The sequence below is a fragment of the Triticum urartu genome, chromosome 1 (genome assembly GCF_003073215.2).
Source record: "Triticum urartu cultivar G1812 chromosome 1, Tu2.1, whole genome shotgun sequence".
Taxonomy (NCBI): Eukaryota; Viridiplantae; Streptophyta; class Magnoliopsida; order Poales; family Poaceae; genus Triticum; species Triticum urartu.
The window spans coordinates 531,920,393-531,992,481 of NC_053022.1; the positions used below are offsets into that span (position 1 = coordinate 531,920,393).

Here is a 72,089-nt window from a genome sequence, read left to right on the forward strand (position 1 = left end):
GAAGGCTTAGTAGGAAGTTGTGTATGTGTAGCTTCGTTAGACATGTGTTGATTCGCTCATTTTGTTTCTTCTTTTAAATTTATTTATGTTTCAAAAATTCTAAAACATATGTATTTTAAAAACTACTCCCTCCGTAAACTAATATAAGAGTGTATAGATCACTAAATATTAGTTTACAGAGGGAGTACTTACTATTTTCTTTAAATCACTGTACATTAACAAATAATTAAATAATAATCTAACCAAAATGTCCACTCAAATTTTAAAAAATGCTGATAACATTCAAAAAATTATTTGCGACATTTAAAAAAAAGCATGTGTTTCAAAACAAATGTTTTTGACATTTTTTCAAAAACATGTTTATAAAATATAAAATAAATGTTAGTGGAATTTAAAAATATATTTTGTACCTTTAAAAATTGTTTGTGTGTTTCAATAAATATGTTTGTGGATTTTTTTTCAGAACATATTATACAATGTAAAAAACTATTCTAATTTTAAAATAATTTTTACCATTCAAGAAAATGGTCTTAACATTGAAAAATGTTCACTTGTTTCAAAATTATTTGAGTGAATTATTCTAAAATGTTTATACAATGTAAAAAAATGTGCACTTAATTTATTTATTTCATACCATTAGAACTATATTTCAATGAGTATGTGAAAAATGTTTAGCATGAAAAAGAGAAATGCTCAATCATGTATTTAAAAAATGCTCATCATGTATTCGGAAAATGTTCAACGTGCATCAAAAAGTTTCCATGCATATACAAAAAATTGTACAACATGTATTAAAAAAAGTCGACGTGTATCTGAAAAAAGAAAAGAAAAAAACAACAAAGAGAAAAATGGATGGAAACCATAAAGAACAACACAGGAAAAAGAAAAATTTGCATGGAGCCTTCGAAAAATCGCTCGATTGGGTCGTCCCACTAAGACAACGCAACAGCGAACGCGAGAGGCGGGGTAGGGCGATGTCTCGCAATAAGAAAATTATAGGTCCCGTGTCCACCAAGCAGGCATGTATCCTTTTAACTTGTTCATGTACCTCTCGTTCTTTATTTATTTTGTGCCTTGTTTCACATGTTCTCTTTTACCAATCGATGTCACACTCTTGCTGCATCTTCCTGATTCGCCGATTGGTAATTGCCCACGAGTCCACAACCCATGCTTCGTGCCTTCGCTATTAGGTCTTGGTAATGAAATTATTTTTCTTGATTACTAGTACTTCCTCTGATCCATATTAATTGTCGCTAATTTAGTATAAAGTACTAAGTCAGTGACAATTAATATATTTTGGAGGCCGTACTTGATTAATTTTGATCTCCACGGAGCTTGGTGAGGGCTAGGAATAGGACGAAATTATTTGTTTATGGGGCTAGGTATTGGTAATGAATTAATATTTCTGCGGAGGTAGTTTGGAGTTAGGTGAGTTAAGTTTGTTTCTGATTAGTTGTTTAAGTACTAAATGAAGCATCTCCCTCCAGCCCACTCTCTATCGGTCCATTTACTGTCGAAATATAATTTTATCATGCTTTATATTACTAAAGTTAAACGGCCAAATGATACAAGTTATTGAGACCCATTTTCGCACCCAGGAACAACCCAACTCATAGGTGACATCCCCAAGAGGGTCACGTCGCAAAGCCCCGCTTCTGGCATGTAAGTTGAGGTAGACAACGTTTTTCACTCTTAGTGTGGTAGGGAAAGGTGGGGACAAAGGTGGTGCCCCAAGAGGATCAAAACACCCACGAAAGCATTGCCACAACTGAGATGGAAAGTATTCTCTCGACCCCACCCCGACCGCGTCGTGCGATTAGACCACATGCCCCTCCATGATGGGGACCCCACCGTGACAGAACCAAGAGCGCATATCCAGATCAGGGCTTGGGTTCCATAGACGGGGACAACTTCACCAATGTCATCCACCACATCACACCTCGCCACCCACATGGCTGAAGCACATCACCAACACCAGCCACTGTGCTGCTCGCTGAAGAGCCAATTCGGGTAGCCCGCCATCCAGGGCTGTTGCCTCATCAACCTTGGCCCCCGAGACCACCCATGTGCCATGTCTACAGCCACTGACCACCGTAGGAGAGGATAAGAAGGACATGCCCATGTGCCATGTCTATAGCCACTGACCACCGTAGGAGAGGATGAGAAGGATATCAATTACATTTTAAATTGAACACATATGCCAAGTATATGACATAAAGTGAACCTATATGTTAAATGGAAGGACATCAATTACATTTTACTCTTCTATTTTATTTTGTAAAGAGGCTAACCAGGTCATGTTCTTCTCAAAACATTTGGAGGACATCGGGTGGGGTCTTTGCATGAAGTCTCGCTCCTTGCAGTTTTTTTGCATCTTCCCATGTGTAAGCATGCAACAATTGCGTCATAATGTGATTTTCAAATAAATGAAAGAAGAAGATAAATCATGCCTAATGTGAATGTATATAGTGAGTGTGTGTGTGTGCGCGCACGCGCGCGTGCCAAAATCCACCACTAAATTGTCCGTTCAAATGCTAAAGACTCTATCTATCCTTGAAGGTATGTTCGCCACTTCTTGGAACAAGGATGAGTGGTTTCACAACTCAGCCTTTAAACCTAGCTTGGACTCCTCCTCCCAAGAGGTTTGTAAAATTAAATGTGGATGCATGCTTTCTGGACAACATGAGTCAAGGTTCTGTGAGTTTAATTGCCCATTGCCACTGTGGTGAGGCCTTATGTGCATGCAACCATGTCCTCGACCTTACTCCGAGGTGTAAGAGGCGAAAACCATGGCTATCAAGTCGGGTTTGCATTAACTATTCTTATTTTGGATACCATAATTTTAGTTGAATCTGACTTGGCTACGGTGGTGAACATACTCAGTTGTGATGGTATATATTTATCTAGGTTGTGGCAAACTTACATAGACATTTGTCATTGATACGTCCATTTTGCATCATGTTTTTATATTGATATTTATTGCATTATGGGATGTTATTACACATTATGTCACAATACTTATGCCTATCCTCTCTTATTTTACAAGGTTTGCATGAAGAGGGAGAATGCCGGCAACTGGAATTCTGGGCTAGAAAAGGGGCAAATATTAGAGACCTATTCTGCACAACTCCAAAAGTCCTGAAACTTCATGGGAGCACATTTCAGAATATATAAAAAATATTGGGCAAAGAAAGGACCATAGGGGGCCACCCACCATCCATGAGGGTGGGGGGCGCGCCCCCTACCTCGTGGGCCCCCTGGCAGGCCTCCGGTGCCCATCTTCTCCTATATGAAGTCTTTTACCCCGGAAAAAAATCATAAGCAAGCTCACGGGACGAAACTCCACCGCCATGAGGCGGAACCTTGGCGGAACCAATCTAGGGCTCCGGCGGAGCTGTTCTGTCGGGGAAACTTCCCTCCGGGAGGGGGAAATCATCACCATCGATCCTCTCATCGGGAGGGGGTCAATCTCCATCAACATCTTCACCAGCACCATCTCATCTCAAACCCTAGTTCATCTCTTGTACCCAATCTTTGTCCCAAAGCCTCAGATTGGTACCTGTGGGTTGCTAGTAGTGTTGATTACTCCTTGTAGTTGATGCTAGTTAGTTTACTTGGTGGAAGATCATATGTTCAGATCCTTTAGGCATATTAATACCCCTCTGATTATGAACATGAATATGATTTGTGAGTAGTTATGTTTGTTCCTGAGGACATGGGAGAAGTCTTGCTATAAGTAGTCTTGTGAATTTGGTATTCGTTCAATATTTTGATGAGATCTATGTTGTCTCTCCTCTACTGGTGTCATGTGAACGTCGACTACATGACACTTCACCATTGTTTGGCCCTAGAGGAAGGCATTGGGAAGTAAGAAGTAGATGATGGATTTCTAGAGTGACATAAGCTTAAACCCTAGTTTATGAGTTGCTTCGTAAGGGGATGATTTGGATCCATATGTTTCATGCTATGGTTAGGTTTACCTTAATACTTCTTTTGTAGTTGCGGATGCTTGTAAGAGGGGTTAATCATAAGTGGGATGCTTCTCCAAGGAAGGGTAGTACCCAAGCACCGGTCCACCCACATATCAAATTATCAAAGTACCAAAGGCGAATCATATGAACGTGATGAAAATTAGCTTGACGATAATTCCCATGTGTCCTCGGGAGCGTTTTCCTTCATATAAGAGTTTGTCCAGGCTTGTCCTTTGCTACAAAAAGGATTGGGCCATCTTGCTGCACCTTATTTACTTTTATTACTTGTTACCCGTCACAAATTACCTTATCACAAAACTACCTGTTACCGATAATTTCAGTGCTTGCAGAGAATACCTTGCTGAAAACTGCTTATCATTTCCTTCTGCTCCTCATTGGGTTCGACACTCTTACTTATCGAAAGGACTACGATAGATCCCCTATACCTGTGGGTCATCAAGACTCTTTTCTGGCACCGTTGCCGGGGAGTGAAGCGCCTTTGGTAGGTGTAATTTGGTAAGAAAATATTTATATAGTGTGCTGAAATTTAGTATCACTTTTTACTATGGAATATAATCCTTTGAGGGGCTTGTTCGGGGTATCTTCACCCCGACCAGTAGAGCAAAGAGTTGCTCCTCAACCTACTGAACCTACTGAAAATGTTTACTTTGAAATTCCTTCGGGTATGATAGAGAAACTGCTAGCTAATCCTTCCACGGGTGATGGAACATTACATCCCAATTTGCACCTAATCTATGTGGATGAAGTTTGTGGATTATTTAAGCTTGCAGGTATGCCCGAGGATGTTATCAAGAAGAAGGTCTTCCCTTTATCTTTGAATGGAAAGACATTGACATGGTTTAGGCTATGTGATGATATGGGATCATGGAACTACAACCGATTGAAATTGGAATTTCATCAGAAGTTTTATCCTATGCATCTTGTTCATCGTGATCGTAATTATATATATAATTTTTGGCCCCGCGAAGGAGAAAGCATCGCTCAAGCTTGGGAGAGGCTTAAGTCAATGTTATATTGATGCCCCAATCATGAGCTCTCAAGAGAAATTATTATTCAAAAAATTTACGCTCGGCTTTCTCTCAATAATCGCTCCATGCTCGATATTTCTTGCACTGGTTCTTTTATGATGAAGACTATTGAATTCAAATGGGATTTATTGGAAAGAATTAAACGCAACTCTGAAGATTGGGACCTCGGCGAAGGTAAGTAGTCAGGTATAACCCCAAAGTTTGATTGTGTTAAATATTTTATGGAGACCGATGCTTTCCGTGAATTTAGCACTAAATATGGACTTGACTCTGAGATAGTAGCTTCTTTCTGTGAATGCTTTGCTACTCATGTTGATCTCCCTACGGAGAAGTGGTTTAAATATAATCCTCCCATTGAAGTAAAAGTAGTTGCACCTATTAAAATTGAAGAAAAGACTATCACTTATAATGATTTTGTTGTTCCTACTGCTTATGTTGAGAAACCACCTTTCCCTGTTAGAATAAAGAATCATGCTAAAGCTTCAACTGTGGTTCGTAAGAGTAACACTAGAACACCTACACCCCCTGAGCAAACTAAAGTTGAATCTAATATTGCTATGGTTAAAAATCTCTTGGCTGATAATATTGATGGGCATGTTATTTACTTCTGTGATGAAGATGTTAGAATTGCTAGACCTGATACTAAAAATAAACATAGACCTGTTGTAGGCATGCCTATTATTTCTGTTAAAATAGGAGATCATTGCTATCATGGCTTATGTAATATGGGTGCTAGTGCAAGTGCAATACCTCATTCCTTATATAAAGAAATTATGCATGATATTGCACCTGCTGAGATAGAGGAAATTGATGTTACAATTAAGCTGGCCAATAGAGACACTATTTCACCAGTTGGGATTGTTAGAGATGTTGAAGTCTTGTGTGGGAAAGTCAAATATCCTGCCGATTTTCTTGTTCTTGGTTCCCCACAAGATAACTTTTGTCCCATTATATTTGGTAAACCCTTCTTGAATACTGTTAATGTTAAGATAGATTGCAAAAAGGATGTTATTACTATTGGTTTGGGGGATATGTCTCATGAGTTTAATTTTGCTAAATTTCGTAGACAACCCCATAATAAAGAATTGCCTAGTAAAGATGAAATTATTGGTCTTGCCTCTATTGCCATGCCTCCTAATGATCCTTTAGAACAATATTTGCTAGATCATGAAAATGATATGTTTATGAATGAAAGAAGGGAAATAGATGAAGTATTCTTTAAACAGGGACCTATTTTGAAACACAACTTGCCTCTTGAAGTCCTAGGGGATCCTCCTCCACCCAATGGTGATCCCGTGTTTGAGCTTAAACCATTGCCTGATACTCTTAAATATGCTTATCTTGATGAGAAAAAGATATATCCTGTTATTATTAGTGCTAACCTTTCAGAGCATGAAGAAAAGAAATTATTGAAAACTCTGAAGAAGCACCATGCTACTATTGGATATACTCTTGATGATCTTAAGGGCATTAGTCCCACTCTATGCCATCACAAAATAAAATTGGAGAAAGACGCGAAACCGGTTGTTGATCACCAACCACGGTTAAATCCTAAGATAAAAGAAGTGGTAAGAAAAAGAAATACTAAAGCTTCTGGAGGCAGGTATAATTTATCCCGTTGCTGATAGTCAGTGGGTAAGTCCTGTCCATTGTGTCCCTAAGAAGGGAGGTATTACTATTGTTCCTAATGATAAAGATGAATTGATCCCACAAAGAATTGTTACAGGTTATAGAATGTTAATTGATTTCCAAAAATTAAATAAAGCTACTAAAAAGGATCATTACCCTTTACCTTTGATTGATCAAATGCTAGAAAGATTATCCAAACATACACATTTTTGCTTTCTAGATGGTTATTCTGGTTTCTCTCAAATACCTGTGTCAAAAGAGGATCAAGAAAAGACAAATTTTACTTGCCCTTTCGGTACCTTTTCTTATAGATGTATGCCTTTTGGTTTATGCAATGCACCTGCTACCTTTCAAAGACGTATGACTCCTATATTCTCTGGCTTTTGTGAAAAGATTGTTGAGGTATTCATGGATGATTTTTCTGTATATGGAACTTCTTTTGATGATTGCTTAAGCAACCTTGATCGAGTTTTGTAGAGATGTGAAGAAACTAATCTTGTCTTGAATTGGGAGAAGTGTCATTTTATGGTTAATGAAGGTATTGTCTTGGGACATAAAATTTCTGAAAGAGGTATTGAAGTTGATAAAGCTAAAGTTGATGCTATTGAAAAGACGCCGTGTCCTAAGGACATTAAAGGTATAAGAAGTTTCCTTGGTCATGTCGGTTTTTATAGGAGGTTCATTAAGGACTTCTCTAAAATTTCTAGACCTCTGACTAATCTCTTACAAAAAGATATTCCTTTTGTCTTTGATGATGATTGTGTAGAAGCATTTGAAATACTTAAGAAAGCTTTGATTTCTGCACCTATTGTTCAATCACCTGATTGGAATTTACCCTTTGAAATTATGTGTGATGCTAGTGATTATGCTGTAGGGGCTGTTTTAGGACAAAGGGTTGATAAGAAATTAAATATTATCCTATATGCTAGTAAGACTCTGGACAGTGCCAAGAGAAATTATGCTACTACTGAAAAGGAATTTTTAGCAGTTGTATTTGCTTGTGATAAGTTCAGACCTTATATTGTTGATTCTAAAGTAACTGTTCACACTGATCATGCTGCTATTAAATATCTTATGGAAAAAAAGATGCTAAACCTAGACTTATTAGATGGGTTCTCTTGCTTCAAGAATTTGATTTGCATATTATTGATAGAAAGGGAGCTGAGAACCCCGTTGCAGACAACTTATCTAGGTTAGAGAATGTTCTTGATGACCCACTACCTATTGATGATAGCTTTCCTGATGAACAATTAGATGTCATAAATGCTTCTCGTACTGCTCCATGGTATGCTGATTATGCTAATTACATTGTTGCTAAATTTATACCACCTAGTTTCACATACCAGCAAAAGAAAAAGTTCTTCTATGATTTAAGACATTACTTTTGGGATGACCCACACCTTTATAAAGAAGGAGTAGATGGTGTTATTAGACATTGTGTACCTGAGCATGAACAGGAACAGATCCTACGCAAGTGTCACTCTGAGGCTTATGGAGGACACCATGCTGGAGATAGAATTGCACATAAGGTATTGCAATTCGGTTTTTATTGGCCTACTCTCTTCAAGGATGCCCGTAAATTTGTCTTGTCCTGTGATGAATGTTAGAGAATTGGTAATATTAGTAGACGTCAAGAAATGCCTATGAATTATTCACTTGTTATTGAACCATTTGATGTTTGGCTCTTTGATTATATGGGACCGTTTCCTTCCTCCAATGGGTATACACATATTTTAGTTGCTGTTGATTACGTTACTAAGTGGGTATAAGCTATTCCAACTAGTAGTGCTGATCATAACACCTCTATTAAGATGCTTAAAGAAGTTATTTTTCCGAGGTTTGGAGTCCCTAGACACTTAATGAATGATGGTGGTTCAGATTTTATTCATGGCTCCTTTCGTAAAATGCTTGCTAAGTATGATGTTAATCATAGAATCACATCTCCATATCATCCACAATCTAGTGGTCAAGTAGAACTGAGTAATAGAGAGCTTAAATTGATTTTGCAAAAGACTGTTAATAGATCTAGAAAGAATTGGTCCAAGAAACTTGATGATGCATTATGGGCTTATAGAACTGCATACAAAAATCCTATGGGTATGTCTCCATATAAAATGGTTTATGGAAAAGAATGTCACTTACCTCTTAAACTAGAACATAAGGCATATTGGGCCATTAAAGAGCTCAATTATGATTTCAAACTTGTCGGTGAGAAGGTTTTTTGACATTAGCTCACTTGATGAATGAAGAACCCAGGCCTATGAGAATGCCAAACTATTTAAAGAAAAAGTTAAAAGATGGCATGACAAAAGGATACAAAAATGTGAGTTTAATGTAGGTGATTATGTATTGTTATACAACTCTTGTTTAAGATTTTTTGCAGGCAAACTTCTCTCTAAATGGAAAGGTCCTTACATCATTGAGAAGGTCTATCGTTCCGGTGCCATAAAAGTCAACAACTTCGAAGGCACAAATTCGAGGGTGGTGAACGGTCAAAGAATCAAACATTATATCTCAGGTAATCCCATAAATGTTGAAACTAATGTTATTGAAACCGTAACGCCGGAGGAATACATAAAGGACACTTTCCAGAATGTTTCAGACTCCGAAAAGGAATAGGTATGAGGTACGGTAAGTAAACCGACTCCAAAACAGTTCTAATAGCAATTTTTCTCTGTTTTGGAATATTTAATAAAATAGGAAAATAAGAAGCAGTCCGGGAAGGACACAAGGCTTCCACGAGGGTGGAGGGCGCGCCCTACCCCCTGGGCATGCCCCCTGCCTCGTGGGCACCTTGTGCGCTCTCCGGACTCTGTTTTCTTGCACGATACTTCTTTTGGTCGGTAAAAATTCATTATATAATCCCCCAAAGGTTTTGACCACTGTATCACGCAAATATCTTATGTCTTTGTTTCGAGCTGTTTTTCTGACAGATCTAGATCGCCATGACGTCTCCAAGTGCCCTCAAGGACAAGTTCTTCGAGAAGGTCATCAACCCCTACCTCGCGGAGGTGCTGCAACACCCTCAAACCATTGATATGCGTGAGGGGTTGCTGCACATCCGTGATGTTGAGGGACCAAGGAGGACCGAAAGTGTGGGGACAAGACTTGAGGTAATGGAGCAACAAGTTTTCAAGTTCCAGGAGATGGTGGAGCGTGGACTCGACGCCAACCACATAATGATCACGGAGTTCACCAACAACACCAAGAAAGATGCCAGGAACATCGGGGAGACCATCTTCAAGTTTCATGAGAAAATCGAGCATCTCCAAGCCCAGATCTATGACCTGCAAAACCAAAACTGTGAGTATGAATAGATTCAAGGGTATGAGTTTGGCTGCAGATTTGAGGATCCTGGAGACTCGATCATCCTTCTATGATGGTGAGTCTATGCCTTGGAAGATGGACGACAAGCCTACATCATCAACAACTCCATCATCATCACCTCCGAGGAAGGAGGCATAAACACATGGGTATGGGCACTCCCCTTGGCAACTGCCAAGCTTGGGGGAGTGCCCCAGTATCGTATCACCATCACACTTTTATCTTTACCGTTTTTCTTAGTTCGATCCTTTTGCTAATATCTTGATCTAGTAGAATAAAGTTTTAGTATGATCTAGTTTTGAGTTTTGCCTTATGATCCTTCTATGTAATGGAGTCCATGAGCTATATATAATAAAGATTAGTGTTGAGTCAAGGGCTTGATTATATTGCTATGATCTTGAGGGAATGAAGATAAAAATAAAACAGAAGGAATAAAAAGAAATAAAGAGATCATATGGATCTTATGGAGAGTAATGACTTCACATATAAAGAGTATGATGAATAAAAATTGTTGAGAGTTGACAAACATAGTTTTGGTCATCGTTGCAATTAATAGGAAGTAATAAAGAAAGAGAGGTTTTCACATATAAATATACTATCTTGGGCATCTTTTATGATTGTGAGCACTCATTAAAATATGACATGCTAAAGAGTTGACGTTGGACAAGGAAGACAACATAACGGGTTATGTTTTCTTACATCCGAAATAAATTATATTGTCATGGATCATGCAACATGTTGAGCTCGCCTTTCCTCTCATGCTAGCCAAATTCTTTGCACCAAGTAGAGATACTACTTTTGCTTCCAAATATCCTTAAACCCAGTTTTGCCATGAGAGTCCACCATATCTACCTATGGATTGAGTAATATCCTTCAAGTAAGTTGTCATTGTTGCAAGCAATAAAAATTGCTCTCTAAATATGTATGATTTATTAGTGTGGAGAAAATAAGCTTTATACGATCTTGTGATGTGGAATAAATAAAAACGACGGACTGCATAATAAAGGTCCATATCACAAGTGGCAATATAAAGTGACATTCTTTTGCATTAAGATTTCATGCATCCAACCATAAAAGCACATGACAACCTCTGATTCCCTCTGCGAAGGGCCTATCTTTTATTCTTGCCTTATACTTCATACAAGAGTCATGGTGATTCTCACCTTTCCTTTTTACATTTCATCATTGGATGTGAGTTTTCATGAACTATTATTGTTGACATTACCCTTGAGGTAAAAGGTTGGGAGGCAACACTATAAGCCCCTATCTTTCTCTATGCCTGACTAAAACTTCATAACCATAAATATTGCATGAGTGTTAGCAATTGTGAAAGACTAAATGACGGTTGAGTATGTGGACTTGCTGAAAAGCTCTTATATTGACTCTTTCCTATGTTATGATAAATTGCAATTGCTTCAATGACTGATATTATAGTTTGTTGGTTCTCAATGAAGTTTCTGATTCATACTTGAAATTGTGAATGAATTGTTACTTTAGCATAAGAAATCATATGACAATATATATATATATATGTTGTTGTTCTAAGAATGATCATAATGCCCTCATGTCCGTATTTTATTCTGTCGACACCTCTATCTCTAAACATGTGGACACATTTTTCGATATCGGCTTTCGCTTGCGTACAAGCGAGGTCTAAGCTTGGGGGAGTTGATACGTCCATTTTGCATCATGCTTTTATATTGATATTTATTGCATTATAGGCTGTTATTACACGTTAGTCACAATACTTATGCCTATTCTCTCTTATTTTACAAGGTTTACATGAAGAGGGAGAATGCCGGCAACTGGAATTCTGGGCTGGAAAATGAGCAAATATTAGAGACCTATTATGCACAACTCCCAAAGTCTTGAAACTTCATGGGAGCACGTTTCAGAATATATAAAAAATATTGGGCGAAGAAAGAACCAAAGGGGGCCACCCACCATCCACGAGGGTGGGGGGTGCGCCCCCTGCCTCATGGGCCCCCTGGCAGGCCTCCGGTGCCCATCTTCTCCTATATGAAGTCTTTTACCCTGGAAAAAATCATAAGCAAGCTCACGGGACAAAACTCCGCCGCCACGAGGCGGAACCAATCTAGGGCTCCGGCGGAGCTGTTCTGCCGGGGAAACTTCCCCCGGGAGGGGGAAATCATCACCATTGTCATCACCATCGATCCTCTCATTGGGAGGGGGTCAATCTCCATCAACATCTTCACCAGCACCATCTCATCTCAAACCCTAGTTCATCTCTTGTATCCAATCTTTGTCCCAAAGCCTTAGACTGGTACCTGTGGGTTGCTAGTAGTGTTGATTACTCCTTGTAGTTGATGCTAGTTGGTTTACTTGGTGGAAGATCATATGTTCAGATCCTTTATGCATATTAATACCCCTCTGATTATGAACATGAATATGAATCGTGAGTAGTTATGTTTGTTCCTGAGGACATGGAAGAAGTCTTGCTATAAGTAGTCATGTGAATTTGGTATTCGTTCGATATTTTGATGAGATGTATGTTGTGTCTCCTCTAGCGGTGTCATGTGAACGTCGAATACATGACACTTCACCATTGTTTGGGCCTAGAGGAAGGCATTGGGAAGTAATAATGAAGGAAATATGCCCTAGAGGCAATAATAAAGTTATTATTTATTTCCTTATTTCATGATATATGTTTATTATTCATGCTAGAATTGTATTGACCGGAAACATAATATATGTGTGAACACATAGACAAACATAGTGTCACTAGTATGCCTCTACTTGACTAGCTCGTTAATCAAAGATGGTTAAGTTTCCTAACCATAGACATGAGTTGTCATTTGATTAACAAGATCACATCATTAGGAGAATGATGTGATTGACTTGACCCATTCCGTTAGCTTAGCATTTGATCGTTTAGTATGTTGCTATTGCTTTCTTCATGACTTATACATGTTCCTATGACTATGGGATTATGCAACTCCCGTTTACCGGAGGAACACTTTGTGTGCTACCAAACGTCACAACGTAACTGGGTGATTATAAAGGTGCTCTACAAGTGTCTCCGAAGGTACTTGTTGAGTTGGCGTATTTCGAGATTAGGATTTGTCACTCCGATTGTCGGAGAGGTATCTCTGGACCCAATCGGTAATGCACATCACTATAAGCCTTGCAAGCATTGTAACTAATGAGTTAGTTGCGGGATGATGTATTACGTAACGAGTAAAGAGACTTGCCAGTAACGAGATTGAACTAGGTATTGAGATACCGACGATCGAATCTCGGGCAAGTAACATACCGATGACAAAGGGAACAACGTATGTTGTTATGCGGTTCGACTGATAAAGATCTTCTTGAATATGTAGGAGCCAATATGGGCATCTAGGTTCCGCTATTGGTTATTGACCAGAGAAGTGTCTCGGTCATGTCTACATAGTTCTCGAACCCATAGGGTCCGCACGCTTAACGTTCGTTGATGATATAGTATAAATGAGTTATGTATGTTGGTAACCGAATGTTGTTCGGAGTTCAGGATAAGATCACGGACATGACGAGGAAATCCGGAATGGTCCGGAGATAAAGTTTGATATATGGGATAATAGTGTTTGGTCTCCAGAAGGGTTCCGGAATTCACCGGAAGGGGTTCCAGATGTTTCCCGAAATGTTTGGGTACGAGAACACTTCATTTGGGCCAAAGGGGAAATCCCACAAGGTTTTTGGAAAGCGCAAAAGGAAGTTTTGAGGAGTCCAGGGGCCAGACGACAGGGTCCCTGGCGTCTGGACCCAGACGCCGGGAACCCTGGCGTCTGGCCCTGAAGTCCGAGAAGGACTCTTGCCTTTCGGGTGAAACCAACTTTGTGGAGGCTTTTACTCCAAGTTTCGACCCAAGGCTCAACATATAAATAGAGGGGTAGGGCTAGCACCCAAGACAGATCAAGAAACACCAAGCCGTGTGCCGGCAACTCCGTCCCCTCTAGTTTATCCTCCGTCATAGTTTTCGTAGTGCTTAGGCGAAGCCCTGCGAAGATTGTTCTTCACCAACACCGTCACCACCCCGTCGTGCTGCCGGAACTCATCTACTAATTCGCCCCTCTTGCTGGATCAAGAAGGCGAGGACGTCATCGAGCTGAATGTGTTTAGAACTCGGAGGTGCCGTGCGTTCGGTACTTGGATCGGTCGGATCGTGAAGACGTACGACTACATCAACCGAGTTGTGCTAACGCTTCCGCTTTTGGTCTACGAGGGTACGTAGACATACTCTCCCCTCTCGTTGCTATGCATCATCATGTTCTTGCGTGTGTGTAGGAAATTTTTGAAATTACTACGTTCCCAAACAAATAAGTAGATGATGGGTTGCTAGAGTGACAGAAGCTTAAACCCTAGTTTATGAGTTGCTTCGTAAGGGGCTGATTTGGATCCATATGTTTCATGCTATGGTTAGGTTTACCTTAATACTTCTTTTGTAGTCGCGGATGCTTGCAAGAGGAGTTAATCATAAGTGGGATGCTTGTCCAAGGAAGGGCAGTACCCAAGCACCGGTCCACCCACATATCAAATTATCAAAGTACCGAACGCGAATCATATGAACGTGATGAAAACTAGCTTGAAGATAATTCTCATGTGTCCTCGGGAGCGTTTTCCTTCATATAAGAGTTTGTCCAGGCTTGTCCTTTGCTACAAAAAGGATTGGGCCATCTTGCTGCACCTTATTTACTTTTATTACTTGTTACCCGTTACAAATTACCTTATCACAAAACTACTTGTTACCGATAATTTCAGTGCTTGCAGAGAATACCTTGCTGAAAACTGCTTATCATTTTCTTCTGCTCCTCGTTGGGTTCGACACTCTTACTTATCAAAAGGATTACGATAGATCCCCTATACTTGTGGGTCATCAGTCGTCTCATCAATATTCGGTCTGACTACAAAATTCAGAAGACTTGAAGGTGAAAAAACTCTATTGAACATGATTTGACAACTTTGATGGGCCATCCGGGGATCAGTAATCTATCGTTGCCATCAATATTGCCCCCTATTTGTGACTTGGTTTGTAAAGACTTTGTATTCCTTATTTGTAATATGTGGGGACAATTTGCTACATGGAGCGCATAGCCGACCATTCGAGGGAGTGATCGGGCTATGGAACAAGATGTTGTTTGAGGTATGGCTCAACTTCTCATTGGATTCATTGTGCCATTTGTCGTGCGACTAGATGATTTCATGTTTGCTTCACCAACATGCCTGTCAAAATGCTTATATTTTTGTAGTATTAAATATTTTCTCAAATGCCATGGATTTGGTGGATGGGGTCCATCATGTGACTTACTTTAATCTAAGATGCTAGAGACATCATAATGGTTTATTTTTGTGAAGACCCATGACTTTACACAAAAATGCGTGGCATGGCTAGTAAGGTCCAAGTCGACACTACTGTGCAAAATGCTTTCCAGCACGTTCAATTTTTTTACTAAACTGAACATATATGCCGAGTTTAAGGTGCCTATTTAACCATTTTCAAGTTTATGAGATAAGTTGAACCCACACGTCAAATCAAAAGACATCAATTGCATTTTATTCTTCTTAAATATATTTTTCAAAAAAGAGGCTATCCAAGTTTTTGTTCTTGTCGAAACATTTAGAGGACAAGTGGTTCGTTGCATGAAGTTGTCGCTTCCTGCACGTACATATTTTGATTCCCCCGTGTGCAAGTTTGTATCCAACAGTGTCATAACATGAGTACTAAAGACATGTAAGAAGAAAATCACGCCATACACATGGATCTATATAGTATAAAGAGCTGTTTGGTTTGTGACTAACTTTGCCAAAGATTGCCACACCTAAGGTTAGGCAAGTTTGACCAACTTAGGTGAGTGTTTGGTTCAAGCCACATCTTAGGCAAGCCACACTTGGGCCCCACATGGCATACACACAAAAAGTATGGCAAGATTCCCTTAGGCTTGCCAACTTGTTATGCATCATCATGTTCTTGCGTGTGCGTAGGAAATTTTTGAAATTACTACGTTCCCAAACAAATAAGTAGATGATGGGTTGCTAGAGTCAAACATCCCCTAAGTGTGTGTGTGTGTGTGTGCGCGCCCCCAGAATCCACCACTAAACCGTCTCCTCGAACGCTAAATGGAAGACTCTAAGGTATGTCCGACACTCCTTGGAACAATGACGAGCAAATCCCCCCCCCCCCTCTGAAAGGTTTGTAAAGTTAAATGTAGATGCATGCTTCCTGAAGAACAGTGGAAGCTTGGTGAGTTTCATTGCCCGAGACCATCGTGGTGAGGCCTTATGTGCGGACAACCAAGTCTTCAACCATGATTCGACATGAAAGAAGAGAAAGCCATGGCTACCAATTTGGGTCTGCGTTAACTATCTAGATTTTGGATACCACAATTTTAGTTGAACTTGACTTGGCTACGATGGTGAACACACTCAATTTGTGATAGTGAAAATTTCTGTAGGAAGTGATAAAATTGCATACACATTTTTCATCTCATCAATATTCATTCTGACATTGTAAACGACTTCATTTTCTTGCAATTTTTGGGAAGAAAAAATGAGAATTTAGAGTCGGGAGTTGTGACTTGGAAATGGAATATATGATTCTATTCCTAATCCCTCGTCTGGTATTGGGTGAGTATTATGTATGAATATTTAAGAGGAGTGTTTATTCCCTCGTTTGATTATTGGGAAATGGGGACTTGGCCGAGAGATGGCAACATAAGTTATGATGAAGGGATGCGATGTTATGTGTAAATCAATTCCCACCCCCTATTCTGTTAATAAAATGATGAAAATTGGCCTCTAAACTCCCATGTCCAATCCCATTTAAATTCATATTCCTTCCAACCACTGTCTAATTACTCCTAACCAAACATGTTGTTAAGGAAATGGGGGTCATGTGGCCTCTCTCGTTGTAGAAGGACAAAAACTCTATTGCTCGTGGTATAGCAGGTTCGACGCGCCATTTGGATATCAACAATCTGTGATTACCTCTCCAATACCGTTCCTTGTATGTGACTTGATTTGTAAAGACTTTGTAATCTAGAAACAGGCTCGCGCCCTGCTTTATAGATAAAGTAACAACCAAAATACAAAGCCGAACGATATAAAATGAAGAGGTAGCCCTCTTACAAAACAGATACTGAGATCTCGGTACCGTGCAGAGCCTATGCTGCCGAAGAAGAACAAGGGAATATCAGAGTAGAACGCCACGCCTCACCCTAGCACGCCTAGACTCCACGACAACGCCCTCAAGAGGACGAACGACACAGAGTGTCGCCATTGCCAAGTCTGGAATGGACAAGGATCTTCATCCGGAGTCCGGACACAGGAGCTTTGCTACATCAACGGACAATTACAGGCTTGTTACGAGGTGAGGTTGAGTTGTCAAACTGTAATTGGATTAAGGGGGGAGGAAGGGCCCCACCCACCTGAAAATATGGGAAGGGGGGAGAAGATTAGTTAGTCCGAAGGGTCCGTTGCAACTCCATAATCAACCCGTGCGTGTAGCATTTTTGCCGGACACAAAGAGGAGAACCACAACGACGTCTTCAGGAAGATAGCGCCGTCCGCAGGTGCCGTCCTCATCGGCGCCAAAGCGCGGAGCTTTCGCTCAACAACTTATCCATGTCACACAATATATGCAGGACAACACCGGGAGATTCAAAGACTTTGTAGTCCACAGCTAAAAGTTCACAATAACTTTCTCAGAGCTTAGAACAGCTTTTTTAGAATCTGCAGCTCAACCAAACACAACGATTTGCAAGATTTTTCTTTAGGTCTTTGTTAATCAATGCCAAACTGAAATCGTAGTTACTCGACCGTCGGATCTCATCTCAAGCTAAACGCAACATTTTCAAATTTGGTGCGTCCCGTTCGTCACACTGCTACAGTGCGCACCATCGGCGCGGCGCCATTCTCCCCCACCTCCCATGGATTTTGGCCAAGGCGCCATTGGTGGCGCTGCGGGTGGCGGGCGCTCCCAGAATCGCACGTTCGCCCGGGCGGCCAGACTCGTCCTCCTCCCCCTCCTCCTCCTCTCCCTCTCCCTCCCCCTTCCCCCACCCCATGGTGCCAAAAATAGATGGGAGTCGCCTCGCCTCTGGTTCGCGCCCCACGTTCCCGCTCCCCTCCCGGCTCCGGCTCCGGCTCGCCTCCCTCCGCCCGCCCGCGCGCTCACCGCCGGTGCCGGCATCGCGCGTCTCCCCGCACGCGCGCGCTCGATCGACGCGGAACGCACCGGGCTCGGGCTGTTCCCTCCGCCTCCGCGGCCGCGAGGCGACCGGCGAGCGGCCCAAGGGAGGGAGACACCGCCGCCGCCCGCCGCCTCCGCCGAAGGCTCGATTCTCCCCCGTACGATCGTAGCATTCCGGCTCCCCCGCGCGTGACCCCATGGTGAGTTGTTTTGCCCTGTTGCTGTCTGACGAATATTTTTAGATCAACTGTCTGACGAATATCGGACGGTGAGATTCCCTTGTTTTGGTTTGGTTTGCACGGCGTGCGTGCGCGCCTCGCTTCCCGTAGTTTTGCGTCGTCGTCAATGTGTTTATTGGGCTCGAATCGTGCGTTAATGGTGCGAGGAAAACTCAGTACATCCAGGATTTCAGGTCAGCACGCGCGCGGCGTGTCCCATGCGGTTTGATGCACGCAAGACCGAACTGATTATGTTTGCTAAGTATGGGCTCAGTGACGGAGGATCGATTTTGTGTCGCTGTTCAGGATAACTCAATTGTTTGATCTGTTGGGGGCAGTTCAAAGCTGAAGGACGCAGAGTTTTGTGCTAAAATGCACTTTTAGTTAATTAGCTAGGTTCGTTTTGCTCTACGAGTGTATATCAGAAGAAGGCCTCTTGTTTTTACATGGGAAAATTGGCTGAATTTGATCAAGCAACCTTGCTTTTCTGGTTCCGTTGTGCGAGACAAGTACTTATTTCTAGTTATTATCATGTTAGGCTGGGCTTAAGCATGCTGGACAGTATTAGCTGAAATCTAGTTTGTTAAATTATTGACAACGCTGTCTTCTACTCTTGACGACGCTGTTAGTGTACTGGATGTTTTCAGATTGAGTGCGTTAGTTTCAGTTTCATCATTTGACAGGCCATTCTTAGGTTTACTGCACCTATCTGCTTTTCATAAACTATGCCCCTAATGGTGTTTTGAGCCTTCTTGCCAATTCATTTACCGCAGAAACTACAAGAATTTTCTCTGACTTGTTTTTCTCTCCTACTTGCCACATGTGCAGGCTCAGGCTGGGACATTAAACATTGTTGTAGGCTCCCATGTATGGCTGGAGGATAAAGATTTAGCTTGGATTGATGGTGAGGTCTTCCGAATTGAAGGCCGAAATGCCCATGTCCGCACTACTAACGGAAAGACGGTATGTGTGGGCGTGTGGGTGATGTCGGTTACAAGCTACATGCATCAGTAATGGTTCTCTGTGTTGTCCAAATGTGCTCTTTCCTTGTTCATGATGGGCTACATTTCTAGTTTTATTACCTAAGGCACTCGTTGATTTTTAGGTATTATAGCTGTTTTAGATATCCTTATACCACACTTGTACCTATAGTACTAGATGCCTATGTATTCAGTAACAATTATAAGAGTTAATACATGTATCTGTACCTACCTAAAACAGTTACATACATATCTTTAGTGTGCCCTTTAAATTGCAGTTTGGTATTATGATATATATTGATATGCTTCTGGTCCTGAAAACTTTAATTTCGCGAGACCAGGTTACTGCAAGCATATCAAACATTCATCCGAAGGACACAGAAGTTCTATCTGATGGAATTGATGACATGACACGCTTATCATACTTACATGAGCCTGGTGTTTTGGACAATCTCGCTGTCCGATATGCCAAAAATATTATTTATGTAAGTTTTTGTTGTTCACTTGTATCATGAGAGAAATGTTCAAAAGTAAATGGGTTTAAATTTTCTTATGTACTTTTTGTTTGAGTTCCAGACCTATACTGGCAATATTTTGATTGCAATAAATCCATTCCAAAGGCTGCCTCATATTGCTGAACCCAGTACTATGGAGAAGTACAGAGGTGCAAATTTTGGTGAGCTTGATCCTCATGTATTTGCACTCGCTGATGTTTCTTACAGGTGAATGCCTATACAAATATTGATGGATAATTTCTTTAACATATATACTGCATGGGCAGTACCAATATTGATGGTACCTCTTGTGACATTGTTTTGAATAAGGAAACAGGCAAATGATGAATGAGGGAAAGAGCAACTCCATTTTGGTGAGTGGTGAAAGTGGTGCTGGTAAAACTGAAACCACAAAGCTGCTTATGAGATATCTTGCATTTTTGGGTGGACGATCTAAAACTGGAGGGAGGACCGTTGAACAACAAGTTTTAGAAGTGAGTTGGGAATCATAATATTCTTACAGTTCTTTCTTGTTGCTTATGGTAGTATTCCTCCTGTTCAAAATACAGTGAAGGCATTAGAAGTTATATGCCATATGTAGTTTCACCTGCAACTAATCTCCTGTATCTATATTTTGCTTCATCGCAGTCAAATCCAGTCCTCGAAGCATTTGGCAATGCAAAAACTGTTCGGAACAACAACTCAAGGTTTGTTTTTACACTGACAGTTTGAGTCTTCGCAGATAATTCGTTCAGAAGTTATCCAGTTTAGGATATTTAATAACTCTTTATAAGCAAGGAACAATGCTAACTGCTCCTAGCCCCCCCCCCCCCCCCCCCCCCCCCCCCCCCCCCCCCCACACACACACACACACACAAACACAGAGTTCTCATGGATATAAATGTATTGTAATTCATGCATCATTTCTGTCCCTTTTCACTCATACTATTTGCTTACTGACCTGTTTGCATTTTGGACAACATGGTGAAGTCGATTCGGAAAATTTGTTGAAATCCAATTTGACCAGAGTGGGAAGATATCTGGTGCAGCCATTAGGACATATTTGCTTGAGCGATCTCGTGTTTGCCAAATCAATAGCCCAGAGAGGAACTATCACTGTTTTTACTTCCTGTGTTCAGCACCATCGGAGGTATTTTTTCTAACTCAATGTGACTGATCAGCTGAGTCTCTCCAACATTTTTCATAAACAAAACCCAATGGCAGGACATTAAAAGGTATAAGCTGGGCGACCCTTCGTCATTTCACTATCTCAACCAATCTTCCTGCATTAAAGTTGATGGAATGAGTGATGCTGAGGAGTATCTTGCAACAAGAAGTGCGATGAATACAGTTGGCATAACTGAGCAGGAACAGGTTTTTCCCTTTTGAATAATTGATATTCTACGTGAATGTCTAGGTGACCTCTGCAAGTAACATACTTTATAACGTAGGAGGCTACATTTCGGGTTGTTGCTGCTGTGCTTCACCTTGGGAACCTCAATTTTGTTAAAGGGAGAGATGCAGATTCATCTGTACTAAAGGATGAGAAAGCTAAGTTCCATCTGAATGCAGCAGCAGAGCTCTTGATGTATGCCTAATATCTACCCTGTTGTTCTATAATTATTATACCCAACATTCATACTCTATACATTGTGGAATTCCTCTTACAGGTGTGACCGTGAGAAGCTGGAGAATGCACTGATAAAGAGGAAAATAAATACGCCAGAAGGAGTGATTACCACAACAGTTGATCCTAATTCTGCTACTGTTAGCAGGGATGGCTTAGCAAAACAAATATATTGCCGACTATTTGACTGGTAATGAATATGGCACTGTAATTCATTCGTGGCTTATGTATCGGTCTTTGTGAGTACATATGGTTGTACCTTGTGCAGGCTTGTAAATAGGCTAAATGCATCAATAGGACAAGATGCACACTCAGCACGTTTGATTGGGGTGCTTGATATATATGGTTTTGAAAGTTTTAAGACTAACAGGTAAATTCTTAGCAAAAGACTGATTCCAATATATTCCATTGAAGACCATTTATAGAAGTCTCCTGTTGTTATAATTCTCTGATGGAAACAGCTTTGAGCAATTATGCATCAATTTCACCAATGAAAAACTCCAACAGCATTTTAATCAGGTACATGTGGAAGCGGAACACATGCTTGGAAGTTATGATGGTAGACTTATCTTTGCTTCTGCTGTTTGGTAAATTAGGCAGTGTTGTCTTTGCAGAATGTCTTCAAAATGGAGCAGGAAGAGTATAATCGAGAGCAGATCGACTGGAGTTACATAGAATTCGTTGACAATCAAGATGTGCTGGACTTGATTGAGAGGGTATGTGCATATATGGCATTTGTTTTATTTAGGGTGCTTAAGTAGCCTTTATATCATGTATTGCAGTCTTGTAATGGTCGTTGTCAGCAAGCTAAAATACTAGTTTTAAGATGTATTCATCAAGTAGTCTGATACTGTTTGACTTATAGATTGGCTATTTGGTGTTTAGTGAATTAATGTGGGCATAAACGTATATTTTTTCTTACCAAGTGTCAGTTTAAGCACCAAATAATCGAACACTGCTACCGTACTCTTATTTTGAGGCTTGGAGATGTTGCATGTTGGAGTTATTCAGAGTTGTTAACTTATTATGATAAGCTGCTTATCATAAGCACCGGTAATTTTGTGCAAGATAAGTGGTTTAGAAATAGCCCTGATGTGTTGTGTCAGCGGGTAATGTATTTGTGTATGCTTCCTAGTTGTGTGTCCCATTACCTCAATGTTTGTATCTCCCTCTTTCATTTTCAGAAACCTGGCGGAATTATTGCACTTCTTGATGAAGCTTGGTGAGTTTGAAGTATTCTTGTTGCACTACATGCAACCAGCAGCTTGTAAATAGTTGACCATCATTACTTGTTTCTATTTCTCAATTAATGCTTCTAACTGTGTTTTTTTTTGTTTCTTTGTTTCTTTGTCCTGTATGCATTAGTATGTTCCCGAAATGCACGCATGAATCATTTTCTCAGAAGCTGTATGAGAAGTTCAAGAACAACAAAAGGTTTAGCAAACCAAAGCTTTCTCGTACTGCATTTACAATTCAACATTACGCAGGAGAAGTAAGCATTTCTTGGAACACATTACTCTTTGCTTCTGCATTTAATTGAATATACTCCTTTCAGTTCCCTGAGTTTTTTTTTTTGCAGGTAACCTATCAGTCCGATCATTTCCTGGACAAAAACAGAGATTATGTAGTAGGAGAACATGAAGAATTGCTTAATGCTTCCAAGTGCTCCTTTGTATCAGGGTTATTCCCATCAGTACCAGAGGAGAACACAAAATCGTCGAAGTCATCAATCGCTAATCGATTTAAGGTGTGATTCTGCTAGCTGTTTCCTATGTACTCCCTCTGTTCCTGAATATAAGTCTTTCTAGAGATTTCAATGCGGACTACATACGGAGCAAAATGAGTGAATCTACACTCTAAAATATGTCTATATACATCTGTATGTAGTCCTTACTGAAATCTCTAAAAAGATTTATATTTAGGAACGGAGGGAGTACATGTTTCCTCATTGTTCTTTAGGCACTAAGTTTAGGGTAAAATCCTATTTTAATCCTCGAAGTTTTGTGCACGTAGAACTCTTTGATAGTTTGTTACACTTTATATGCAGACTGTATAATGGGGGTATATCACTGCATATTTGTAGCTTGGACAATCACACAACTACCTTAGTTTGTGCATCAAATCAACATGCAAATATTTAAAAGAGGTGGCTGTACTTCTCAATTTAGTCTACCTCCCTTCTGTCACCATAAAAAATCAAGAACAGTTGTTCTATAACTTCACTATGAATTTAGTTGCAGGTATAAAGAATATTTATGCCATCTTGGTTTTTGCAAAAAATAAATAATAAATGTACTGAATATAGTGAGCAAATGCATATGCATGTCCCAAAAAGGATGAATTAAGTACATTTTATGAAGTGAATGAGTATTACTTGGTAGACATAATGAAGCGATCAAGACCATTGCTCCAATGTGCTTCTGTTTTTTTATGTAAAATCTTTGGTATGATTTTGACATCTGATTATTCCATGAAATTCTTAGGGGCAACTCCATGAACTAATGGAGACTTTGAGTTCTACAGAACCTCATTACATTAGATGTGTTAAGCCCAATAATCTTCTTAAGCCTGCTACTTTTGACAACATCAATGTTCTGCAGCAACTTCGATGTTCGGTAAGGAAGCCATTGATCACAAAGTTTCCACATAACTTTTTTGTTTCTTAAACATGTGTCGTTTTGTATTAGAAGAAGAATGTTAACATAGAAGCTCAGTACCACTGTATACTCATGATTCTTCACCCTTTCAGGGTGTTCTTGAAGCTATCAGAATAAGCTGTGCTGGATACCCTACACGGAAATTATTTCGTGATTTTCTTCAACGGTTTTGCATCATTGCTCCTGAAATTTTGAAAGAAAGGTGTGTAAGTTGTTTGATAATAACAGTAATAATGAATGTTCCCCTATGCCTCTAATTATATCACTTGTGGCCTGCTTTTATAACTATTTTCATGATATCTTGATAGAAACGATGACAAAGTAATCTGCCAAAAGATTTTGGACAAAACAGGACTCCAGGGTTATCAGGTGAAGCATGCTTCTACCATAATGAATCCTTTTTTATGTATTCTGTACATCACATTGTTCTTTGATCTGCATCTTGCCGAAAAGACAGGGAACTAAAAATGAGATGCTTGTTTTTAGTTGAATAATTACCACGTGTGACAGAGGTGATGAATGATGGGGAAATGTCTAGTGAAAACCATCACCATATTTTAAACCTAAAAGCTTTCTTAGCAGGCGATCGTAAATAATCTCTCTGAAAAAATTTCATGAAGATTTAGACCATTTGGCAGAAAAACTTAAGAATTACTTAGATATTCTCCTGGTAAGAATGCAAGGTGAGAGTATGCATATACAGTATAGCTAATGTGTACACCTTTTCGCTCATGTTTTTTTTTCATGATACTGCATGGAAGAAATATATGCATGCGTCATTTTCAGAGGGTATATAATACACAGTTTATTTAGTCATGATCTTTGTCACAATATTTCAAATAATTTCTGTTTTACAGATTGGAAGAACTAAGGTGTTCCTGAGAGCGGGTCAGATGGCTGAACTGGATGCTAGAAGAACTGAAGTGCGGAGTAAAGCAGCTAGAGTTATTCAGAGTAGATATCACACTTATGTTGCTCGTCAGAAATTCCTTGCAATACGCAACACATCTGTATCTTTTCAATCTATTGTTAGAGGTATGGTCACACCATATGACATCTAGAGGGAGACAGTTCTGACCGCAGTATTGCACTGGTGGATGTGTGGAACATATACTTACAAAGAGTTCCATTCTCCTTTGCAGTAATATTGGCTTGTAAGCGGCGTGTATTCCTGAGAAACCAAGATGCGGCGTTGAAAGTACAGAAAAGTGTCCGCTGGTACCTTGCTTGGAAGTCTTATTCTAAACTGCGATGGTCAGCCGTTACATTGCAGGCAGGATTGAGGGCTTTTGGTGCTTACAATGAATATGTTCGCAGAAAACAAAGGAAAGCTTCTATCCATATCCAGGTAGACTATTAATTCATGCTCTCTCTTTTTTATTTAAGGGGAGCATTTGTAGGTTATCATTCAAGCCATTTTACACATCTATGTTACGATAGACCAATTAATAATCGGTCCTTTACTATGGATAAAAGTTAAGAATCAGTCTCCTTACATCTTATAAGCTTTCTCTGTTCATCTCTTGGTTGTACCATCGGTCTGATAATTGTTACCTGCAGGCTCGGTGGCGTTGCCACACAGATAATTCAAATTATCTTAAGCTGAAGAGATCAGTGTTGATTTATCAGTGTGCATGGCGAAGACGTGTCGCTAGAAGAGAACTCAGAAAGCTTAAAATGGTACTCAAGCTGTCATACCATTTTTATTTATTTGTTTATGCTGATTTCATATTTACCTGTACAGCTTTTTATTTGTGTTGCATAATTTCTGTAGGCTGCAAGAGATACAGAAGCTCTGAAGGTGGAGAAGGAGAAACTTGAGGAACACGTGGAAGAGCTAACAAGCCGTTTAGGTTTGGAAATGAAACTGAGGGTAAATGCTGCCCCTTGAATCAAGCCATATTTAGATACAGAAATAGGATGCCATCTTGCTGATTATCTGGTCACGCTTTATTGACACATGTGTCTATTTTCAGGCTGACTTAGAGAACAACAAAGCAGGAGAAATCTCCAAATTACAGGCTGCCCTTCGTGAGATGGAGCATCGAGTAGAAGAAGCCACAGCGGTGCAGGAAAGTGAATCGGCCAAAAGGGCTGTTGAAGAAGCTCTAGCTCAAGAAAGAGAAAAAATCACTATATTGACTAATGAAGTTGAGGGGATGAAGGTACTTCTCCCCAGGCTCAACTTATGTATCATTGCAACAGTATAAAATTGGAAAGGTTTAAGTATTGCACCATTCGTTGTTTCAATGAAATCAAATGCGGTTGCAGTAGCTGTTTCAGGCTAAAAGGATTAAGAAAACCTGTGTATGACTATAAAATATTCCTGTTTCAACAGAGTACAGTGTTCAAGTAACTTGTTCAGTTATGTCATCATATCTGATTGGATGATGGTTGTGCCCTTGGACAGGTACTACTATCAAGAGAACAAGAAGAAAACACTGCAACAAAGAATGATCTTGCTATTGCTCAGGAAAGATGTGAAGACCTGAATGGAAAAATCGAGGTTGCAGATGAAAACATCAAGCAGCTTAGAGATACTGTGAAAAGGTTAGTTGCTTGGTGACTACTACTCCCTCCGTTCCTAAATATTTGTCTTTCTAGAGATTTCAACAAGTGACTACGTACGGAGCAAAATGAGTGAATCTACTGTTATGACTGGCATATTAGGGGCTTAGCCCAGTTAGTTGTGGCCCAGTTTATCTTATCGTTATTAGGGGCTTAGCCCAATTATCTTATTAGGAGGATTATATAAACTCGTATAAGGACCCGTTTTGGAATTAAGCAAAAAGCAATCATATTTGCTCGGCTTCCTTAGGGAGCCGGGAGACCTAACCCTAGCCGCCGCCCCTGCTCTCTCTCGCGCGCACGCAACGACGGCGTCCCAGCGCCGGCGACCACGCCTTCCTCCACGCCATCCCTCCTTCCAGCCCTACAACCTGAGACCACGCCCTGATAGGGATCCGGCTCCTACCAATTTGGTATCAGATAGCTTCGGAGCCGCGCAGACGTGGTACTACGCCCTCGAACAGGACGAGGGTGGCATGCCACGATGGGAGCACTTTCGTGATTTGTGCCTCTTGCGCTTTGGTCCGCCTATACGCGGGAGCCGTCTGGCGGAGCTTGGGCGTCTTCCGTTCCTCACCTTGGTGCAAGACTTCGCCGACCGCTTCCAGGCACTGGCGTGCCACACCCCCGGCGTTTTGGCTCGTCAGCGGGCTGAGCTCTTCGTCGGCGGCCTACCGGACCACATCCGCGTGGACGTGGATATGCGCGGGCCACAGGACCTTCAGACGGCCATGTACTACGCCCGCGCGTTCGAGCGTCGCGCGGTGGCCATACAGCAGGCACCACCGCCCCGAGCCGCTGGGCCGCCACCCTGGCCGGAAGTTCCCGCGCAGGGTCGGCCTGTCCAGGCTTCCGCGGCGCCCCTCGCCGCGGCTGCGACACGCTCGTTCCGCCGGCTCACCCAGGCCGAGCAACTCGAGCGTCGCCGCCAAGGGTTGTGCTTCAACTGCGACGAACCCTACGTACCAGGCCACGTCTGCCCATGACTCTTCTACCTGGAGGCTGCAGACTACATTGAGGAGGACCCCGCCGCTGCCGGGCTCGGCGACCAGCCCGCCCCAGTTGACGTGGAGGTGTTTGGCGACCGTTGATCTTCTCCGCCTTCCAGCTCGAGGACGAGCTGTTTGTGCAGGCGGGGAGAGATGTTATGACTGGCATATTAGGGGCTTAGCCCAGTTAGTTGTGGCCCAGTTTATCTTATCGTTATTAGGGGCTTAGCCCAATTACCTTATTAGGAGGATTATATAAACTCGTGTAAGGACCCATTTTGGAATTAAGCAAAAAGCAATCATATTTGCTCGGCTTCCTTAGGGAGCCGGGAGACCTAACCCTAGCCGCCGCCCCTGCTCTCTCTCTCTTGCGCGCGCGCACGCAATGACGGTGCCCCAGCGCCGGCGACCACGCCTTCCTCCACGACATCCCTCCTTCCACCCCTCCAACCTGAGACCACGCCCTGGTAGGGATCCGGTTCCTACCATCTACACTCTAAAATATGTCTATATACATCCGTATGTGGTAGTCCATATGAAATCTCTAAAAAGACAAATATTTAGGAATTGAGGGAGTAGATCTTAGTAGACTAAGTAGCAGGTTCTTTTGGTTCCGAATAAAGCTGGTTGAAAGTAAAGAGTCGGGTGCATATGCTTCATACACATGGATAGATGGTGACGCACTCATGCATATTATCAGGAAATGGGTACACAAAGTTCAATCTGGGCTATTATAAGATCATGTTTCTCCAGACATATCTTTAGTAGAGCAATAATAAAAGAAAATCCTTTTAAGACCCCAGCTGCAGTTATTCACAATAAGAGCCATGTGTATATTCTTCATGAGGAATTTGTAGAAGGCTTGTGGTTTCTCCCACATGTTTACATGCTGGTGTTTGACACCTTTTAAGTCTACAAAAGTAGTTTTTTGTACAATAGGAAGTTACCATAACCAAGTAAATCCACTTTCATCCAGTCCTACTATGTGGGATAACAACTTGCTCCCTTTCTGTTGGATACAGATTTGAAGAGAATGTGACAGAACTAGAATCTTCACTGATGACGGAGAAGCAACACAATGAGGCAACCAGAGGGGAACTTGGTGAAGCACACCAGAGAGTTGAAGAACTACTGAGACAAGTTGCAGATGCTGATGGAAAATCCGCCGTACTTCAGTCTACTGTGCAAAGGTCATATTCGTTTTGCATGACATGTAATCCTTGTCCAACAGCCACATAGTCTTATAACTGACCAACTTTCAGTACTGTTATTGGTGTGATATTTCTTGGCTACCAGGTGGTTAATTCATTATCTCATAGTCGTCGTCTTTTCTTCATGAGCACAGGCTGGAAGAAAGTCTAACAGAGACAGAGGGCACTTTGCTTTTAGAAAGGCAAGAGAGTGAGGCAATCAAGAAATCACTCACTGAAGCTCGTGGAGACAATGAAGAATTAGTCCATAAAACTGAAGTTTTTGAAAAGGACATTGCTAGGTTTCAAAACAACATCGAAAGGTCTATTGCCTAATTCCTTGGGTTGCTGTTTCCTATGCTTGAAGCTTGATTGCACTCGAAAACCGGCTTTAAGTCTTAACTCACAGTTTTAGACTATCATAATCCTAGTAATATGAATGCTGATTATTCTTGTCAACTGACAATTTGACAGACTTGAAGAAGCTGCAAGAACATTTGAGACTTCATTGCTGGCTGAAAAACAACACAGTGCTGCAATCATGTCACAGTTAGCTGAAACAAAGGAGGAAATTGAAGAACTGCAAAAGAAGTTTACAGATGCCAATAGGACAAATGACACGCTTCAAGATTCTTTGAAGAGGTTTAGCTCTCACGTCGCATTAATTACTCAATGTAATCATACTTCTACTGTTATACAGGCATCAGCTGATGTTCCAGTTAACAATATACTGTATCACTCACATTCATCCAAGCTCTAATGTTCATGTTTGTTTTTGCAAATATACAATCTTTTTTGGTGAACAAAATGGCAATAAAATGACGCAACAAGGAAAATAATGAACATTTACGGGCAAGGTAGTCAGCATCTCAATATGAGTTCCAGTTAACAACCTGACTATTATATCATAATATCATATATTCTTAACATTATGATGCTTCTAGTTTATTCCTACTTATATATATTCTTGGAAAATAAAGGCTTAAAATTAAGACATGATTTTAAAGATGGAAAAGAACAGTCAGGCCCTGAATCATTGGTTTGTATAATATAGAGGATAGTGAACCTGTTTGTTCAGGAAATCCTAGAGGATTGGTCATTGCTTGGGATAGGGTGATATATATGTCGATGTAACTTTCTGTCGTCAGATCTATAGCAATATGGCATCAACCATTTTTTTAACCTTTACCCCTGCCCTCAGTAGTACAAGCTAACCATTGTTAACATTTTTCTTCACTTGATATAGGCTTGAAGAAACTGCAGCCACAAGGGATGCCTTGCACGTAGCAGAAAAGCAAGAGCATGGTCAAACCAAAGAAGCGCTTTCTAAATCTCAGGAGAGAAATTCAGAATTGCTTACGAAAGTTGATGAGTCTGAGAAAAGTATAAATAAGCTGATGGAGAATGTCAAGAGGTTCTCGCCTTACTTCCATTATGCATTATTAGCAGCTGACCTTAGCTTTCTGAAAACTATAAGATCATCTCCTCAACTTTGTGAGCTAAAATGCATTTCATTTCTTACAATGTATTTAGACTTGAGAAACATGCAACATCAAGGGAGTCATTGCTGTTAAAGACAAAGCAAAATCAGGATGGCACAACAAAAGCACTAGCTGAAGCTGAAAAGAGAAACGAAGAGTTAATGAAAAGCTCTGAAGATTCAGATAAGAAAATCAGTCTGCTTGAGGATTCAGTGAACAGGTTTGATTTCATTGCTTTACAAATATTTATAACCTTTAAACAACCTAGCAACTATTTCGTGGCCAACTTCTCCGATTACCTCTCATCACAATACATCCTTATTGCATGACCATGTTAAGTGACTCCAACAGTATTTTTCTTTCTTGCGCATAGACTAGAAGAATGTGCTGCAGAGAAAGACTCTCTATTGGCAACAGAAAGACAAGAAAACAATGCTACCAAGGAAGAACTAGCCAATGCCCAGAAAAAAACAAAGGAATTAGTAAATGAGTTACAAAATTGCCAAGAAATCAGAAAGCAACTCGAAGAAAACATCAAGAGGTCTGACACTTCTCATCAGTGGATACATGTCCCATATTTTCTCAATATTTTTATTCATTGTGATAGTAAATTCTCATTTTGGTGTAGGCTTGAACAAGATGCTACTGCCAAAGATGCTTTATTGATATCAGAAAAACAAACACATGAGGCGACCAAGAAAACTCTGACTGAAACTCTGGGGAGAAATGAAGAGTTAATCAAGAAAATTCAGGATTCTGATAAACATAGTCTTCAGCTTCAGCTAACTGTTGAGAGGTTGATAATCATTCTTGGCAGTATGTTCTTATTTTAAGTAACTTTCTGAGATCCTATCAAGTACATCATTCATCTTATGCTCTGTCCTTCTTGATTAACTAGATAGCTCTTTCATGATTACAGACTTCAAGCAAATGCATCTGCAAAGGAGGATTTACTGTTGAGAGAAAGGGAGCAAAGTAATACAACCATGAAGGTGCAAGAAGAAAATCAAGAAAGAAATTTGCAATTACTAAAGAGATTTGAGGATGTTGACAAGAAAATTGACCTTCTTCAAGGCACCATACAGAGGTAATTTATGCTGCATTTCGATATGTCATGCATACTAAATCTTCGTATATGTAGATCCTGATATTTGTAATGCTATTTCTTTGTTGGTTCAATTCAGGCTTGGCGACCATACAGAGAAAGACACGTTACTGCTATGTGAGAAACAAGAGAAGGATGAATTGAAGAAAGCACTCACTGAGACTGAATACAAAAATGAAGAATTAACGATAAAAATTGGTGAAACCAACAAAAAAATTGAACATCTGCAAAACACTATACATATGTATGTACCTTTGATTAAGTTTATGTGGTACAAGTGCATCATCTTAGTTTTTCATTGTTGGGACCTACCTGTCAGTGTCTCATTATTCTCATCAAGGTGTAACAGAGTGACACGTCTGCTGCTACCTCCGGACCCAACATGTGCTCTCCACCTGGGCAGGCGGTACAGGTGTCCTTAGTTGACACCTTTTTTTCTGCTAGCTTGTGTACTGCATGCCCATGTAGAGAACCCTAGCCATGTCAGATGCTGACGTGGCAGCAGCCGTGTCACTTCTTTACACCTAGATGAGAGCAATGAGGCACTGACATGTGGGCTATATCACTCAAACTAACTGGAAACCAAAAATATGGAGTTGTGCAATACATTGTGACTTCAAATGTGGACATAGTGGCGAAAGTTGCTTCTTTGGATGGTTTATACAACATATGTATATTTTGCAAAATTAACTCCATTGGTTGTTAAACCCATGAGATTAAACAGTTGTTTCTGCCCGAAAACAGGCTTGAACAAGACATAGTGGCGAAAGTTGCTTCTTTGGAAGCTGAAAAACAAGAAAATGACGCGATTAGGAAATCTCTTGTTGAAGCTCAGGAGAGAAATGATGAACTATTTATGAAAATTAGAGATAGTGAATACAAGGCCCACCAGCTCCAAGATACTGTGCAAAAGTTGGTATTTTAACTTACTATCTGGCTTTCTACAGTTTTGTGCACCAAGTACAGTTCCATCATTATCAGTCATCATGTTGTCCTTTTTGAGACTAACGTCTTCACTGATTAGGCTTCAAGTAGATGCCATATCAAGACTGTCTTCCTTTGTACTGGAGAAACAAGAGAGTGATGCTGTGAAGAAAGCACTTACTGAGGCTCGTGGAAGAAATGAAGATCTAATAAGGAGAAACGAAGACCTCCTCGATAGAAATGATGACCTTATCAAGAAAATCGAAGAGCTTCAGGAGACCGTACAAAAGTATTCCTTTACATTTACAATAACCTTTTCAACTCTGGTAATTTATATGTCCAAATCATGCGCTCCTTTGTGATTACTTTTGATGGAACAACTGTATCCACAACACAGGCTAGAAGGAAAATCATCTAACTTAGAGGCAGAAAACCAAACTCTTCGTCAGCATTCGATTGTGTCGACTCCATCTACCGCCAAATCTCAAGCTTCATACTCTAAAATCAGTATGATCCATGTAATGTGCCTTCAATAGAGCTTACATTCGCATGACTGTTGAATGTTCTCATCTGATTTATTAGATGCATTTCAACAGAGAAGTCAAGAAAATGGTCATATTTTAAATGGCAACGTACCATATGCTGAAATGAGGTCCTCGTTTGGTCCAGCAGAAACAAGACCCTATATGGTAGTTTAACCAAGCACATGCCAGTTTTTTATTTTTATATTGTTTGATTGAGTAGTCATGACTTTGGTCGAAATAATATGGCAGGGTAGTGCCCCTGATTTGACTATCCACAGGGACTATGATACTGGGGAGAAAATGCAAAGGGTACTACTTAGTGAAGGATATCAGGTAGGCTGGTTGATACTTGCCTACCTACCCACCCCTTCCCATTTGCTAAAATGCTTTTTTGCCCTTCTAAACATCAGCAGCCCCAGGATGATCAGAAGTTATTGCTTAAGTACATTACCCAACATCTTGGATTCTCTGGGAACAAACCTGTTGCTGCTCTTCTTATATACCAATATCTTCTTCATTCGAGATCGTTTGAAGTTACAAAGACAGGTGTCTTTGACAGTATCCTACAGGCTATAAACTCAGCAACAGAGGTTTGTAGCACTCTGTTAATTATGTTTAATTGCGCTATATAATGGTACTTGAGTAGCATCTATCCCCTACGCCTTGTAGCATGATATGAGACAGCTTTATGCAGCCAATTTGCCAGTACCTGAAATCCAGAATCACTACATTTGCTCTTATATTAACTGACGTTCCTCTTACTTCAAGGCTCAATATGACACGAGAAGCTTGGCCTATTGGTTATCCAACTTATCGACATTATCAGTTCTCCTGCAACGCTCTTTTAGAACCGCTAGGACAGCAGCCTCAGTTCCATATAGACGAAAAATGTCGTATGATAGGATTTATCAAGCCAGTCAAGCATCTGGGCTTGCTTATTTAAGTGGTCAATTATTGGATGAACCTGGTGCATCACACCAAATTGATGCAAAATATCCAGCTTTGCTCTTCAAGCAGCAGCTTGTGGATCTGATTGAAAAGGTGTATGGGTTGATAAGTGACAAATTGAAGAAAGAGCTTAATCCATTGCTTGAGCTGTGCATTCAGGTACCGCCTCTCTTGAGAAAAAGTAATCATCAGCTGTGAAACTTTGCTTGTTGAGAATCCTGTAAATATTGTAAATATTTAGGATCCAAGAACTTCTCAAGCAAAGGCCTCAGTGACATCTGCTGGCTTGGGCCAACACAACCAACTCACACATTGGCTGGGCATCGTGAAAATCCTCAACAGCTACTTGTATCTGCTAATAGCCAACCATGTACGTGCTAAATTATTACAAAAATCAGTGCATTATTCTTTTTATCGATACAGTGCAGTATCAATTTGCAAAGTTATGAATTATGAGTGCAAGTCCACACTCAATGTGCAGGTTCCAACAATATTGGTCCACAAGTTGCTTTTTTAAAACTTCAAAGAATAAGCTGTTCTAACTTCTAACTTACCTTCCTCTCCTTTCAAAAACAGACTCCTTCTGCGTCGTGAGTGCTGTTCATTTAGCAACGGGGAACATATTAGAGCCGGATTAGCCCAACTAAAACATTGGTGCAATGATGTTGCTCAAGAGGTTGCTCACTATCTTTTATTATGGTTATGGAGGCTATTCTCAGATGCTGTTAGCTAATGTTTTAGTACAGCTTGCAGATTCAGCCTGGGAAGCACTGAGGCATATAAGACAGGCGGCCGATTTCCTGGTCTGTGTTTCTTTTTTAAATCATAAGAAAACCTTGGTGGCTCTTAGGGCATGTACAATGGTGGCATATGGTTACATATGCCTCATGACAAAAAGTAATTTGAGGCACCTACATTTATTTTTCTCCCCAATGCAAGCTACCACTAGTGGACCTCATTAAGAAATAGAAAATAAAGACTCTAGTACACATGCATCTCTACTTTTTACTCCAACCTTTTCAGCTTGTGTCAGCGGACCACACTTTTTCTCTTCAAGCACCCGCCTCCTGGAGAGGATCCCGCTTCCCTATCCGAACCTACTTTACGTCATATCCGATCCTACATGGCATGCGAGGCATCACCTTGAGGCTATGCATTGTACATGCCCTTATACAAACTGAACTGTCGGTAACTTAAATCCTCTGACTTATTTTCCTGCTCTTCCTGTTCATCAGGTCATTTCCCGAAAACAAATGAGGACATGGAGAGAGATACGCAATGATATTTGTCCGGTAAGTGCCTTTTGCTATGAGAGCAAGGATCTTGTTTTGTTAATCCTCAACTTTGTATCTTTGATCGTTTCACTCTCTGTCCAGGCTCTCAGCTTACAGCAGCTAGAGAGAATAGTTGGTATGTACTGGGACGACATGAGCGGCACAAACGTACTTTCAGCAGAGGTATGTAGATAGGCTGAATCGGTGTGATCAAAACTGTTCGCCGTTGGCTGTTTGAAGTGTTGATTTCAACGTTGCCGTTTGCAGTTCACATCAAGCATGAGAGCAACCATGCATGAAGAATCAAATAGCCTCTCCAGCTTTTCAGTCTTGCTGGATGATGATTCCAGGTATGCATCATGCCCCCAAGGATTCCATTGTTTGCGCCCCTTTGGAACAACAACCAATGCTCCTTTTTCACCTCTGTTTGTTTCATTTCTCTCTTTGCAGCATACCCTTTTCGCTCGACGACATCGCAAAGTCGATGCCGAACATCGAGGACACGGTGGAGAGCGACCTGCTGCCCTTTATTCGTGAAAACCAGAGCCTTGCACTTATATTGCAAAGGGGGACTGAGTAGTTCGCCGGCCTTGGGCGAACGAGGAGTGCCTCGCTCTAGGGTGTATATATTCTTGTAGCACAGTAGTAGAAGATAGGATGCCATATTAAGAGTGTTTCCACCGAGAATTTCTAGGCTTCTAAAGCTGTTAATAATTGTTTGGTTAAGCAGTGGTGCGTCTCTTCTCAGGGCATCTTGCCTGCATCACCCTCTTCTCCATTCTTTGGGTTTGAGTAGAAGCTGTAATTCATCAAAGGTGACAGAAACATGTTAAATCTTACTGTCATCTCAGCCGCTTGGCTATATACAAGTTCACTTTCTGTACACTGACGGCAAGGAACACAGCATGCCAGGGCTTGAGGCTGAAACTGACCGGCTGGAGAATGTTTTGACCATATGAACGGAAAACAGAGATATGATTAATTAATCATTATAACCCACTAGGTCGAAAATCCATCTATCATATACATGTACAATTCTTGAAACCCAACGAAAAAGGTGGGTCAAGTCTCATTAGAAGACCAACTGCTAGTATGGATTCAAGTCATGTTAGGAATTATTCTTGGGTTTCCTTCGGGGTTTCAAGTCGACCACTATTACGGTTATATTGTCCTGGCTTCCTTTCTTCAGCGCAAGCCTCGTCAGATAGTCCGCCGCTGCCTGCGCGGCAGGGTCGGTGGATCCATCACCTCCATCTGACGACGATGTTGTGACACTGTTGTTCTTGTGCCACTGCTGGATTTGCCGGCGCGCGACCTTGCACGCCTCTTCGTTCGACACGACATCCCAAAGCCCATCGCTGGCCAGAATGAGGCAGTCGTCATCTTTAGCCCGGGGAACAACCGTAACTTCTGGTTTGGGGATGATGTATGGCTTCAAGTATCGGTCACCTGCACCATCAGCAATTTCCAGTTCCAAGTTAGCAGAGATTGCAACAAGTATGGACAAATGTTATCCAACGCACAGGTAAATCAGCTTAGCTATCATAGGTTCAACTAAGTCCCTATGATGTTGTCCGAGTATTTTCATACATCAGATTTGAGTGGCACAAGAGATGTGAACAGATACAAGTAGGACCAGGTATTAGCCATGGTCCAAGCTGCAAGTGCCACTTGCATGACACAAGGTACCTTCCTTGCTTCCATAAAAGATGGTTTTTCTACTTTGGCAGGTGACTTCTTTCCTTAATCACATCTGCATACTAGTAGGTGTCTTCTTTTCTTAATCACATCTTCATACTTGATTCTATCAGAGCTACATTTGACCTCATTTTGCAAGTTCATCAGCACGATTAGTAGCAAAATTGAGGCAGACAGCACTTAACATGACAACAGCCAAGAGAATAGAGGGGCTGTCTGGATGGCGCCCAGGCCAGCCACACCAAATTGCGGGCGAGCCAAAAAGTTGGCGATGAAATTCGCCGCCACAGATCTGCCCTGGTGTTGGCACAGAAAACAAACTAGCGACCAAAATTTTGGCATAGGCTAGAAAATTTGGCTGCCAACCAAACAGACACCCACGCTGGTTGTCAACACCCATATTTTGGCAAGGCGAGCATCGGCCGTCATCCAAACAGCCCAGAGACTTCAGGTTTCCATAAATAGGAATCTTAAAATCAAGGGAAAAAAGTGCTACACTTTAAGTGTGCATTTTGCCACTGCCTAGTGCGTATCTCACGGTTCTCACCTAAGCACACGCAAGCATGATTACGTGCTAGGCGTTCTGTTGTCGCCTAGCGGCTAGCGCCTAGGCACGCTTAAACGCTAACCGTTCTGCTGTCACCTAGCGCCTACTGCTTAAAATGGTACCGAGTAACCACTAACGAGAAATAACTCCTCAAGCACAGCTACTTTCCTGGATTTCAAACAAAGCAGCAGCGCGCGAAGACATTTACCACTATCACACCGGACCAAAGTAATTTTGCATCATACTTTGAAGTTGCTGTGACTACAGTTTCAAACTCAACGGGTGATCCTTACTATGACGCGTGTCGTATGAAAAATAGCAACACATTGTACAAGATAAATATAGGTGCATACCAATGGATCGTGACATAGCAAGTATGCCGGACACTCGGTGTCCGTTCCATTGGATGACCTTGCCTCCCGCAGCCTCAATCCTCGCGCGCTCATCCTTCCTGTCAGGCTGAAACAACAAGGCATAATTAATCAGATTAACCCCAAACCATGGATGCTGTACCAATACCATGATGCTCGCATATCTACCTTCTGGTCAATTGAGAGAGCAACAGGCTCCTTCCCGCGTGAGAGCACGATGCGAGAATCGCCGCAGTTGGCGACCGCCACATGAGAGGAGCACACCACGACTGCAACCGCCGTGGAGCCCACGTTCTCCGCAGCGATCGGGTCTGACCGGGGCTCGCCGTCGACGAGCCTGCTCGCAAGCCCTGACACCTCGTCATCCACCGTCTGGAAGCACCTGGTGAAGAGGTCGTCCCAGTGCTCCTTCATGTCCACATCGCTCATCTCGCCCAGATCGCTGGGGGGCCTCCTCAGCTCCTTGCTCAGCACGACGTGGAGCCTCTCCCGGCAGTAGTTGGACACCTGCGCGACCGCACGGAAATCCACAGATCGTCAGATCACGGGGCTCGCTCGCTCGGCTGGGGGGCCGCCGTTGGCGATGAATCCGAGGGGGAGGGGGTTTCCGGTCCCGGGAGTGCATACCTCGGCGCCGCCGTGGCCGTCGAAGACGGCGAAGAGGTGGGACGGGAGGCGGAGCGCGTCGGCGTCGAGCCCGAGCCCGTCGAGGTCGCGGCGGCGGGCGAGCAGGCGCACGGGCACGTCGGCGAAGCGGGGCACGGCGGCGCAGGCGTCCTCCATCTCCCCGCCGCGCCCCGGCGTGGCGACGCAGCCCCACACCGGCTCGCAGTCCATGAGGTAGACGCTCCTCTTGCCCCCCGCCACGAGCGCCGCCCGGCCGTCCCCGAGATCCAGGCGCTCGACCCCGCCGCCCGCCGCCGCGCGCTCCGGATCGCGCGGCGCCGGCTCGTCCTCCCCGCAGATCGCCGCCGCCGCCGCCATATCGAACCTGGTGAACTGAAACGAAAGACGACAGCAGCAGCCGACTGGCCCAAGGAGGCAAGAAAGAGCCGCACCGCACCGCAGCCGGAGACGCACGCCGGAGGAGGAGGTGAGAGGGAGGTGGCTATGGGGGCTGCTGGGTGGGGGGAGAATGGTGGGTGGAGGAGGGCGGACGGATGATGGTGTGGAGCGCGCGCGCGTGTCCGGGGAGGGGAAAGGGGAGGGAGGTGGGGGGAGGGGATTGGAGCGGGCGGGCGCGCCGTACCGGGCAGGTCTTCTTCTCGCTTCCGGACCGGTGTGTCTGCTGCGGGAGGGGTCCGCGTGGCCGTGGCCGCTCCCGATATTATGTCTTGTCGCCCCGGCCCACGGTTTCTGCCACCCTCACGCCACCCCCCGTACACTTGTTCAGGCCCGTGCTGATTTGTCACTTGCTTTTTCTTTCAACAACATACATTTGTCACTCGCTTCGTTTTCAACAACGTACGTTTGTCACTTGCCTTTTTTGCTCGAGGGGAAACGGATGGTGTTGTTGAGAAGAAATGTGGCAGGGGCTGGCACATGTGCTAGGTTGGGGATGCGTTGATACGCGTATGCTCTGCTTTGTGAAATTTCACCCTTGTCGATACCCCCTCCGTTCGGGTTTGTAAGGCAGCGGAGACAAAATGGCCTCTGTTTTTGTACCCTTTGCACGCGCATTGTGCTGGGCGATCTGTCGGTACGGTAGTGTGGCTTGAAGCGGCGGCTTGCTGCTGGCGGTGCATGGGCCATGCAGGCGCAACGTGCGAAAAACACACATGCGGGCTCCTTAAGGAATTAGCGTCTTAGCACACGTGCGGGTGAGCGGCGTAGTGTGCGACCAAGACGACATTTATTCTCTCCCATGCCGATTGTCCGTTTCGAAGCTCAAATTCTCGATGACGGTTCTCTTGTTCTGTATTGGTTACTATGTGTTTCTGCCCTCTGACCCAACAAACCCTTTCTGTGGAAGTAATTGTCGTACAAAAACACCAAAATAGTTATGTATATTACAATTAACATATGCCATTCCAAGGCACACTGGATTAAAACTGTCCTATGCATAGCATCATGGAAAAAACACTTATTATGCTTTTGATAAGTACACAGAATAAATTATCGTTTTTCTGAGGGAAATAGAATAAATGATTTGAATCATGGTTTTTGAAATGAAATGAAAAAAAAAAACAGGGATGCCCAAAATCCGAACGTATCCTCCGATGTTGATGCTATCCGGGCGGCCACTTGGGGATGGGCGACACGAGCAGACAAAACAAATTGAATGGAACGAATTCAAAAACAGTACCCTGCGGGGGACCGCGGCACCACGTGTCCGCTGGCATCGATTTTCTTTTCCCTCCCTCGCAGTTTCCCCTCTTTCCGGCGGCCCCACCCATCCGTCCGCCCCGACACGTCGCCGTCCGGGTCCGTCGCCAGCCTTTCTCGGCAAGCGGGGCCCGCGCGCCCCAGCTGGGCCAATGGGGAGGCGCCACTTGACGGCCTCGCCCCGGACGGGCAGGCGAAACTGCCTGGCCGCGTACGGATGCCCGGCCCGATCCAGGGGGCCGCGCCACGTGTCGCCCGCCCGCGAGAAACTGCCAGGATAGCGTTTGCGTGTCCCAGGTTGCACGCTGCCGCTGCTGTCTTTTTCTCTATCTGTATATTAAATAAATTAAAAAGCTGGAGAGGTTGATCGGAACTGCTTAGCGCAGAGCGGGACACGTAGCGGGTACAGTGCGTGGATGGTGTGAGGTGTGACGACAAGGACGGGCGTATTACGCGTGCTAGTACGAAGGAACGGACCGCGACGGCATGGCCAAAAGGTGGTTTGGATTGGAGTGTGCATCCATCCGTCACGGATGGGGTTGGGCTTCTCGTCGTTAAAGATGTAAAGATGGGCTCCTTTGTGAGTACTACGTACGTACGTGGGTGGACGGGCGGGCGTTGGTCCGGTCGGGTCGAGCGAGCGAGGAGGGTTCGAGATGCCATGCGCTACGGATTTGGTCGATGGATCAGGCCCGGCGTAGGTGCCCGACCGGATCGGCGGGCGGGCACATGCGCATGCGCGGCGTGGGGGCGTGTACCGGCAGCGACGTGATGGCGCGTGGCGACGGACGGATCCTTGGGTTCGATCCGTCGAACCGAGCTGGGCTGGGCTGGCTATGCTAGCACGACAGCGCGCGGCGCCGCGCGACCGACCAGGCCACCAGGCAGGACCATGCGCGCGCGCGCGCGTGGCTAGAGCCTAGAGCGGGGACGAGAGCTAGCAGATGCGTAGTGGGATTTGCTTGCTTGCGTGCGTGTGCTTGCGAAGATGAGCTTGCGGTGAACAGTATTCCCTCCGGTCCTTTTTATTCTGCATATTAAAATTTTCTGAAGTTAAATTTCACAAAGTTTAAGTCATGACAAATCTATTGATATTGATTTCAGATTCTAAATGTTGATACTTTTTTCTATAAAGTTAGTCAAACTTTACGAAGCTTGACTTTAGTCAAATCTTATATGCAAACTAAAAAGAACTGGAGCAGACAAAGAAAAAAGACCTAACCAACCACAAACAACAAACACGCAACAGACATCATATACCGTCCTAGAGAACATATGAGTTCTTCAGCAACATTGTCACCTTTAGGAAAGAAATGACACGCAAGCATCATTGTCGCAGGTTCTAACACTGAAGGTCGGATCTTGCCATTTCGGACTTACACCAAGGACGTGTGAACAATCTCCAAGGCAAACCTTCATCAAGAAACACAAAACATACACACCGCCATTGCAAGATGCGACTAACAAAGGTCATATCTAGAGTTTTCACCACCGAAGCTTGAAACCTGGTATTCGAAAAGCATTATCTAGCCAAAGTCACCCTATTTTTTGCGAAAAAAATTTAATCTATTTATCTTCAATCATGGCGGTACAGCAAACAACAGAAAAAATAAAAATTACATCCAGATCCGTAGACCACCTAGCGAGGACTACAAGCACTGAAGCGAGCCGAAGGTGCGCCGCCGTCATCGCCCCTCCCTCGCCGGAGTCGGGCACAACTTGTAGTAGACAGTCAGGAAGTCGTCGTGCTAAGACCCCATAGGACCAGCGCACTAGAACAACAACCACCGCCAATGAAGAACAACATAGATCGAAAGGATCCAACCCGAAGACACACAAATATAGAAGAACAACAACCAGATCCGAACAAATACACCAAGGATAGATCCACCGGAGATACACCTCCACACGCCCACCAATGATGCTACATGCACCACCGGAATGGGGCTAGGCGGGGAGACCTTTATTCCATCTTCAAAGAGACACCGCCATCTCACCTTTATGAGCAGGACACAAACCCTACCAAATCTCAAATAAATGACTAACAATGAAGCCCTCCCGCTGGCATTTGCTAGGATCCACCGTGCCCCCATGGCCCTAGGGTCACCGAAGATGAGACGGACCTGCGGCGAAGCCGCGAGAGGCACGAACCCCTAGCTTTTTTGAGGAGGAGGGGCGGCTGCTTATGCAAATTATCTTCTACTAGTTAGGAATGTTAGCCAAAGTCACCTTGTGCCGGTAACACCACTTGCCTAAAAAAATGATGTTGCCGGGAGGGGCACAACCGCACCAACGTCATGAGAATTGAAAAACCAACCGTTCCCTGGCATGTATGTCGGTCTACAGTCGGTCACGCACATCTTCTTGATGGACATTAGCACGCAACTGAAGGCATGCTTGCGAACATGAACTGCCGCACAACCTGGGGAGTCGAACACCGTCTGTGGCTTCCTTCCGCATGCTTCACAACCACTACAACGAAGATGGGATATCCCACCGTAATGTGCGATGATATGCCACACGCAGCAACCAAACTGATGATGACCTCTTTTTTGCGTGGAAAACTGATGAGGAATTGAGAGTCGATGACGATGGGGTAGTAAAATGACTTTTGTATTTTGGTCAATGAGATTAGAGCATCTACATCCGGACCCTATACTAACCAACTGGATGACCGACCAGTGACCGATCCCTTTTGACGATTAAATCGACCTCCTCAAACGGCACCTATACACCCAGACCGACTGAAACTCCTCATATCTAGCCCATATATGACATGGACATGGAGTGGCCCGGACGCATCAATGAGGCCCAACATGGCCCGCATGGACCCCACTTCGTCCCCACTAAAATTCCCATCTAACCCAAACCCTAGATTTACTCTCTCACTCTCCGCTCGGTTATCCATCGCTTCCCCTCCCCCCTCCGTCCCAATGTCGAGCACCGGCTGCGGCATCAACGACAACACCGGATCTGGCAGTGAGGACGATCCCATCGACCAGGACGTCCTCGTTCGCAAGGCGGAGGCGGGTGACGATGAGCAGCTGGCCCTCTACATAGCACTGCAGTGGTCACGGGGCAACACAGGTGGTGGCTCGGGCTCTGCTCCGTCCCCTGTCACCCGGTGTCGCATCGCGCACACCGGCACCGTCCCGTCCCGCACCTCGCGCACAGCCTGCTCCACCCCACTAGCTCGATGCTCTCCTACCCCTCTGGCGGCTGCTCCTCACGGGCTCTGCGGACCTGGACGCATGAATCGGAGGTGCCTGCCACGAGAGGCACCGGGCTAGGAAGAGGGCAGCGGGGAATGTAGAGGAGCAGCTCCTCGCGGTTGTCCTCTGCCGCTCGCCAACGGTGGCAGAGACGGATGCCGTCTTCGTTGCAAGAACGACAAGGCACTTGTTCTTGACATCGAGCGTTAAGCGAAGGAGATGAAAGAGAGTGGTTGGAACCCATGTCCACCAGAGACCACAACCCAAGCATGAAAACCCTGTGTGTTTCTATAAAGCGATGAATATTCTTCCTGTGGACAACAATGTTTCCCGTGATGGTGACACATATGTGATAATTTCATTAATTCTAAAGCACCATAAAAATCTGCTCTTTTTGTAAGCAATGTGTGCATTTATGGGTCCGTCATTTTTGGAAAAGAAAAGGGAAAAAGGTGTTTAGTCGAGACTTGAGAGCGTTCTCGGCGCCTAGACAGGTTCTTGAGCTGGTTCAGTGTTAGACGTAATTTTCTTGCATCGTTCCTTTTACATTAATAGTATGAAGTACCAATTATAGAGACTAGAGAGTGTGAGAGTGAGACCGTTGGAAGAGTCGCTAGCCCGGACGGCACGCGCTGCCAGCCGGCCCTTGTGCGGTGCAGCGACGGAGGCACCCAGAGAGCAGCTAGCTCCGGCAGATAATTTGCAGGAGTATTCTGCTTGGTTGTGACTGATGGTGCCGGTCGGAGCAGATGGATCACTTCACTTGTGACTCGTGGATGTTACATAGCTGTCGCCTCCGGTTTCACTTTCAAAGGCTTGCAATCCAATCCACACACGTACGTGGTTCCTTGCGTACCTGGCACTGGCAGCAAAAATCTACAAACCACCCAATCATCAGCTAGCAGCTCCGATCCATTATTGGTGCCAAAAATATCCGTTGGTAAGAGAAATAAACCGGTGAATCTCTCAGTTGTTGCGTGCAGAAATCTCTTCGGACGGCCGATAAATATGGCGCGCGCGGCAGCCAAGCCGATGATGATCGACGGATGGAGTAGAAAAAATGACAACCTCGCCAGCCCCGTTGGAAAGAGAGGAGTATTATTTGTGAATGCTGAGCTGTCTGACCGTCCCGGCCGGAACAGATGGATCACACACGTACTCGTACGTGTGCGTGCTTCCTTACGTGGGCAGCAAGAAGCTAGAGATCACTCAACTCAATCATCGGCTTGCAGCTCCGATTCATTGGTAAGAGAAATCGACAAGCATAATATATCGATCTGCGATGATATGGCGCGCGCGGCAACCGAAGCCGATGAGGATCCATCCGTCGGTAGAGTAGTAAAATGACAGCATATAGCTAGCTCGATTGGAAAGAGAGAGAAGGAGATGATATGTCTTGCACCCCGGCCGGGACCGGGAGGCCGGGCCATGGGTCGTTTTCGTTTCACCGGTCGATGCCTACGTGTTATCCTCCTCGCGGCGGCCTCCCGTTGGTCCAGCTCGCCGGGCCAACTTTCGCGCGTGGGAACACGGCGAGGCAGACGGGCATCTTCGTCTTCCTCCCGCGGGGATCATGCGTAGCTTTCGTATACGTCGCTAGGTAGCATCCCAGTCTGGAATACGTACGTGTGAAGATGCTTGTGCGTACATGCTAGCGTGGCGCCTAGTACGTACGACGGTACGAGTACCAACCAGCTGAATGTACGTACTCTACTAGCATAGCATGTTGGATGTAGTACTAGCATTGTAGCGGCCGGACCGGAGCACGTACCGGCGTGCGTTTGGGGGCGGTCCGTTCATGCCGTCGGGTCGACGAGGCCGCAGGCCGCGCGCGCGTAAAAAAGAGCAAAGCCGGCCGTGCGATCCCGGACTGGAGTGCCCACGGAGCTGCCGTTTCAGGGGATCCTCGTCGGCGTTGATCCAGAGATGCACCCGTCAGGCCGTCACCATACGAATCTGCTCTGCCGGCCAGCCAGACTGCGTACGTGCCCGCCTGCGCCTGGCTCCGGCTGCACTCCTCCGGGGGCAAGTCCCGCCCTGCAGCGGGGCTACCACACCTCGGCGGCGAACGCGAACCGGAGGGCCGACGCCTTGTTTTTTTTTTTCTTTTTTTAGGGGACTTGTTTTTTTTTTTTAGGTTCTATTGGGCTGGACAAGCTGGGGAGAGAGACAGGCTCGGCCCATCTACACCGGAGTTGAGGACGGCTTATTTAGTCCCACATGGCTAAGCTTACAACCTTGAAGACCAGCGTAAATAGCAATGGACTCCGCCTTGTCTCGCCGAGCTCAAATGGTGGGAGCATGCGGTGGAGTTAGTTGGGCCGAATATGCGCGGATTTAAAAAATACGCTAGTTGGGCCGTTGTTTAATCAATCTGCTTGATTAAAACCAAGCACACTCTGTGTGGGGCAGCTAGCTCAGAACTGCAAAACACCTTTTTTTTCTATCTTTCTTATTATGCAATATACTACTTATGTTTATAACCTCTTTATCTTATTTTTCTGGAATATTTGTTTTGCCTGGGTTCAGAACATAAATTGGAATTGTTACCAGTGAGGTGATGTTTTGTAGCATGCAATTATATTTTGTGTAAAAATTATTACAAATTCTGAAAACCTCATTGTATCTTCCAATGTTGATAGATTTCCGGCCTTTTTGGGATAGTGACATGATCAGACAAAACAAATTCAATGAATTACTCTTCCCGTTCTTGAAAAGGAAATGTATAAAATTTATATGAAGCTAAATGGTGCAAAGTTAATCGGGTTTGATGGAGTATTGAATACATTGACGGTATAACCAAAGAGAAGAGAGATCACAGATGAAATCCATTTAATATTCTCATCTCAGCCAAATCTGTGGCTGCATTTGAAGTTTTTAAGTGCAAACAAAATATTCTTTAAATCAGCTTCTAAAAAGTAGAACTTTGTGAATTGATTGATCGTCCCGGCCGGAACAGATGGATCACTTCATTTGCATCTCGTGTTACATAGCTATCATCTCGTTCTGACGTCCCTATCAGACGCTTGCAATCCACACACGTGTGCCTACAGGTGCTTGAGCTTACGCTATTAGGGAAAACCTTATACACAGCATCTTAGCAGTAGTGCTGGACAAAACAGGTCGCTACTGCTACTTAGTAGTAGTGTTTTTAAATAAACCGTGCTACTGCTCTACAGGTGCTTGAGCTTACGTGCTTCCTTGCGTGGGTAGCAAGAAGCTAGAAATCACTCAATTATTAGCTAGCAGCTCGGATCCATTGGTTCATGAGAGAGACAAGTGAATCTATCTCTCCTTTTCCTTTTCAGAAAAACAGGGAGGCTCTCCCCATGTTACAAGTGAATCTCTCGGTGCTGCATGTCGAAATCCGCGATCATATGCCTGGCAACCAAACTGATGAGGAACTGAGAGTCGATGGCAATGGAGTATAAAATGACTTTAGTTCTTTGGCTTGATGCTTTAGTTAGATTAGGAGGGGAGTTGTTGCTCATAGAGGGGAGATTTCCTCCATCATATGAATATTTTCTTCCTTGTCTTTGAGTTTCTTTGCTCCTTTGTTTTGTTGACCGTATTAAAATATTTCTGACTTTTATTGACCGGTGTAATTTGATGGGACCCATGGAACCTTGGCTTGGACTATCGTTGACCGCCTTAATTAGTGTTGATCCATATTGACTTTTCTACTAATAATTGTTCGGTACCTTGTTGGTTAGATTGGTAGGAATCTATGAGAGTGGTTGTGTCGGTGTCAAAACCGGCGGATCTCGGGTAGGGGGTCCCGAACTATGCGTCTAGGCCAGATGGTAACAGGAGACAAGTGACACAATGTTTTACCCAGGTTCGGGCCCTCTTGATGGAGGTAAAACCCTACGTCTTGCTTGATTAATATTGATGATATGGGTAGTACAAGAGTAGATCTACCACGAGATCAGGGAGGCTAAACCCTAGAAGCTAGCCTATGGTATGATTGTTGTATGATGAAGTTGTCCTACGGACTAAAACCCTCCGGTTTATATAGACACCGGAGAGGGTTAGGGTTACACAAAGTCGGTTACAATGGTAGGAGATCTTGAATATCCGCATCGCCAAGCTTGCCTTCCACGCCAAGGAAAGTCCCCTCCAGACACGGGACGGAGTCTTCAATCTTGTATCTTCATAGTCCTGGAGTCCGGCTGAAGGTATAGTCCGGCCACCCGAACACCCCCTAATCCAGGACTCCCTCAGTAGCCCCCGAACCAGGCTTCAATGACGACGAGTCCGGCGCGCAGATTGTCTTCGACATTGCAAGGCGGGTTCTTCTCCAAATTCCGTGTACCTGCTGAGTAATGTCCTATTTTCATAATGTAGCGCACCTTGGCTTCCACGCCCAATAATGGCCGTCTTCCACGTGTCAAACGAATGTGAAAAGTCGGGGTGTTTTTACATTCACACCCCTAGCGGCATAAACGAGCCACCTATTTAATGGGATGGGGACTCAGATCCAAACCACACCTTCTCCTCTCCGCGAGTAATCATCAGAGCGCCTCCAGCAAAGGTTCATTTCAACATGGCCAGCCGTCGCAGCTCCTCCTCTCGCCCTTCCAGTCCTAAACCTGAAGACTGGGAGAGGTGCTCCATCCCGCACAGCGAGCTAGTGTCGCTTCAGGCCAAGGGATTTCTCCCTCAGGCCTATATGGTCCCGGTCTGAGCCAAACTCGCCACCTATAATGGCGGAGAGCAAGCGGAGAGCACCCCCAGTCCCTCCAAAGGAGAGCGGGTGTGCCTCGTCCCTTATCTAGTAAGAGGACTTGGATTTCCAATCCATCCATTTCTCCGTGGGCTTCTGGAGTTCTACGGCCTCCAGCTGCACGATCTCACGCCCGCCTCTATATTGCATATCGCGGGCTTCGTCGCTCTTTGCGAGCTATTCTTGGGTGTTGAGACTCATTTCACGCTGTGGAAGAGATTATTCTATCTGGTGCCCCGCTCTCAAGAGGGGTCTATATATCAAGTGGGCGGAGCCGAAGTGTGGCGTATCACCGGGACCAGATATCTATCCGGAACCCCAAAGAAGGCGTCCGAGGACTGGCCTTCGGAATGGTTTTATATAGATGATGTCCCGCTACCGGACCCTAACCGGGTCGGTCTCCCCGAATTCAACAGTGCTCCCTTAAAGAAACGCCTGAGCTGGTGTCCGCGGAGCTCTCAGAGAGAAAGCGATAGGGACGTCCTTCGCCTGATGGGCCGGATAAGACTATTGGCTCATTCCGGACTAACCATGATTGGAGTCATGGCCGCATGCATTATGCGGGGGGTGCAGCCGCTTCAATATAGAGGCCACCCCATATGGGATTTTAACGGGGAGGATGACGCCACCCGTTACGGTCGTAAGGGGCCAGCCTCAGCTGCCGCTCTAGTAAAGATCTTATCCTCTTTGTACAAGGGAGAAGAGGAGGAATTCCTCCGCATCAACCTGCAGGGCGGATTTAGTATGTACAACCCCCCGAGTTGGGTAAGTGAACAATTGTGCCTGCCCATCCGCTTTATATTACCATGATTAAATATGTAGTCCAACGATTTTAACGCAGGAACTGCGTCAGGAAGTAAAGGATATAAACAGCCGTCCCCCACAACCCGAGGATCCAGAACGGTCCCTCGATCTGGACTCCGAAGAGGATCCGGATATATCGGTGGAGTTGATTGACGGGGTGTTTCATCAGTTAAGCAAGGACAATACCTTGGTGGCCATTACGGCTGATTACCAGGGTTAATCCCGGCCTCCCAGGTAACAGAGAGCGGAGTCTCATCCCTTTTAGAAGGAATCCATTCTCACGCATTTCAGTTTTCCTGACGACGACCGTGTTTTGCAGGGGAGGTTTCCAAGGCGGGAGGCCGAACCTGCGGCGGCTAGCCATCGAGGGGCCGCAGGTCCCCATGGGGTAAAAAGGAATGTAGTCCGGACTAGGATGCCGGCACAAAGGTATAGCGCATCCTCTTTTTCCCTGATGTTATTTCTTCAGGGCATATTAACGTTCGTGCTATCTTCAGGACGAAGAGACCTCGCCGGACTACATCCGGGGAGGTTGCCAACCGCGCCTCCACCAGCCAGGCTCCAACGCCTGGCCCGGAAGCGGGAGCGAACACGAGGCGCGCATCGGATGCTCCTCCGACAGAGGATGCGGACAGGCTGTCTGCCACCAATTCCGAGGTGGAGAGTGCCATGAACCACAGGCGTCGCCGGACAGTTCTTCGCGACGCTTGTTTCTCCCGAGAGGCATTAGATGCCTTCAATTCGGGAGATGCGTACCTCCGTGCCGCTCAAAATGGTTTAACCAGAGCCATGGAGCAATATGTAAAAGACATACGGGTAAGAAATTTTTGGTAAATATATATGTATATACCAGTAGCCCCCGAGACTTGAAACAGTTAGAGTAACTGGTTTAAGGATCATTTGTTATGCAGGTTCTTACAGAGAAGAATACCGTACTGTCCCAGGAGCTGAAAGAGTGCAAAGCCCAACTGGAGGCCGCACTAGCCACGGCAGGGGAGCCTAAAGAGACCCCCTCTGGTAAGATACACTTCGAAAGACTAATATCTTGCGAGTTTGAATATGTGGCGTACTCTTTAGGGAGTTTGGCCTCCGTCCATTCTGCGACGAAGTTGGCCAAAACTTGCGACTTGATAGCTCGCCGTGGCCTATAAGTTATTTCGAACGGGAGGAGCTCGATGGCCCATTTTGCAATCCGGCCCATTGCGTCACGGTTGTTTATAATATCATTGAGTGGTACTTCCGATGCTACTGTGATTGAACACTCTTGAAAGTAGTGTCGTAGCTTCCGGGATGCCATGAATACCGCATATGCAATCTTTTAATAATGTGGGTACCGTGATTTGCATGGGGTGAGGACAGTGGACACATAGTAAACCGGCTTTTGAAGGGGGAATTTGTGTCCGTCCGTTTCCCGCTCGACAACGAGTACTGCGCTGACAACTTGATGGGTTGCTGCAATGTACAATAGCATTGGTTCGCCGATGTTTGGCGCGGCCAGGACGGGGTTTGTTGCCAATATGGCTTTTATTTCCTCGAGTCCGGCCGTGGCGGCGTCCGTCCACTCGAAGTGTTCGGTGCGCCGAAGGAGGCGATAGAGGGGTAGCGCCTTTTCTCCCAACCGGGAGATAAAGCGGCTTAGAGCCGCCACGCATCCGGTTAATTTTTGTATTTGTTTGAGGTCCTTTGGGATATCCAATTGTGACAAAGCTCGGATCTTGGCTGGATTTGCTTCGATTCCCCTACCGGATACAATGAAGCCCAAGAGCTTTCCGGCTGGAACGCCAAAAACGCATTTTTCCGGATTTAGCTTAATGTCATATGCTCGGAGGTTGTCAAATGTAAGCCTCAAGTCGTCTACCAGAGATTCGACATGTCTTGTTTTTACGACCACATCATCCACGTATGCCTCTACTGTTTTGCCGATCTGGTTTGCCAGACATGTCTGAATCATGCGCTGATATGTTGCACCGGCGTTTTTGAGCCCGAAAGGCATTGTGTTGAAGCAAAATGGGCTGTATGGGGTGATGAATGCCATTGCGGCTTGGTCTGACTCGGCCATCTTGATTTGATGGTAACCGGAGTATGCATCGAGGAAGCACAACGAATCGTGTCCTGCAGTGGCGTCGATAATTTGATCGATGCGGGGGAGGGGGAAGGGATCCTTTGGGCAGGCCTTGTTGAGGTCTTTGAAGTCAACGCACAGGCGCCAGGATTTGTCCTTCTTTGGTACCATCACCAAGTTTGCTAGCCAGTCCGGATGTTTTATATCTCTGATGAATCCGGCCTCCAATAGTTTGGCTAGCTCCTCTCCCATTGCCTGTCTCTTGGGTTCAGAAAAATGCCGAAGGGCTTGTTTGACAGGTTTGAATCCTTTTAGGATATTTAAGCTGTGTTCGGCTAGCCTGCGTGGGATTCCTGGCATGTCCGAAGGGTGCCATGCAAAAATGTCCCAGTTCTCCCGTAGGAATTCTCGCAGTGCGGCGTCTACATCGGGGTTTAATTGTGCCCCGATGGAAGCTGTTTTATTGGGGTCCGTTTGGATGGACCTGAAATTTGACTATTTCATCCGCTGGTTTAAAGGAGGTGGACTTGGATCTTTTGTCGAGTATCACATCGTCCCTGTTTACCGTGGAGCGCAGCATAGTCAGTTCCTCAGCCGCTAGGGCTTCGGACAGTGCCTCAAGGGCCAGTGCGGCTGTCTTGTTTTCGGCGCGGAGTGCTATGTCCGGATCACTAGCGATAGTGATGATTCCGTTCGGCCCGGGCATCTTGAGCTTCATGTACCCGTAATGGGGTATTGCTTGGAAGATTGTAAACGCTTCCCGCCCCAGCAGAGCGTGGTATCCGCTGCTGAACGGGGCTACTTAGAATGTGACCTCTTCGGACCTATAATTATCCGGCGTGCCGAACACCACATCTAGTGTGATTTTTCCTGTACAGCGTGCTTCTCGACTGGGGATTATTCCTCTGAAGGTTGTGCTGCTTTGCTCAATGCGGTTCCAGTCTATTTCCATTTTTTGAAGGGTTTCCTCATAAATGATGTTCAATCTGCTGCCTCCATCCATGAGTACCTTGGTGAGGCGAAAGCCGTCCACTATAGGACTGAGTACCAATGCGGCTGGTGCTCGAGCTGTTCGGAATTTAGGTTCGTCGCTGGCATTAAAGGTAATAGCCGTGTCACTCCATGGGTTTATTGTTGCTACTTGATAGACTTCGGCGAAGCTGTGGAGTGTTCTTTTTCGCATTTTATTTGATGCGAAAGTCTCGAAGACTGTTAAGACTGTACTGGTGTCCCTGAGGTGGCTTTCTGCGGCCTCCGGAATTAGGAGATCTTCGCCCCTTTTGGCCACCTGCCGGAGTATCCAACATGCTCTAAGGCTATGAGTTGGTGTGGCGTCCTCTGTACTATGAATTTTACAGGGTCTGTTAAGCCATCCCTGCAGTACGGTTCCATGCCCTGTAGAGGGTTTTGGTTTTTTGGTTTTTAATCCGGGTGTCTGATGATGATGCACCCTTTTATTTCGGACGGGGTTTCTATTCAGGGCCGGATTGTCCCAAAATTTAGTTTCGGTTTTTCGGGCACTTTCCATCGCACAGTACTTTTGTACTATGGACGCCAAGTCAGCGAAGCGTGTAAGATCACGACGACCTGTGGCGTTGAGGATTCCCTTGTCCGTGCAATTATTGCAGAAGATTGTGATTGCGTTTTCCTCGCGGCAGTCCTTTATCCTGTTCATAACCAGGAGGAACCTTGCCCAGTAATGATGTACTGTTTCTTCGGGCTTTTGCCTGATTTGGGATAGATCGCTTATGTTCGGGCGGGTGGGTGGAATTAAATCCGGAACTTCACCCAATCTAAGACTCAGAGGCCAAGGATTTTCCGAACTCTGAGGTTCGGATTCTTGGATGTTGTCCAGTGAATCCAGCCCGTTGCCTGATTCTAAATTCAGGTCTTGAGTTACATCCTCCCCTCCGCGGGTATCCGGCTTGGAGGGATCTGAAATCCGAACGTAGCTAGTCCTTAAGATAGATGAAGAGTCGCCGCACTATGCCTCTACTATGGCAACGTGATGGGTGACTTGGGGAGAATTAATTTCTCTTAGATCGGGTTTAAGCCCAACCTGGTCATAATCCGTAGTGACCCCCAAGGCGGCGATGCGATCCAAGAGCTCGTTTACGGAAGAGAGCTCCATTGGATCTAACTGCTCGACGAGTTCCGAGCTGACGTGAAGATTGCTTTTGATGACCCGAGAGGTCACCGTCGGCGCAACGGCCGAACAGGTGGTCATGAGAAAACCGCCTAGCCGGAGAGTTTGGCCGACAGCCAAGGCTCCCTTAGTAACGACGCCGTCTTTAAAGACGGGAAGAGGCATCCTTCCTGATTGCGACGACACAGAGGAACTCTCAATGAAAGCACCAATGTCGGTGTCAAAACCGGCGGATCTCGGGTAGGGAGTCCCGAACTGTGCGTCTAGGCTGGATGGTAACAGGAGACAAGGGACACAATGTTTTACCCAGGTTCGGACCCTTTTGATGGAGGTAAAACCCTACGTCCTGCTTGATTAATATTGATGATATGGGTAGTACAAGAATAGATGTACCACGAGATCAAGGAGGCTAAACCCTAGAAGCTAGCCTATGGTATGATTGTTGTATGATAAAGTTGTCCTACAAACTAAAATCCTCCGGTTTATATAGACACCGGAGAGGGTTAGGGTTACACAAAGTCGGTTACAATGGTAGGGGATCTTGAATATCCGCATCACCAAGCTTGCCTTCCACGCAAGGAAAGTCCCCTTCGGACACGGGACGGAGTCTTCAATCTTGCATCTTCATAGTCCTAAAGTCCGGCTGAAGGTATAGTCCGGCCACTCGAATACCCCTAATCCAGGACTCCCTCAGGTTGGATTGCCAGTCCACCAGAGACCACACCAGGCATGAAAGCCTATGCGTCTCTATAAAGCGTCAAATATTCTTTTCGTGGGTAATGATATTTCCCATGATAGCGAGACGTATGTGCTAACTTCATTAACTTTAAAGCTTCATAACTTGCGCTCTTCTGAAAACAGTGAGTGCGTGTGCGTTTACGCGTATGGCGTTTCTCGAAGAAAAAAAGGTGTTTAGTCGAGATTGGAGAGCATTCTCAGCGTCTAGACACAGGTTCTTGAGTTTGTTCACTGCTAGACGTAATTTTCTTGCATCGTCCCCTTTACACCAATAAAGTGGCAACTATAGAAACGAGTAAGAGTTTGTGAGACTGAGACCGTTGCAAGAGTCTTTAGCCCGGACGACACGCGCTGCCAGCCGGCCGTTGTGCCGTGCAGCGACGGAGGCACCTAGGGAGGAGCTAGCCGCCCCAGCCGATAATTGGCAGGCAGGAGTATTGTGTTTGCTACTACTGAGATGTGATTGATCGTCCCAGCCGTAACCGGAACAGATGGATCACTTCACTCGTGACTCGTGTATGTTACATAGCTGTCACCTCGTTCCGATTTCACTATCAAACACCTGCGGTCAATACACGTACGTACGTGCGTGGTTCCTTACGTGGGTAGCAAGAAGCTAGCTAGAGAGCACCCAATCATCTTCTAAAAATATCCGTTGGTAAGAGAAACCCGTCGGGGCAAGTGAATCTCTGGGTTGCGTGTCCGTGTGCCGAAATCTCTTGGGATGATCGGCAGACATGGCTCGCGCGCGGCGACCAAAGACCGAACCGATGAGGATCGATGGATGGATTGAGTAGTAAAATGATGACAAGCTCGAGAGGAGAGGAGATAGTTTGTATTGCACTTGCACCCCGGGCCATGCATGGGTCGTTTTCGTGTCACCGGTGGATGGCTACGTGTTATCCTCCTCGCGGCGCCCTCCCGTTGGTCCACCTAGCTCTCCGGGCGTGGGAACACGGCGAGCAGACGGGCATCTTCCTCTCCCAGCCGGCCTGGACGATCATGTGTGGTACGTCGTGGCATGCTGTGTCGCCACCGGTAACTTGGAAAGAATAATTCTTCCTTTATCAAAACTGTTACAGATTACATGCCATATATACGAGAGAGAGAGATAGAGAGAGAGAGGATCGCCCCTGGAGTTTAGGCATGCTGGCCCGGGGCATCGTGGATCCTATTTACACGGACATGCACAACTACAGTAAGAGCAACTCCAACGGGCCTGACCCAAACGGACGGCGTTTTTGTCTGTTTGGGTCGGCCGTCCGCCCGCCGTCCGCCCTCTTTTAGTTTTGGGTCGGCAGTGCGCCCAACAGGCCGACCCATTTTCATGACCGCGCGCGTTTAACATCGTGCCGTCGCCCTGATTTTGGCGCTCCAACGCGTGCAGGGGAAAGCGGCCTAGCGCGCGCTGGTTTTGGCGCTCCAGCGCGCGGGAAAGGTTCGCGCGCGCGCCGCGGCCGGCGCTCGCTATAAAGAAGGCGCTCCCTCCATACTCTGTCGGCCGCCCACTCTCGCCGCCTCTGCGCCACCATGTCGATCCGCCGCCTGCGCGCTTTGGATTTTCACGGAGTCCACGAGCGCCGCTCCGGCGCCTTCTCCGCCGAGATCTGGTTTCGCGAGAAACGTCTCGTCCTCGGCACCTTCGACACTGCAGAGGAGGCGGCCCGCGCGCACGACGCGGCGGCGTGGCGCCTCCTGAGGCCTCGTCGGGATATGAATTTTCCCAACTTGTCGAGCCAGCGGGCGCAGGATCTGACGCCTCTCCCGCGGCTTTTCACCGACGAGGATCGTCGTGTCCACCGGAGGCGGCAGCGTCGCCTTGCCATCGCAGAGAAGGACGTGGAAGCCTTGGTGCTGTGGCGCGGAGGCTACCCGCAGGACATCGTCGACGAGCGCCAGTTCTACAAGCAATTGAGATCGGAGAGGGATGCGAGGAGGAGGGAGCGAGCCGCCTATCGGGAGGATAAGCGTTCGCGGAAGCAGGCAGCTCAATTGAAACCGAAGCTACAAGAAACGTCGGGTTGGGACTTTGAAGACGAGCAACTTGCTGACACCTACCTTCAAACGTTGGAGGAGGACATTACCGAGTCGGAGTCAGAAAGCAATGAGTAGTGGTCTTTTTCTTTTATCTGTGTACGCTAAAACTATCTATGTATCCATTTTAATCTGAAAAAAATAGCCGGCGGCGTCGGCGACGTAGCAAGCGGGCGAGTGTGTGAATCCAATGTGCCACCGACCAGCGGGCCCGGTGAAGAAAGAGGGCGAGCGCGCGCGCGACCGTCTTGTGTCCGCGCCGACGCAAATCAGGCTCAAAAATGGGTCGGGAATGGGTCGGCAGGTGGACGAAAGAGGACGCGCGTCTGTTTGGGTCGGCGCGTTGGGCCGGCTTTTTTGTCCGCGCCGACCCAAACAGATAGCCGCGGACGAAATGGGTCGCCTCATTGGAGGTGCTCTAACGTTGCATATATTTTTTGTGTGGTTGAACGTTGCATACATTTCAACACGGTAATGTAGTCAGGACTCCAAGCTGTACCGACGTTCACCATGAGTTGTTTCCAACTCACAAAGAAAATGTGCCGGAATTTGTCTTCTATCTCTGCAAAATTCTGGTGGGGTGCAAGAAATGGTGAGGGGAAAGTGCACTGGATATCTTGGCAGAAAATGTGTGTTTCAAAACGGAGCGGAAGCATGGGGTTTAGAGACCCGGAGGCGTTTAACCAGGCCCTCCTTACCAAACAAGCGTGGAGAATTTTGCAGTGCCCCTCATCTTTATGTGCAAGGGTTCTTAAGGCAAAATATCTCAAGGATGACTCCATATTGACAGCCTCGTGTCCGGCCGCGGCATCCTTCACCTTCAGGAGTATTTTGCATGGGCGAGATCTATTACGTGAAGGATCGGTGTGGCACATTGGAGATGGCTCAAGTATTAATATTCATCATGCTAATTGGATTCCCACGAGTGGATCTTTGAGACCGTTGGGGCAGGTTTTCATAAATGGTGTAACTAAAGTTGCCGACCTGCTATCACCGAATGGCAGGAGCTGGAACCTTGATCTGGTTAACCACATGTTCTAAGCCGATGATGCAGGAGACATAAGACGGTTAGCGATTGGGGGCCCTGGAACAGAGGATTATCTAGCTTGGAATTACACAAGGAATGGATGCTTTATAGTAAGATCGTCTTACCACTTCAACATGGCTAGAAGGAGTGCACGAACGGGACAACAGGGACCCTCAAGCGCGGTGAATTTGCACAAGGGGTATTTGTCGCCGTGGGATACGAACGCGCCGGGGAAGGCTAAGATTCATATGTGGAGATTGATCAAGAACGGGCTCGCTGTTGGCTCTGAACTACACCGTCGCAGGATTAAGCCCGGAGTCTTTTGCGTAGCCTGTGGGAGAGAAGAAACAATATACCATCGTTTTTGGGGCTGTCAACACTCGGTGTTGTTTTGGCAGCTGCTGAATTCAGAGAGAGGTGTGGCAGTACCCATACCACCATGTTAGATGGAGGAGCGGAGGGATATAGCAAGCTGGCTACTGGGTTGGTTTGCGGAAGCCCCTGATGAGGAAAAGGAGGCGATGGTGCAGGCAGTGTACGGGCGTTGGCTTGCCGTAATGAAGCGAGGGACGACAAAAGGATAATAGCACCTCTTGAAGTGGTCCAGTCTGTACACTCGTACTTGCAGGAGTGGAAGGAGATCCATCCCACAAAGATCAAGGCCACTGCTCAACGAGTAATGCAAAAATGGGAGCCGCCGAAGGAGGGGTGGATCAAGATCAATTCAGATGGTGCGGTTTCGAAACAAAGAGATAAGGGAGGGGGAGGTGCGGTACTGAGAGATCATAATGGGGCTTTTAGGGCGGGAATTGTTGGGGAACGTTGCAGAAAACAAAAATTTTCCTACTCGTTTCACCAAGATCCATCTAGGAGTTCATCTAGCAACGAGTGATCGGATGCATCTACATACCTTTGTAGATCGCGAGCGGAAGCGTTCAAAGAACGGGGATGATGTAGTCGAACACGACGTGAATCAAATCACCGGAGATCCTAGCACCGAACGGACGGTGCCTCCGCGTTCAACACACGTACGGAACGGATGACGTCTCCTCCTTCTTGATCCAGCAAGGGGGAAGGAGAGGTTGATGAAGATCCAGCAGCACGACGGCGTGGTGGTGGATGCAGGGCGTCACAGTAGCAGGGCTTCGCCTATACTACAAGAGAGAGACGTAGCGGGGAGAGAGGGAGGCGCCAGGGGCCGGTGTATCAAGTCCCTCCTCTCCCCCACTATATATAGGAGGGCCAAGGGGGGTGGTGCGCCAGCCTAGGAGATCCAATCTCCTAGGTGCGGCAGCCAAGGGGAGGTTTCCCTCCCCCCAAGACACCTAGAGGTGCCTTCCACCATTGGGACTCTTCCCTTATGTGGAACCCTAGGCGCATGGGATTTTGGGGCTGGTGCCCTTGGCCCATCTAGGCCAAGGCGCACCCCCTACAGCCCATGTGGCCCCCCGGGACAGGTGGCCCCACCCGGTGGGCCCCCGGGACCCCTCCGGTGGTCCCGGTACATTACCGATAACCCCGAAACTTGTCCCGATGGCCGAAACAGCACTTCCTATATATAATTCTTTACCTCCGGACCATTCCGGAACTCCTCGTGACATCCGGGATCTCATCCGGGACTCCGAACAACATTCGGGTTACTGCATATACATATCTTCACAACCCTAGCGTCACCGAACCTTAAGTGTGTAGACCCTACGGGTTCGGGAGACAAGCAGACATGACCGAGACGACTCTCCGGTCAATAACCAACAGCGGGATCTGGATACCCATGTTGGCTCCCACATGCTCCACGATGATCTCATCGGATGAACCACGATGTCGAGGATTTAATCAACCCCGTATGCAATTCCCTTTGTCAATCGGTATGTTACTTGCCCGAGACTCGATCGTTGGTATCCCAATACCTTGTTCAGTCTCGTTACCGGCAAGTCACTTTACTCGTACCGTAATGCATGATCCCGTGATCAACCACTTGGTCACCTTGAGCTCATAATGATGATGCATTACCGAGTGGGCCCAGTGATACCTCTCCGTTATATGGAGTGACAAATCCCAGTCTCGATCCGTATCAACCCAACAGACACTTTCGTAAATACCTGTAGTGCACCTTTATAGTCACCCAGTTACGTTGTGACGTTTGATACACCCAAAGCATTCTTACGGTATCCGGGAGTTACACGATCTCATGGTCAAAGGAAAAGATACTTGACATTGGAAAAGCTCTAGCAAACGAACTACATGATCTTGTGCTATGCTTAGGATTAGGTCTTGTCCATCACATCATTCTCCTAATGATGTGATCCCGTTATCAATGACATCCAATGTCCATAGCCAGGAAACCATGACTATCTGTTGATCAATGAGCTAGTCAACTAGAGGCTTACTAGGGACATATTATGGTCTATGTATTCACACGTGTATTACGATTTCCGGATAATACAGTTATAGCATGAATAAAGACAATTATCATGATCAAAGAAATATAATAATAATACCTTTATTATTGCCTCTAGGGCATATTTCCAACAGGAATGTGTCATCATTTCCCTCATATCAATGATCCAGAGGCGGCAGAAATCTTGGCTTGTAAGCAAGCTCTCGGCATGGCAAGGGAGATCAACACGGAGAAGGTTTATGTGGAGCTTGACAGTCAAGGAGTGGTGCATATTCTGAATCACTCACCAAGAGAGCTGTCGGCTGCTGGTCCTTGGGTGCAGGAGATTATAACTTTACTGAATTCTTTTTCTGAGTTTAGAGTGTCGTGGGTTAGAAGATCTGCGAATGTTGCCACGCATAAATTTGCATAAGTAGGTGTAGGTGATGAACTCTGTAAGGTGTGGTTGGGGGCTCCCCCAGACTTCGTGTTGGATGTTATCTCGGATGAAATTCCGAGCTTTGTTCTTTAAATAAAGCGGCAATAGTTCCCCTAAAAAAACATGGTACGCGTTGCGTCTCGGCACCAACTAGAACCCAGAAGCACGTAGTCGGTGTGTGCTTGCCTGCTTGGGAAGGACTCGGTTCATTCACGTCTCGGGTCGAGGAGTGTAACACCCCGGATGTAACTTTCCCTATTTGTACTCCAACTCTTGCCGTTTCCGGCGTTAAGTTATATTTATTTTCTCGGGTTCGGGTCTTTGTCTCCGTGTGTTGTTGTCGTTGTCATGCATCTCATATCATGTCATCATGTGCATTGCATTTGCATACGTGTTCATCTCATGCATTCGAGCATTTTCCCCGTTGTCCGTTTTGCATTCCGGCGCTTCGTTCTCCTCCGGTGGCCATTTCTACCTTTTCTTTCGTGTGTGGGGATTAAAGATTTCCGGATTGGACCGAGACTTGCCAAGCGGCCTTGGTTTACTACCGGTAGACCGCCTGTCAAGTTTCGTACCATTTGGACTTCGTTTGATACTCCAACGGTTTACCGAGGGACCGAAAAGGCCTCGTGTGTGTTGCAGCCCAACACCCCTCCAATTTGGCCCAAAACCCACCAAACTCAGCTCCATGTCCTAGAGCGTTTGATCACGATCGCGTGGCCGAAAGCGCACCTCATTTGGACTCTCCTAGCTCCCTCTATGCCTATAAATAGCCTCTCCTCCGAAATCCGGATCTCTCCCCGTCCAACCCTAAAAAAAAGATCTCCGCCGCCGCCGGACAACGTCCGCGCCGAGCCGGACGTGTCTGGATCCTCCCCGCCGCGCCACGTGGTGCGCTGCCATTCGCCGCGCCGCCCGCCCCACATCGCTGCTCCGCGCCGCCGGCCCGCGGAGGCCCAGGGCAGGCCCTCCGCCGCTCCCGCCCGGGCCGAGGATCGCCCGCACCCCGCCGCCGTCTCCTTCGCCTCCGGGAGCGTGCCGCCCCCCTCCGCCGCGGGTCGCTGCCCCGACCGCCGCGTCCCTCGCCGGCGAGAAGTCTGGCCTCGCCGCGCCCTCCTTCCGGCCCCGCCGCGCCGGCCGGCCGGCCGCCGCCCTCCGCCGTCCTCCTCGTCCCCTCGCCAAGTCCGGCCGGCGTGCCACCCCTCGCCAAGTCCGGCGACGAGCTCCGGCAAGAACCCCAGCGATCCTCGTAATCCGTGCAGATCTGGATCTGAAGATATTTTCGGTTGACTTTCCCTCCTAACCCTAATCCATGTGCCCTTCCTCACAGCCCCGTAACTTTGCATCCGTAGCTCCGATTTGGGCATATAGTATATCAAAATGTTCATCTCAGAGAGTACATCATTTCATTCCATTGCATCGTTTTCATTTGAGCTCATCTTGATGCCCGAAATGCTGTTAGAAGAGGCCTACTTGAGTTAATTGTCAGATCTGCTACTCCGTTTAGCACTTTTGTCATTTTTGCCATGATTAATGTGTGCATGATATGCCCGTGAGTTCTTCATATGTTTTGTTAAGGGTTTTGTCATCTTTCCAGAGGTGCAACCCATGTATTTTTAGGATGGGTGTGGTGACTTGTGCAAGCTTGCAAAGTGGTGCACTTGCTAATTCTGTTTTCAGGGACTTAGTGATTTCACTAAGTCCTGGGATTGTTTATCTCATGATGCCATATGTTCATGTTGTTTCCTAGTGATCCGTGCCTCTTTTGAGGATGATCAGTAAGGGAGTTTTGTTAATATTGTAGTGCTCTATCCATCCGTGTCTTTGTTTGCAATAATGGAGCAACCTAGCTTGAGTCAATCGAGCTCTACTTTTGCTTCGTTGCGAATCTGGGCAGATCGTCAATTTGTTTGCGATTTTGCCGATGTTATTGTAGTTGATCCGTGCATGCTATGCCATTGTTCTTGTCATTTCTAGCTTGAATTTTGTGCCTTCTTAAGGGATGTATGCTTGTCTTGCCATGACTTGCACCGTGGTGAGTGCATCAAGCTCGTAAACATGCCTTCGTGAGTTATGTTTCAGCATGTCCCAGTTTTCACTAAGTCTGAAAACTGATTCTGTTTTTGCTATGTTCGTGTGCTTGTTAGTATATTTTGTGACCACTTTTGGCTCAAGGTCACTAAGGGACTTTTGTTAAGCTTGTTGAGTAGCTCCATGCCATGTCTTTATTTGTCATGTTCAGGTCCTGTAGGTAGCATGTTGTTTTGTTGCTCCGAAGAGGGCTATATGATCTGAAATTCCAGACAAGTGTTAATTTCACTAAGTCTGAGATCTGTTTTACCATTTGCGTTTTTGCCATGCTTGTTTGAACCTCCTAATGGATGAATTGGCCGTAGCTCAGTGCTAGACTTTTGTTAAGCATCTTGAATGCTTCCCTGCCATGTATTTTGTTTCATGTTTGGGTGCTGTAGCATGTTCATTTCATTGCATTTAGATGCCTACTTGCTGTAAATCGCAGACCGGTGTCATTTTTGAATCGCTTGCCATTTCCAAACCGTAACTCCGATTCCGGCGTTCTTTATATCGTTTTCAAGCGATTTCATCTCATCTTTCCAGTGGCACCCTTGGAATTCCAAGTTGAGGCCAGGTTCATGCATTTCCTGTCACATCTTGCATTTTGCATCCCGCATCGCATCCCGCATAGCATATCATCTTTGCATCGTGTGTTTGAGTTTGCACGTGGTTGATTGTATCCTTGTTGCTTGTTTGTCTTGTTTGGGTAGAGCCGGGAGACGAGTTCGCTAACGAGGAGCCCGTTGAGTTTGCTTGAGGATCCAGTCAACTCTGACAACTGTGCAGGCAAGATGATCATACCCTCGAAATCACTACTATCTTTGCTATGCTAGTTTGCTCGCTCTTTTGCTATGCCATTGCTACTATGATGCCTACCACTTGCTTGAAAGCCTCCAAATTGCCATGTCAAACCTCTAACCCACCATTGTCCTAGCAAACCGTTGATTGGCTATGTTACCGCTTTGCTCAGCCCCTCTTATAGTGTTGCTAGTTGCAGGTGAAGTTTGGAGGCCGTTCCTTGTTGGAACATCTTTTATTTACTTGTTGGGATATCATTATATTATCTTGCTATCTTAATGCATCTATATACTTGGTAAAGGGTGGAAGGCTCGGCCTCTCGCCTAGTGTTTTGTTCCACTCTTGCCGCCCTAGTTTCCGTCATATCGGTGTTATGTTCCCGGATTTTTGCGTTCCTTACGCGGTTGGGTTATAATGGGAATCCCTTGATATTTCGCCTTGATTAAAGCTTTTCCAGCAATGCCCAACCTTGGTCTTACCATTTGCCACCTAGCCTCTTTTTCCCTCGGGTTTCCGTAGCCCGCGGGTCATCTTATTTTAAACCACCCCCCCGGGCCAGTGCTCCTCTGAGTGTTGGTCCGACCGAGTAGACTGCGGGGCCACCTCGGGGCAACTTGAGGGTTGGTTTTACCCGTAGGATGTCTCATCTGAGTGTGCCCTGAGAAAGAGATATGTGCAGCTCCTATCGGGATTTGTCGGCACATTCGGGCGGTGTTGCTGTTCTTGTTTTAACCTGTTGAAGTGTCTTGAATTACCGAGATACCGAGTCTGATCAGAACGTCTTGGGAGGAGGTCTATTCCTTCGTTGACCGTGAGAGCTTGTCATGGGCTAAGTTGGGACTCCCCTGTAGGGATTGAACTTTCGAAATCCATGCCCGCGGTTATGGGCAGATGGGAATTTGTTAATGTCCGGTTGTATATAACTTGAACCTTAATTTAATTAAAATGAATCAACTGAGTGTGTTACCGTGATGGCCTCTTCTCGGCGGAGTCCGGGAAGTGGACACGGTGTTGGAGTAATGTTTACGTAGGTTGTTCTCTAGCTTCTCGCTCGTGCTTTGCCTCCTCTTCTCGCTCTCTTTTGCGAATAAGTTAGCCACCGTACTTGCTATTAGCTTGCTGCAGCTCCACTCATATTTTACCTTGCCTTACCTATAAGCTTAAATAGTCTTGATCGCGAGGGTGCGAGATTGCTGAGTCCCTGGGGCTCACAGATTACTATTACACCAGATGCAGGGCTTGATGATTCCGCTCCAGGAGACGCGTATGAGCTCAAGTGGGAGTTCGACGAAGACTCACAATGTTACTATCTTTCCTTTCCCGACGATCAGTAGTAGTGCCCAGCCGGGGGTGATTGGGACCGTTGTCGCATGTTGGGTTCTCTTTATTTTGGCGCCGTAGTCGGGCCATGAGTGTTTGGATGATGTAATGTTATTTATGTACCTGATTGACGTGGCGAGTGTAAGCCAACTATGTTATCTCCCCTTTTATTATCATATTACATGGGATGTTGTGAAGATTGCCTAACTTGCGACATATGCCTTCAATGCGATTATGTCTCTAAGTCGTGCCTCGACACGTGGGAGCTATAGTCGCATCGAGGGTGTTATAAGTTGGTATCAGAGCCTTCCCCGACCTTAGGAGCCCCATTTCTTGATCGTTTTTAGCGGCCGAGTTGTGTCTAGAAAAATGTTTTGAGTCATTTAGGAATTATATATCGGAGAGTTTAGGAATTCTTTTACTTCCCAGTCTCCTCATCGCTCTGGTAAGGCATCCTGACGTAGAGTTTTGACACTTCTCTTCTCAAATTTCACTAATTTTTTTTAGGATCACGCATGTATGTTGGAATCGTTTCGATGGTGTTATGATGAGAACATTGTCTTGGTGCCTCCTGTCAGGGGTTTAGTGGAAGTGTCCCGGGGAGTTGAGCTCTGAGGTGTTGTCATCATAATTTTACCATTGCAGTTCTGGAATACCTGAGTTTAGTACGCCGACATCGAAAATCTCTTTTATGCAGTTCGTTGGTGAGATAACCTCGACGCCACCCAGTACTGGGGCGGGAGTTCGGGAGTATCACCATAACTTGTATAACGGATGCTTTTCGAAGGTTGAGGTAGATGGTTTCCGAAGGTTTCTTGGTTATGTGTTGAAGGATGGATACAGCTGGATGTAGGAATTGCTAGTTTGGGTGAGATATTATGCTTCCCCTGTATCCCCAACACCTGATTGCATAACCGGAAAGGTTCGGGAGTTTCATAGGTGGGAATTCTAGTAGCTCTAGTTTTTTTTCTTCCACGGATATTGGTTTGAGATTGGGATTTCTTACCGATTATTCGTTCTTGATCCGTACCTTGTTGATTTATTTCTCTACCTTAATTCTACGTGGCTTCTTAATTTATGGATATGTGACCATTTCTAGAGGAATGCATTCGTTCATTTTGTTCGGATGTGAAGACTATATGTTGCAATTTTCATTCCGTTGGATTCAGCTTCAATATTTTATCTATCAATGTGCTAATGGTGGTCAACCTCTTCAGGATGGCTCCTCCAACACGCACGACTCCGAATCCTGATCCGCCACCACCTCCACCTCCTCCGGAGGCATGGCAAGCTGTGATGGCCGCAACCAATGCAAACACACAGCTGATCATGCAAATTCTTCAAGAGCGCAATCAAGGCAGCAATCAGAGTCACTTTGCTACACTCAACCAGTTCCTTGCTAACGGGCCAAAGACTTTCAGCAATTGTGTTGAGGCAACCGATGCTGACGATTGGCTTGTGGATCTATGTAAGCATTTCGAGTGCAGTAACGTCAGGCCTGAGGACTTTGTCAAGTTCGCTTCCTTCCAACTCAAAGATCAAGCTGCAGAATGGTTCCAGCAGTACAAGGACTCCAGAGGTGGACGTGTTATCACTTGGGATGATTTCCGTCAAGATTTCTGAGCTCATCATATTCCCCAGAGCGTGGTTGAAAGCAAGCGTGAGGAATTCCGCAATCTGAAGCAAGGCTCTTTGTCTGTCTATGACTACAACAAGTTGTTCCAAAAACTCGCCCGCTTTGCCAAGCAGGACGTCCCTGATGAGAAGAGCATGATATACCAGTTCAGGGGTGGTCTCAGAGAAGATATTCAGCTCGCTCTTGTTCTCTTTGAGCCCTTGAGGTATGATGAGTTCTACAACATGGCATTGAAGTAAGAGGCTGCTCAGTTGAGGTGTGATGCTTCCAAGAAGCGAGTCAGAGATACTACTCCTTCTTCCTCTACTCAAGTGGCCAAGCAGCAGAAGTTTTGGCTTCCTCCTCCTCCGTTCCGTCAGCCGTATTAGCAGAAGAGCAAAGGTGGCAGCGGTTCTTCCCACCCACCCAACCCTGGCTTTCAGAACAAGACTTCGTCTCAAGCTCCAAGATCGAGTGCTCCGTATCACCGTCCGCTTTCAGAGGTCACATGCAACAAGTGCCAACAGAAGGGTCACTATGCCAACAAGTGTCTCAACCAGAGGCGTCTTCCTCCTCCTCCTGTCAGATCGGCAAGTACAGCTGTGGTCAAGCATAACCCCAAGCATGCCAAGGTCAATTTGTTGAATGCAACTCAGGCAGAGGACTCGTCAGATGTGATCATGGGTAACCTTCCTGTTAACGATGTTCCTGCAAAAGTTCTTTTTGACACTGGTGCATCGCATTCCTTTTTGTCATGCCCTTTTGCATCGAAGCACAATGTTGATACCGAGATTATGCCCAAAGTCATGCAAGTTGTTTCTCCCGGCAAGCTTTTGACTTCTAGTTTGGTTGCTCCCGATATATCTATCACATTGGGTGATTACAAGTTTCTCTCTTCTCCGGTGGTCCTTGGTAACTCGGATATTGATCTTATTCTCGGAATGGATTGGCTTTCTAAGCACAAGGCTCAACTTGATTGTGCAGCCAGGCAGATTCAATTAACTCATTCGTCTGAGGATGTAATTGTCTTTGCCGCTCGTGATGATACTATCCGTCTGTTTTCTCTCAATGAGAAGGGTGAATTGGATGCCATCTCTCAAATTCCAGTCGTTTGTGAATATCAAGACGTCTTTCCATAAGAGCTTCCAGGAATGCCTCCGCACTGGCCAGTTGAATTCGTTATTGATCTTGAGCCCGGCATGGAACCTGTGTGCAAACGTCCTTACAAGCTCGGACCAGAAGAGTTGAAGGAGCTGAAGAAGCAACTCGATATGCAAGAGAAAATGGGTCTCATCCGGCCTAGTTCTTCTCCGTGGGGTTGTGGTGTTCTTTTTGTGAAGAAGAAGGATGGAACGGACCGACTTTGTGTTGATTACCGTCCAGTGAACAAGAAGACCATCAAGAACAAATACCCACTTCCCAACATCAATGAGCTGTTCGAACAACTCAAAGGTGCCCAAGTATTCTCCAAGCTTGATCTCCGTATGGGTTATCACCAGATTCGCATTCGTGAAGAAGATATTCCCAAGACAGCTTTCAGAACAAGCTTTGGTTCATATGAATACACTGTCATGTCTTTTGGCCTCGCCAACGCTCCTCCGACGTTCTCTCGCATGATGAACTTCATCTTCAATGCCTACACCAATGACTTCGTTTTGGTCTATGTCGATGATATTCTGGTTTTCTCGAAGAACAAGGAAGATCATGCCAAGCATTTGCGTTTGGTTCTTGATAAGCTCAGAGAACATCAGTTCTACGCCAAGTTCTCCAAGTGTGAATTTTTGCTTGATGAGGTTCTTTATCTTGGTCATATCATCTCTGCCAAGGGCATTGCCGTGAATCCTGAGAAGGTGTCTGCAATTGTGAATTGAGAACCTCCTCAGAACGTGAAGCAACTTCGCAGTTTTCTCGGTTTCGCAAGCTATTGCCGAAGATTCGTTGAAAACTTTTCCAAGATCGCGAAGCCTCTCTCAAATCTTCTCCAGAAGCATGTCAAGTACGTTTGGTCTCCGGAGTGTGATATTGCTTTGAACACTTTGAAAGAGAAATTGATCACTGCTCCAGTTCTGACTCCACCTGATGAATCCAAGCCGTACAAGGTCTTTTGTGATGCCTCTCTCCAAGGTCTTGGCGCAGTATTGATGCAAGAGAAGAAAGTTGTTGCTTATACATCTCGCCAGTTGAAGCCTAATGAGAAGAACTACCCCACTCATGATCTCGAGTTGGCGGCAGTTGTGCATGCTCTTTTGACTTGGAGACATCTTCTATTGGGAAGAAAAGTGGACATTTTCACTGATCACAAGAGTCTCAAGTACATCTTCACTCAGCCTAATCTCAACCTCAGGCAAACTCGATGGGTCGAAATGATTCAAGAGTATAATCCGAGTATCGAGTATACTCCAGGCAAGGCCAATGTGATTGCTGACGCTTTGAGCAGGAAGGTTTACTGCAACAGTCTGATTCTCAAGCCTTATCAACCCGAGCTTTGTGAAGCTTTCCGCAAACTTAATCTGCAAGTTGTTCCTCAAGCTTTCCTCGCCAACCTTCAAGTCTCTCCTACCTTAGAAGACCAGATTCGCCAAGCTCAGCTTCTTGATGCTATGGTGAAAAAGGTGAAGATTGGGATTGCCAAGAATCAGTCCAAGTACAAGTGCTACCGCCTTGATGACAAGGACACTCTTTTCTTCGAGGATCGTATTGTTGTGCCCAAAGGTGAACTTCATAAAGTGATCATGAACGAGGCTCACAATTCTATCCTCTCCATCCACCCTGGGAGCACGAAGATGTATCAGGACCTTAAGCAAGCTTATTGGTGGACTCGAATGAAGCGCGAGATCGCTCAATTCGTGAATGAATGTGATGTCTGCAGAAGAGTGAAGGCAGAACACCAAAGGCCAGCTGGTCTCCTCCAACCTCTTGCCATTCCAGAATGGAAGTTTGACCACATTGAAATGGACTTCGTGACTAGGTTTCCTAAGTCCAAGCGTGGCAATGATGCTATATTCGTTGTCATCGGCAAACTCACCAAAGTGGCTCACTTTCTGCCTATCAAAGAGTTGATCACTGCAGCTCAATTGGCGGAATTCTACACCTCTCGTATTGTCTCTCTGCACGGTATTCCATAAGTGATCTCTTCAGACCATGGCAGCATCTTTACGTCGAAGTTTTGGAATTCTTTTCAGAAGGCCATGGGCACTAACATCCGCTTCAGCACAGCTTTCCATCCCCAAACAAGCGGTCAAGTCGAGCGTGTCAACCAGATTCTTGAAGATATGCTCAGGGCTTGTGTGATCTCCTTCGGCATGAAGTGGGAGGATTGTCTTTCTTATGCTGAATTCTCCTACAACAACAGTTTTCAAGCAAGTTCGGGCAAGGCCCCTTTTGAAATTCTGTATGGCAGGAAGTGCCGTACCCCTCTCAACTGGTCTGAAACCGGTGAACGTCAGCTTTTGGGTAATGACTTAATCACAGAAGCAGAAGAAATGTGCAAAGTCATTCGTGATAACCTCAAAGCAGCCCAATCCCGTCAGAAGAGCTACTATGATAGTAAGCACCGTGATTTGGCTTTCGAGATCGGAGATCATGTTTACCTCCGTGTCTCTCCTATGAAAGGTACTCGTCGCTTCGGTATCAAAGGGAAGCTTGCCCCTAGATACGTGGGACCTTTCAAGATTGACAGCAAGAGAGGCGACCTCGCCTATCAACTCGAGCTTCCTTCAAACTTTGCAAATGTTCATGACGTGTTCCATGTCTCTCAGCTTCGAAAGTGCTTCAAGACTCCTGGCCGCACCATCAACTTCGAGGACATTGAGCTCCAAGAAGATCTCTCTTATCGTGAGCACCCAGTTGCTATTCTTGAAGAGACTGAACGCAAGACTCGCACCAAGTCAATCAAATTTCTCAAAGTCAAGTGGTCACACCATTCCGACCGTGAAGCTACCTGGGAACGCGAGGATCACCTCCGTTCTGAGTACCCGGCGTTCTTTCAGTCCTAGATCTCGGGACGAGATCCTTTCGAAGTGGTGGAGTGTTGTAACACCCCGGATGTAACTTTCCCTATTTGTACTCCAACTCTTGCCATTTCCGGCGTTAAGTTATATTTATTTTCTCGGGTTCGGGTCTTTGTCTCCATGTGTTGTTGTCGTTTTCATGCATCTCATATCATGTCATCATGTGCATTGCATTTGCATACGTGTTCATCTCATGCATTCGAGCATTTTCCCCGTTGTCCGTTTTGCATTCCGGCGCTTCGTTCTCCTCCGGTGGCCATTTCTAGCTTTTCTTTCGTATGTGGGGATTAAAGATTTCCGGATTGGACCGAGACTTGCCAAGCGGCCTTGGTTTACTACCGGTAGACCGCCTGTCAAGTTTCGTACCATTTGGACTTCGTTTGATACTCCAACGGTTTACCGAGGGACCGAAAAGGCCTCGTGTGTGTTGCAGCCCAACACCCCTCCAATTTGGCCCAAAACCCACCAAACTCTGCTCCATGTCCTATAGCGTTCGATCACGATCGCGTGGCCGAAAACCGCACCTCATTTGGACTCTCCTAGCTCCCTCTATGCCTATAAATAGCCCCTCCTTCGAAATCCGGATCTCTCCCCGTCCAACCCTAAAAAAAAAGATCTCCGCCGCCGCCGGACAACGTCCGCGCCGAGCCGGACGTGTCCGGATCCTCCCTGCCGCGCCACGTGGCGCGCTTCCATTCGCCGCGCCGCCCGCCCCACATCGCCGCTCCGCGCCGCCGGCCCGCGGAGGCCCAGGGCAGGCCCTCCGCCGCTCCCGCCCGGGCCGAGGCTCGCCCGCACCCCGCCGCCGTCTCCTTCGCCTCCGGGAGCGCGCCGACCCCTCCGCCGCGGGTCGCCGCCCCGACCGCCGCGTCCCTCGCCGGCGAGAAGTCCGGCCTCACCGCGCCCTCCTTCCGGCCCCGCCGCGCCGGCCGGCCGCCGCCGCCCTCCGCCGTCCTCCTCGTCCCCTCGCCAAGTCCGGCCGGCGTGCCACCCCTCGCCAAGTCCGGCGACGAGCTCCGACAAGAACCCCGGCGATCCTCGTAATCTGTGCAGATCTGGATCTGAAGATATTTTCGGTTGACTTTCCCTCCTAACCCTAATCCATGTGCCCTTCCTCACAGCCCCGTAACTTTGCATCCGTAGCTCCGATTTGGGCATATAGCATATCAAAATGTTCATCTCAGAGAGTACATCATTTCATTCCATTGCATCATTTTCATTTGAGCTCATCTTGATGCCCGAAATGCTGTTAGAAGAGGCCTACTTGAGTTAATTGTCAGATCTGCTACTCCGTTTAGCACTTTTGTCATTTTTGCCATGATTAATGTGTGCATGATATGCCCGTGAGTTCTTCATATGTTTTGTTAAGGGTTTTGTCATCTTTCCAGAGGTGCAACCCATGTATTTTTAGGATGTGTGTGGTGACTTGTGCAAGCTTGCAAAGTGGTGCACTTGCTAATTCTGTTTTCAGGGACTTAGTGATTTCACTAAGTCCTGGGATTGTTTATCTCATGGTGCCATATGTTCATGTTGTTTCCTAGTGATCCGTGCCTCTTTTGAGGATGATCAGTAAGGGAATTTTGTTAATATTGTAGTGATCTATCCATCCGTGTCTTTGTTTGCAATTATTGAGCACCCTAACTTGAGTCAGTCGAGCTCTACTTTTGCTTCGTTGCGAATCTGGGCAGATCGTCAACTTGTTTGCGATTTTGCCGATGTTATTGTTGTTGATCCGTGCATGCTATGCCATTGTTCTTGCCATTTCTAGCTTGAATTTTGTGCCTTATTAAGGGATGTATGCTTGTCTTGCCATGACTTGCATCGTGGTGAGTGCATCGAGCTCGTAAACATGCCTTCGTGAGTTATGTTTCAGTATGTCCCAGTTTTCACTAAGTCTGAAAACTGATTATGTTTTTGCTATGTTCGTGTGCTTGTTAGTATATTTTGTGACCCCTTTTGGCTCAAGGTCACTAAGGGAATTTTGTTAAGCTTGTTGAGTAGCTCCATGCCATGTCTTTCTTTGTCATGTTCAGGTCCTATAGCATGTTGTTTCGTTGCTCCGAAGAGGGCTATGTGATCTGAAATTCCAGACAAGTGTTAATTTCACTAAGTCTGAGATCTGTTTTACCATTTGCGTTTTTGCCATGCTTGTTTGAACCTCCTAATGGATGAATTGGCCGTAGCTCAGTGCTAGACTTTTGTTAAGTATCTTGAATGCTTCCCTGCCATGTATTTTGTTGCCATGTTTGGGTGCTGTAGCATGTTCATTTCATTGCATTTAGATGCCTACTTGCTGTAAATCGCAGGCCGGTGTCGTTTTTGAATCGCTTGCCATTTCCAAACCGTAACTCCGATTCCGGCGTTCTTTATATCGTTTTCAAGCGATTTCATCTCATCTTTCCAGTGGCACCCTTGGAATTCCAAGTTGAGGCCAGGTTCATGCATTTCCTTTCACATCTTGCATTTTGCATCCCGCATCGCATCCCGCATAGCATATCATCTTTGCATCGTGTTGTTTGAGTTTGCACGTGGTTGATTGTTTCCTTGTTGCTTGTTTGTCTTGTTTGGGTAGAGCCGGGAGACGAGTTCGCTAACGAGGAGCCCGTTGAGTTTGCTTTTGAGGATCCAGTCAA

General features: G+C 45.6%; 2 protein-coding genes across 2 annotated transcripts; one reads left to right on the forward strand and one right to left on the reverse strand.

Annotated features, from left to right (window-relative positions):
* Nucleotides 1–17,945: 17,945 nt before the first annotated feature.
* On the forward strand, nt 17,946–36,019 carry LOC125526536 (myosin-11-like). The gene is given in 48 exon segments (XM_048691214.1): nt 17,946–18,355; nt 19,208–19,336; nt 19,695–19,838; nt 19,930–20,075; nt 20,185–20,341; nt 20,496–20,554; nt 20,838–20,997; nt 21,072–21,221; nt 21,299–21,435; nt 21,518–21,664; nt 21,743–21,844; nt 21,936–21,993; nt 22,089–22,190; nt 22,659–22,696; nt 22,840–22,966; nt 23,054–23,221; nt 23,958–24,089; nt 24,224–24,333; nt 24,440–24,500; nt 24,989–25,166; nt 25,274–25,479; nt 25,692–25,811; nt 25,906–26,004; nt 26,108–26,296; nt 26,542–26,681; nt 28,711–28,878; nt 29,034–29,201; nt 29,353–29,520; nt 30,125–30,292; nt 30,412–30,579; nt 30,733–30,900; nt 30,988–31,155; nt 31,279–31,446; nt 31,544–31,708; nt 32,209–32,376; nt 32,489–32,677; nt 32,786–32,906; nt 32,985–33,077; nt 33,162–33,245; nt 33,323–33,502; nt 33,681–34,019; nt 34,102–34,230; nt 34,342–34,536; nt 34,607–34,663; nt 35,096–35,152; nt 35,237–35,317; nt 35,402–35,484; nt 35,585–36,019. Coding segments are annotated over 48 exon segments (6,477 nt in total). The 5' UTR covers nt 17,946–18,352; the 3' UTR covers nt 35,715–36,019.
* Nucleotides 36,020–36,090: 71 nt separating this feature from the next.
* LOC125526541 (protein phosphatase 2C 50-like) lies at nt 36,091–39,016 on the reverse strand. The gene is made up of 4 exons (XM_048691222.1): nt 38,378–39,016; nt 37,919–38,257; nt 37,733–37,838; nt 36,091–36,583 (listed from the first exon to the last, which is right to left on the reverse strand). Exons 1-4 carry the CDS (start codon nt 38,732–38,734, stop codon nt 36,243–36,245), a joined length of 1,143 nt encoding a protein of 380 aa, XP_048547179.1. The 5' UTR covers nt 38,735–39,016; the 3' UTR covers nt 36,091–36,242.
* Between the last annotated feature and the right edge of the window lie 33,073 nt (nt 39,017–72,089).

Coding starts and splice junctions, on each gene's coding strand:
- LOC125526541 (XM_048691222.1), bottom strand. CDS start 38,734: ATGGCGGCGGCGGCGGCGATCTGCGGGGAGGACGAGCCGGCGCCGCGC. Junction 38,258..38,377: donor ACGGCCACGGCGGCGCCGAG/GTATGCACTCCC, acceptor GCGGTCGCGCAG/GTGTCCAACTACTGCCGGGA. Junction 36,584..37,732: donor TGCTATGTCACGATCCATTG/GTATGCACCTAT, acceptor CTGATGGTGCAG/GTGACCGATACTTGAAGCCA.